We start from the raw sequence: 72,089 nt of genomic DNA, 5'->3' as shown, positions 1-72,089 counted from the left end.
AAATATATAAGGAACTCATACAGCTCAATAGCAAAAATAAGAACAGACACAAAACAAAAAAACAACAAAATAACCTGATTAAAAATTGGACAAATGGCTTGAATTGACATTTTTTCAAAAAAGACATACAAACGACCAACAGTTATATGAGAAGATGCTCAATATCACTAATATTAGAGAAATGCAAATTAAAACTACAATGAGGTATCATCTCACCTGTTGTTCACTCACTCACTCGTGTTTGACTGTTTGAGACCCCATGGACTGCAGCACGCCAGGCTTCCCTGTCCATCACCAATTCCCGGAGCTTTCTCAAACTCATGTCCACTGAGTTGGTGATGCCATCCAACCATCTCATCCTCTGTCACCCCTTCTCCTCCTGCCTTCAAACTTTCCCAGCATCAGGGTCTTTCTAATGAGTTTGCTTTTTGTATCAGGTGGCCAAAGTATTGGAGCTCTAGCTTTAGCATCAGTCCTTGCAATGAATCTCACTATTTAGGATTTCTATTATCGAAGAGAGAGAGAGAATATATTGGTGAGCATGTGGAGAAAAGGGAGCCCTCACTTATTGTTGATGGGAGTATAAATTGGTATTGCCCTTGTGGCAAATAGGATAAAGTTTTCTCAAATTAAAAGAAAAAATAGAATGTAACTATCATATTATTCAACAATTCCTCTTCTGGGAATATACCTAAAGGAAGTTAAATCATACCTCAAAAAGATGTCTGTGCTCCCATATTCATTGCAGCATTATTCACAACAACCAAGATATGGAAACAAATTAAGTGTCCATTGATGGATGAATTAATAAAGAAATTATGGTGTAAGTATACAGAATGGAAAAGCCTTAAAAAAGGAGATCCTGGCATTTGCAACAACATGGATAAACCTGGAAGACATTATGCTAAGCCAAATAGGCCATACACAGAAAGAAAAAAATGACGTGATCTCATTTATATGTAGACTCTCAAAAAGTTAAATACACAGAAACGAAGAGAAGAGTAGTGATTACCATGTGTGGAGAGGTGGGAGAAATAGGGACATGCCGGTTAAAGATACCAGGTTAGAGTTATGTGAGATGAATAAGCTTGGAGGTCTCATACACAGCATAATGACTATTGCTAAGAATACTGTATTGAATACTGGAAATTTGCCAAGAGTAGATTTAAGATCACACACACACAGGTAACTATGTGAGAAGACACATAAAGTAGCCCAACTGTAGCAATCATTTCACTGTGTGTGTGTATCAAGTCACTATGTTGTACACCTTAAAATATACAACTTTATTTTAAAATACGGAAATGATGCATTTGTGATAAGCAAAGACCATTTGGCATGTTGGAAAACTGAAGACCTGACGTTAGTTTGGATGGCAGAAAAGGATGGCAAGACTGAGCTCTCACGTGGCACACAATGGTGCAGGCTTGCCAAACTCTAAAGAGCTCCATGCAGCTCACCACAGTCACATTTTGTTCAGAAAATTCATTTCAACAGTTTAAAACAGCACTGTCCGCCACAGTAAATTAATACTGTTAGTTAAGATTTTCTAGTGCTGTTTGTACTTCATTTATAACCATTTATTGGAGAAGGCAGTGGCACCCCACTCCAGTAATCTTGCCTGGAATATCCCATGGACAGAGGAGTCTGGTGGGCTTCCATCTATGGGGTCACACAGAGTCAGACATGACTGATGTGACTTAGCAGCAGCAGCAGCATAACCACTTATAAGGTTGTTTTGTTCTTATATATTATATGGAAGTTATAAGCTTTAGGATTTTTTAAACCCATTTTTATATTTGCACATGTCCAGGCAATATAAAAGAAAAATAATTTAAGACAATTTTAGCAGAGTTGTGGTGGTGGGAAAGCCATAAGAATTTTTTCTTCTGATAAAATGAAGAGTACATTTAAGTTTAAGAAAGACTAGTCTACCACTGGGAGTAGAAAAATTAGGATTGAATTCAGGCAGGGAAAACTTGAGGAATAGCTTCAGCCAGCACCCTTCTAGAATACCCAGAGATGTCCCTACCAACAGAAGATGACAAATCTAGGTGGAAAAGGATGTGGTCCAAGTAGGAGGACAGCACAGAAACAGACCAACAAGGAGACTTTGCCTCCAGTCACTCATAGTGAGAAGATGCAACCTCTCCCTCAGGACAGGCAGCAGTCACATAACGCCCATGTTTCATCTATTGACGCTAGATATGTGGGGCCTAACTTATCAGTTCAAAAATGTGGAAGCGTTGATTTACTTTGCTTCTTTTAAACCTGTAGATTTGCTTTGATTCTTTCAAAATAATTCTTCTGCTTCCACTGCAAAATAAAAAAAATTCACACGATGCCCACGTAGAAACACTCCATATCAGTCAGATCATCTTGGGGCCAGGTAGAGTCAGCTGTGAGTGAAAGGGTAGGTTGCCACCACACAGATGCTGGTTTCCCATCAACACCTCTTGGCAACTCTAATGATGTGATTATTTCTAGGTAACCCAGTCTTACAATGCCATCAGCATATCTCTAATAGTTGGCAGGACACTTGAGTTCTTAAAACCCAACCTGTTGGTTTCTCTGAAGAGAAAAATTCAATCCCAAAGGACAAGTTAGTTAGTTGAGGTCACCACATTCATGATGGAGCAACTAGAACCAAGGACTCTTGGCTCCCAGCTCAGATCTCTTTGCACTTACCTTTATTCCCATTTTGCGTGCATGCATGATGTCCCTTCAGTCCTGTCCGACTCTTTGCAACCCTATGGACTGCAGCACGCCAGGTTTCCCTGTCCTTCACTATCTCCCGGAGCTTGCTCAGTGGTGTCCATCTCATTCTCTTTCACACCCTTCTCCTCCTGCCCTCAATCTTTCCCAGCATCAGGGTCTTTTCCAGTGAGTCAACTCTTCCCATCAGGTGGCCAAAGTAGTGGAGCTTCAGCTTCAGCATCAGTCCTTCCAATGAATATTCAGGGTTGATTTCCTTTAGGATGGACTATTTTGATCATTATTTGTATTTGGACACAAATATTCTTAGGTCCTTTTGAAATAACTCATGACAGGGTAAACTTGGAAGGAAGATACTTATCTGAGGTCCTAAAACAGTCACTCGTTGGTTATTCACTCACTTAATTTTCTCTGAGCTTCCATTTCTTCATCTGAAAAATGCGATGACTTCCTCATTGGACTAATATGAAGATGAATTGAGACATGTACATGAAAGAATTTTGTGTGAATAAATCATAGAGCATTTTCAGACATCACTCCATAAAGTGAAAAGTGAAAATGAAAGTTGCTCAGTCATATCTGACTGCGATTCTCCAAGCCAGAATTCTGGAGTGGGTAGCCTAACCCTTCTCCAAGGGATTTTCCCAACCCAGGAATTGAACTCCGGTCTCCAGAATTGCAGGTAGATTTTTTACCAGCTGAGCCACCAGGGATGCCTGTAAGATGGCAGCTAAGTCAGCAGAACACTGGCTAATAGAATGATTGAGATGGAAGGTATGCTCACACTCGTTGTGTCCAGCTCTTTGTGACCCCATGGACTGTGGTCCACCAGGCTTCTCTGTCCATGGGCTTTTCCAGGGAAGAATACTGATGTGGGTTGCCAAAATTCAATTACAAGATGTGTACTTTCAGGCAGAGCTACTTAACCTCTTCTGTGCCTCTATTTCTTCATGATAAATAGGAACAATAATAGCATATAGGGCTTCCCTTGTAGCTCAGTTGGTAAAGGATCCGCCTGCAATGTGGGAGACCTAGGTTCAGTCCCTGGGTTGGGAAGATACCCTGGAGAAGGGAAAGGCTACCCACTCCAGTATTCTGGCCTGGAGAATTCCATGGACTGTAAAGTCTATGGAATTGTAGAGTCGGACACGACTGAGCAACTTTCACTAGAGGGTTTTTATGGGGGCAGTATGGATTCATTTCTATAAACTATTCCAATATATGTTAGCTATTATTATTTTCTTGCAAACTTGCTGATGGTGATATCTTTTTCATTGTTGTAAGTGTCTTCTTCATTGTTGTACTTATGTGGTGCTTTAGAAGTCAGCAAGCTTTAGTGCTTCTGGAAGCCGTAGATGGTGCCTTCACACCTCTCCTGGGAGTCCTGCCATTCTCAGCGCTGGAGCAGGAGCAGCAGAGCTGCCCTCCAGAGGCAAACTGGCCACTAAACCCACCTGTTGCCACCCTTCCCAAGGCCCAGCTGCCATCAGTGGGAGCCTAGCCATATGAGGACAGAGCAGTATTTGCACTGACCTGGCTCCTGCTCTTGTCTGAAGGGCAGCAGTGGCCCCAGGCCATGCCACCTCTTGCAGGGATCCTGGCAGAGCACACAAGCCAAACAGATCAGGGTGGGGCATGCCTTGGCCCAGGAATCCACTGGCACCAGCTCACGAAAGGTGGAAGCAGGGAGTGCCCCAGATGATTCAGTGAGTGGTATGTTTCCCTTTAAGCAGCTGCCAAAAATGCCTCCTAGGCACCTGGTTAAGAGGCAGTAAGTACAGGGATGACTGAAAGGCAACCCCTTTAGGGCCACTCAGATTTCTCTCACACCTCTGTGTACATATGATTCTCTCTGCTTAGAATGTCTTCCTCTACCTACCCAAGATTCTGCCGGGCAAAACCCTGCTTCTTGCTCATCCTTCAAGTCCTAATTCAACTGTGAGGAATGTTTCTGGGCTCTACTAGGAGACCTAGGTGTTTAAGCAGCAAACAACCGGTACTTATATGTATCTTCCATCCACTAGATACTTAAATACTCCATCTTATATACTTACATGCTCCATCCACTATAGTGCATTAAAATGGTCTGCTGGAATGTGGTCATCTCACTGGGATGCCCAACAACAGGCTTTCCTCCAGCCCTGCCCACAGACCCTTTCAAAGGGGTGAGTCTACAAGGATATGTTTCTACCTATGATCCTGCTTCCAACTATAACAAAGTGGACAAGGGGAGCCCATCTCCAGGTGGTTAGTGACCTGTTCACTTCAGTGCAGTGCAGTCGCTCAGTCACGTCTGACTCTTCGCATCCCCAAGGACTGCAGTACACCAGGCTACCCTGTCTATCACCAACTCCAGGAGTTTGCTCAAACTCATGTCCACTGAGTCGGTGATGCCATCCAACCATCTCGTCCTCTGTTGTTCCCTTCTCCTCCTGCCTTCAAACTTTCCCAGTATCAGGGTCTTTTCTAATGAGTCAGTTCTTTGCATCAGGTGGCCATAGTACTGGAGCTTCAGCATGAGTCCTTCCAACAAATATTCAGGACTGATTTCCTTTAGGATTGACTGGTTTGATCTCCTTGCAGGGGAGACCCTCAAGAGTCTCCTCCTAAGACCCTCAAGAGTCTCCTCCTAAGACCCTCAAGAGTCTCCTCCTAAGACCCTCAAGAGTCTCCTCCTAAGACCCTCAAGAGTCTTTTCCAACACCACAGTTCAAAAGCATCAATTTTCAGTGCTCAGCTTTCTTTATGGCCCAACTCTCACATCCATATATAGATCCATAGTGACCTGTGATGTGGACCGTTTCAGATCAGATTCTGCCAGGGGTTTGAGGGTGAGACTCTAGCAATGAGCAGTAGGAACTCAAGCTGAAAGATCATGACACACAGAGAACCTGATGGAGTGGATGCTGTTATGTGCTGCTCAGATCACATTGGAAATGAAGGATTTTTCCCTTTGCTGCTGGGAGTGCTGCCAGCAGACAGTCCTTAATTCTTAGCTCTCTTTGGGAATTGTCTCTATTGAAGGGTTCTCTCCCTCACCCTCCAGCTCTTAACCCAAGGTCATACATCCTTCCTGAGGAAGTCAATATCTGATGACTGGTTGACACAGAAGCAGGGTCAACCTCACGGGAAAATTTTGAAGTACAATCTCAGCTTCAGAGTGACCTGTATAGTTGGCTGAGGGCTTCATCAATACTAGGGTGACCAAACGTGCTGTTTTGCCTGAGATGGAGAGAGTTCCAGGGACATGGACCTTTCAGGGCTAGAACTTGGAAAGTTCCCAGCAAATTAGGACAAGCTGGTCACGTAGGTCAAGACTGCACTGCAATTTGACTTCTCTCCTCACCCTTTCCATCCTCTTATTCTCCCTCCCACAGGTGGGCATCCCAGAAACATTCCGTAATAAACTTCTGGTCTGCTAATCTCCATGCCTTTCCTGGTGGCTCTGTGGTAAAGAACCTACCTGCCAGTACAGCAGATGCTGGTTCGACCCCTTGGATAGGAAGATGCCCTGGAGAAGGAAATGGCAACCCACTCCAGGATTCGTGCCTGGGAAATCTTATGGACAGTGGAGCCTAGTAGACTACAGTCCATAGGGTCACAAAGAGTTGGAGACGACTTAGTGACTAAACAACCACAACTGCTAATCTCCATCTAGGGTGGTTTGTTTGTACGTTTTTTTCCCACAGGAAATTCAATCTGTGACCCTGGAGAAGCTATGATATAAAAGCTTAAATTATGAGGCGTTGGGAACTCTGAAGAAGCAAAGTCTATAAGGCAGAGAGAAGTTGTGTTAGAGGGACTCCAGAATCCCTCGGTGGTGGGACTGAAAGATGTTAACATTCTGGGGCTAGTAGTCATGTCAATAGCAGCTCTTGGGCCAAGAGTCCTAGAATCATCTTGGGTCCCTGGTAAATATACTTTCTTCATTCTTTCATGAACTACAATATTTTGCTCATCAGTTTACAATCATATATTTCCTTCATTGGACTGTAAGTTTCTTAAGAGCATGTACCAGGGTGATTAATTAAACCCAGAAGTATCCTTTAAGGTTAGGATAGTCATGAAGACTCTCCCTTAGGGGTGTCTGGACTTACATTTCAGCGCCTCCATTTCCCATATTGTTTGCTGTGTTCCTACAATAAACTCCACTTTTTCTGAGATGGTTTGAATAGATTTCTCATCTTTGTATTCAAAAGATCAGCATTTCTGCATTAGCAAGGGATTTGGTTTTTAGCCACAAGACCAACTCTGGAAATGTTAAGGGGAAGAAATAAACTTATTGGAATGGTATTGGGGTTGGGAAATGGGCAGGAATCAGAGGATCTGCCACCAACATCATGTCGATTATAACCTCCAACCATACCCAAGGTTCTTACAACACTATTGACAGTCCATGTCCCAGAAGAGTATCTGATTGGCTGGGCCTATTCATGTGCCCACCCTGTGGCTATGCCAGGACTGAAAAGGGGAGAAGAGTGTCTAGCAACTTTGGCTTTCTGGTGTGAGAGAGTACTGCCCATCCCAAAAACAGCATCAGGGATTTCCCAAAAGAGGGAGGGATCTGCTCAGAGGAAGTTGGGGTCGAGGGCTGGAAGCCAGAAAACAACAGATGTCCCCTTCAGCGTCCATCTGCTTCCTAGGCTAAAAGTGTTTATAACAGGGACTGTGGATTTCCATCTTCGTATCTCAGATACTAGTGTCTGGCTCTCCATAGGTGCTTAATAGGTTTTTTGTTTTTTGTTTTTTTTTAAAGAAATTGCACATTAGATGACCTTTGTCATTCAAAGAACCAACACATATGGAAAAGCTGGTGCTTGCTTCTTCAGGAATGCAAAGATGGATACACAAAGCACTAATTCTTTGTGGGTTTTAAAGCCTGGAAGTGGGATTGGAGCATACAGGCAATGATCTATTTGTATACACACGTACTATGTGAGACATTCCATACAAAACAGGCATGCCACTGTCCTTGCCCTGGGGGAAGGGCACGCGGAGTTCTGTCATTTTGCCCCTCCAGTTGTTTTGCAATCATGAATGGAATCCTCAGTCGCCCTTTAATCCTCATAGAGGGTGCTTGCTGGTAACAAGGGAGAAGGGATTATTTTTTTCTCTCTTTCAGATAGCACTTTGGCTTCCTTTTTCACACATGAAAGCCTGTCTCACAGGGGAAAGTTTTAGCAAACTTTTATTCAGACATTGTGAAGATACATTAAAACTTTCCTGAGCTGTGGATGTGGAAAAATCAACCACTTGACCAGGCTGGTTCCATTGCCATCTCTGCAAATCAGGTGAGGGGTATTCACTGAGCAGACCTCAGGATGCCTCACGTGGGGGCTCCTGATCGTGCCACCTTACAGATGCTCTGTCTTGTTCTAATGCTCCTGTTTCTTTTCTTCATTTTCTCTCTCTTTAACTCTTCCCTCTCAAACTCAGTCCTGGTTTGCTTACCCAATCCCATTTTCCGGGATGTTCTGTGCTTCTTTCAGTATTATTCACCAAGTTCCATATCCTCTTTTGTGTCTTGCAGTTGCTCAGCTTTCGAAATCTGCTTGTAAGCCAAAGGCATAGTCTAGACTATTATTTCTGGCGCTGGTGGAGAGACTGGAGCTGAGAGTCCCAAGGTAAAAGGGGTGGGGGTGTTTCCTAATCCTCCCAACACTCGACTTTGTTCTAGGTATATATATATATATATAATATAATAATATATATATATATTCTTCATTGCTAAGACTAGTCTCTTGTTGAAAAATATTAAGTTTAGACAAGACGGTCATGTCACTCCTGATAATATAGCTTTAATTTACTATCCTTAAAGGGCATTCATCTACCTTCTGACTCTGAATTATATCACAAAACCTATTTTATAATTTCACAATTTGTATGGAAATACAAAAAACCTCAAATAGCCAAAGCAATCTTGAGAAGGAAGAATGGAACTGAAGGAATCAATCTGCCTGACTTCAGACTATACTACAAAGCCACAGTCATCAAGACAGTATGGTACTGGCACAAAGAGAAATATAGATCAATGAAACAAAATAGAAAGCCCAGGGATAAATCCAGGCACCTATGGACACCTTATCTTTGACAAAGGAGGCAAGAATATACAATGGGACAAAGACAATCTCTTTAACAAGTGGTGCTGGGAAAACTGGTCAACCACTTGTAAAAGAATGAAACTAGAATACTTTCTAACACCATACACAAAAATAAACTCAAAATGGATTAAAGATCTAAATGTAAGACCACAAACTATAAAGCTCCTAGAGGAAAACATAGGCAAAACACTCTCTGACATTAATCACAGCAGGATCCTCTATTACCTACCTCCCAGAGTAATGGAAATAAAATAAAAAATAAACAAATGGGACCTAATTAAACTTAAAAGCTTTTGCACAATGAAGGAAACTAAGCAAGGTGAAAAGACAGCCCTCAGAAGGGGAGAAAATAATAGCAAACAAAGCACTGACAAAGAATTAATCTCAAAATATACAAGCAGCTCCTGCAGCTCAATTCCAGAAAAATAAACGACCCAATCAAAAAATGGGCCAAAGAACTAAACTGACATTTCTCTGAAGAAGACATACAGATAGCTAACACATGAAAAGTTGCTCAACATCACTCATTATCAGAGAAATGCAAATCAAAATCACAATGAGGTACCATCTCATGCTGGTCAGAATGGCTGCTATCAAAAAATGCTGGAGAGGGTGTGGAGAAAAGGGAAGCCTCTTACACTGTTGGTGGGAATGCAAACTAGTATAGCCACTATGGAGAACAGTGTGGAGATTCCTTAAAAAACTGGAAATAGAACTGCCACACAACCCAGCAACCCCATTGCTGGGCATACACACCGAGGAAACCAGAATTGAAAGAGACACATGTACCCCAATATTCATCGCAGCACTGTTTATAATAGTCAGGACATGGAAGCAACCTAGATGTCCATTGGCAGATGAATGGATAAGAAAACTGTGATACATATACACAATGGAATATTACTCAGTTATTACAAAGAATGCATTTGAATCAGTTCTAATGAAGTGGATGAAACTGCAGCCTATTATACAGAGTGAAGTAAGCCAGAAAGAAAAACACCAATACAGTGTATTAAGGCATATATATATATATATATATAATTTAGAAAGATGGTAACAATGACCCTATATTTGAGATAGCAAAAGCTACACAGAGATAAAGAACAGACTTTTGGACTCTGTGGGAGAAAGTGAGGGTGGGATGATTTGAGAGAATAGCATTGAAACATGTATATTACCATATATGACATAGATCGCCAGTCCAGGTTCCATGCATGAGACAGGGCACTCAGGGCTGGTGCACTGGGAGGACCCTGAGGAAAGGGATGGGGAGGGAGGTGGGAGGAGGTTCAGGATGGGGGACACATGTACACCAGTGGCTGATTTGTGTCTCTGTATGGCAAAAGGCACTACAATATTGTAAAGTAATTATCTTCCAATTAAAATAAATAAATAAAATTTTAAAACCCTATTTTCCTAATTTGACAATGAAGCCGCCTGTCCCAGTCACTCCTTGTTTTCCTGAGTTTCTTCCCAAGCTGTGAGATGGAGCAGAGGGATGAGAAGGCTGCCCTAACATGCATGTATGCATTAAAGAGAAAGGAAGAAAACTGTGGCAGAGGCAGCTATTTGTCCTCTAATATCTATTCTCTTTTTCTATAAAAACAAACAAACAAACCCTAATGCTTAACTACCCACTTGCTGCCCAGAATATAGCCTACATTTCCCAGCCTGCATTGCAGTTTGATGTGGTCACGTGACCAAGTTCTGGCCAGTGGGGTATAAGTGGGAGTTATGGGTGCAGTTTCACCCTGGCACCCTTAAAGGGAAGAAACGCACTTTTCCTTTCCCTCCGTCTCCCTTCCTGCTCAGTGGGGCATGGACCTGGTAGTAAGCTATCTCAGACAGTATATATGAGGGCCACATCCTAAGGGTGGCAGAGCAACAAGATAGACAGAGTCTGGTTCTCTGAACCTTGCAGTTGTCCTGAACGGTTTATGCCCTGAACAGTTTATGCCCAAACTCTTCCTGAGAAAAGAATGCTTTGCTAGTTTATTTTTGTCAGCATACTTGTTAGAGCACTTGAGCCTGTATTCCAGGGGTCAGGAAGCTATGGCTTGCATGTCAAAGCTGGCCCACCACCTGTTTTTATTAATTATTGGAACACAGTCATCCCCATTCATTTTTGTGTTGTCTTTGGCTGTACTGGCACGGTGCAACAGAGGCCATATGGCTCACAAAGCTTAAAATATTTGCAAACTGGACCTTTATAGCAAAAACTTTACAACACCTGATATATCCTGCTAATTCATATGTATACTAAAATATTAATGATGGCTATCTCTGCATATTTTACTATCTTCTTACATTTCTCTTGTTTGGTTACTAAATTCTTCTCCCCACGCCCCCCCCCAAAAAACCTGAACATGAAATTAATGAGTTTACTCTAGATGCTACCCTACTTGGAGAGGGCAATGGCAACCCACTCCAGTACTCTTGCCTGGAAAATCCCATGGACAGAGGAGCCTGCTAGGCTGCAGTCCATGGGGTCGTGAAGAATCGGACACGACTGAGTGACTTCAATTTCACTTTTCACTTTTTACTTTCATGCATTGGAGAAGGACATGGCAGCCCACTCCAGTGTTCTTGCCTGGAGAATCCCAGGGACAGAGGAGCCCAGTGGGCTGCCATCTATGGGGTCGCATAGAGTTGGATACGACTGAAGTGACTTAGCAGTAGCAGCAGCAGCCACCCTACATGAACCTGCAATACCCACATTTTTATTGTCACTCTCTTCCCTTTCAGAAACATTTGAGCCAGTGACCAATTCTTACAAAAATGCTGGATCCTGTATTGTATCTGGTAGGATCATTTTGATTGCTTGTAGCCAAAATTTGACTTAATGGGGATAATTTATTGGCTGTCTATTTCTCTCCATCTCTTGGCTCTGCTTATCTACAATAATCTGTTTAAACGGGCCTTTGGTGCTCTGAAATTATGGATACTGAAAGGTTGGAGCTGCATCCTTCTAATAATCCATAAACATATTCACATAACAAATTTCAGGAACAGTTCCAATTGGCCTTGCTCAAGTCAAAGTTTATGCCTGAACCAGTCATTGTGTCTAGAGGAAGGGAGTGACTTGATTAGCCACATGAGGAGGCTTAAGGTAACAATAGAATGGATTTCTGTCAGGAAAGAGTGGTTTTATTACCTAGGAAAGAAAAAAGGGAGACCAGGAGATAATAAAAGGCAATTTTATTAAGTTCCAGGCAACTTAGGGATCTCTTATGTAGTCTTACTTGTATCTGGGGTGTGTGATGTTACATTTATTTGAAGGGTACTGTGCAGCTCTATTGTCTGATTTGAATGCTAATTGATTATTCAAAAGATTACTGAGCTCAGCACATTAGAATGTCTATGTGAACTCTGAATAATTGTTTTATTTTATTTTTTTTTAAATTTTAGCCAAGACTAAAGTTTTCAGAATTTAAATGTCTGGCTGAAAACTGAGATGAAGGCAACATCCAACTTTCTCCCAAAAGCAGGATGTACAAGGAAGAATTTTGCAGTGGTAGACAAGGGTGGTATAAGAAGTTAAATAACATGGGTTTGAAGCTCTGATCTTCTGCTTCCTGGGTGGTCATGACAGCTTACTTAGTGCCTTTGAGACTCAGTTTACTCTTCTCTAGAATCAAGATGATGGATGGATTGACCTCTTATGTTCATCTTGAGCATGAATTCTCTTTCTTGCCAGTTTGCTCCATTCTGGGCTTTCAGTTATTTGGGCACAAACCTGTCTCTGCCAACTTGGCTCTTAAGTTATTGACAGTGCACAGAGAAGCATTTGGCAAGAGAAAATTCGTTGATGAAGTGAAATTCAGAGGTGAAGAAGCAGGGCAGCCAGCTGGCTTCAGATCCACGCATTATCAGATTAAATCTTTGCTTATGCCCGTGGAGCCTGATGCTTCAGGTAAGTGTTGAAATCTATCATTTTCTGGAGGTGTTGAGAGGGATCCCAGAAGGAAGTCAATCATTTTGTTAAATTGCTGCTTCGGTTACTAGCCACTTTTGAAGATGGTAGATTTTTTTTTTCCCTTCATTTCATGTTCATTCATCTCAGTCTAATCACATAGGGGCTGCAGAGAATAATAGCTAAGACACTCAGGAATTCTAAATTATATTCTTGCTTCTAAAGCACAGTACCCTTGCCAGACTTCAATCATCCATGCCCTAGCTACCTCATCTATAAACTTAAGATAATGGTCTTGAGTTACCTATTGAGTTAAGGCCATTAGGAGAGAAAGGGCTGAGCCAGAATATAAGAATTTTACTATCTTGTTTCTTGATATAAGATAGTATCAGGCAATAAGATGCCAAGGTCAGGATGGAAGAAATCAGGTCTCAAAAACAAGGCATTTACTGTCCGGACAGTGTAAAAAGCCAGAACATTCATGCATTTCACTGACGTGCTGCGTGGCAAGATGGAGACAACCAAACCTGTCTCCACAGAGAAAGCAGAGGCACCGAGAACTATTTCACGTTTCGTGTACAATGGGAGGTGCTTCTGGACTGTTAAGGACAAATATTTACTCATTTGCTCGAGGCGATGGGGGTTTGCTGTACGGGTGTCGAGCTTGCGAGAAAGCACAGAGATAGCCCACCCAGTGGAGATCTGGAAGGCTGTTCAGGACGTCTCAGCGTCTTAGGTCCCAGCAGTAACCTGGCGGCTCCTCTCTCGTGACTCGGCTCTTCGCTTGTCTCTTCTACTGGGCTTCGACCGCATCTACAACTCCTTCTGACTTCTAGCCTCCTTTACTCTCCACTGAACTTCACACTTCTTATTTCTTCACGACTTCTGCTCCAAGATAGCTGCTTATTGGCATCTCTTGGTTCTCTCAAACCCTGTTTCTTCCAACTATTCTCTTTCTATGTGGCTCACATTCAAACATTCCTAGAAGGAGATCCTGCCTAGAAAATAGATTTTTATTTTTTATTTTTTTGGCTCAAGCACAGAGCCCTATTTAATCGTTTGTAGCCAGAGTGTTTGGGTGTTAGTACCCAAAACATTGGTATTTTATATGTAAGTTATGAAGAGAGGAGTCTATGTAACTCTCAGTTATTTTAAGGGTTCATACCAAAGCCAGTACTTGAATGTATTTAATTTCTGCTTTGTATTGAAAGGGTTGAGGCTGTTATACTAAGAGTACTACTATAAAATACAAGGTGACCTATATTATGTGAGATGCTTAAATATCCTGTGGAAATTCAGACAGAAAGTTAATTTAAAATAGGTGATTCAGAAAGCCTTCATGAGTGAGGTGAAAGTGAAATGGAGCTCTGAAGGATGGACAGAATTTTGACAGAAAGGAATAAAGAGGACAGTGCATTCAGGGCAGGGAGAACAGTGTAACGAAAGGACAGGTATGAAAAGTTAGGGGGCAATTAGTGACCCATCCAGTTTAAGTAAGACAGAGGCTTTCTTGGGAGGGAGCAAGAGGAGCTAAATCTGAAAAAATTTAAGAGCCAAGCTGGAGAGTCTAAACTTTATTTATTGGGTTGACACTGGAAGAGTCATGAAAGATTTCCAATCTGGGCAGTGAAGGGGTTGGAGCTGTTTTTAGGAAGAGTCTTCTGACAGCTGGGTGTATAATGGGTTGGGGAGGGAGATGATGGAAAACAGCAAGGTTATTATTGTCACTCCAGGACACGACTGAACTGACTTAGCAGCAGCAGCAGCAGCAGCAGCAGGGTGTGTCAGAGAAAACAAGATGAGACAATGGATGTGAAATACCTGTCATAGGTAACAAATAAGAGCTTCCGGTTTCTGAGAGGTCACTGTTTGCAACCCATGTAAGGGGTTTTCCTTCTGTTATTTAATCTAACAATGATAATTGGTGGGTGTTATTAGTCTGATTTTACAGAAAATGCAGCTGAGACTCAGATCAATGCGGTAACTCATTAAAGATCTCACATTCGTGCATGATAGAGCTAGGATCTGTAATCAAGCTTGGTTTAGTTCAGTTCAGTCGCTCAGTCACGTCCAACTCTGCAACCCCATGGACCGCAGCGTGCCAGGCTTCCCTGTCCATCACCAACTCCGGGAGCTTGCTCAAACTTTCCTGTCCATCGAGTCAGTGATACCATCCAACCATCTCATCTTCTGTCGTCTCCTTCTCCATCAAGCCTGGAGGACTCCAAAAATCATGCTGCTTTGGACTACTCTGGACTGCCTTCCAAAGTCACTGGCAATTGACTTAATGAAGGAAACAAGAAGAAGAGTGGTGTCAAAGAGAATGCTGAGTTTTCAAGGGTGGGTGATGGGGAGAGCTGTGGACAGAAGTCAGATAAAAGAGTTCCTTTTACTTGGGATTTGGGAGTTCAAAAGGAAATTTTGGAGGATAAGTACGATTATGAGCTTATTTTGACTCTTCCTTAAGAATAAAATATATGAATGAACCTAAGCAGTAGTGGAAATTAGAAGACATAAAGAAGTCGGAGACTCACTATTGCAAAAGTAGACCAAGGGAGCAGAAGGGCTCCGTCTCTTCCTGTATTTGGACCGGCACGAATGGCCCCTCTGTTCCTTGCGCCTTGGCCACATTGCCCTACAGCCCTGAACAGTCTTCCACATCTGCCTGTCATGTTAAGCAATGTACCCATGGGCCCACTCCATCCACTCTTCTCGAGGAGAGCCCTGTCTGCCTCCCTAGAGAGGAGGTGGCAGCCTCGCTTTGCACCACATGATTATTCTGCTCACTTGATCACAGCTGCCTGGGGAGTAACCAAATCGCTGATTGACTGTGTCCCAGCTGGTGGATGATTAATGTTGAAGGGTAAACCTTTTTCCAACAGCAATCCCTCGGTTCTTCACACAAACATCTGTTACATATGTGTCTCTAATTCTCCAGACCTGTCTCACCACAGATTAGGCTGTGTTTTAAGGCCCGAGTCCTTATGAGCCCTGCTTGTCACTCTGTCTTCCAGGTCCAGCACAGTGTCTGTCATATTGTAAGATATCAGAAAATATATATGGATGAATATATATTTCAATCCTAGCTGTGGACACAGCTTTGCTTAAATAAGAATATAGAATTGTGTACTCTTGTTGTTTGTACTTTTACTACACTACTAAATAATTTCATTATATCCTTGGCAGTTATGACAATGCCTATCTTTCTTAACAATTATTTTAAATGCTAACAATGCTGGGTGCTTTTCTGGATGTTAAATGTATATTGACTTGTTACCTCTTCAGAGGAAAATTAAGCATTAGATAACTCTTTTTATCTCCATTTTTAAGGATGAGTAAGTGAAGACAGGAAAGTTAATTCTTTTGTCTAAGGGTTACAATATTAATTAAGTAGAGGAGCCCAGGTTTTTTCCCAGAATCTGTGCCTATAACATGTTATGTCCCTTGGGAATAGATGGTAAACTCTGAAGTCAGTTTGATTCATCTCCATTATTTAATACTTGTCATCTTGTGGGTGCCCAAAGTTATCTTTTTCCAACTTGGCCAAGGGTTCTAATGTTTCATATTTTGTGTATGTATTTATACAGTATAGAATGCAGTGAGGCTTGGTTTTGTTAGATATAGTGAGAGGTCAGATCACATTTAGGGAAGATGGTCAGAATTTTGGGCTTCCCAGGTGACGCTAGTGGCAATAAGCTGCCTGTCAACGCAGGAGACATAAGAGATGTGGGTTCGATCCCTGGGTCAGGAAGATTTCCTGGAGGAGGGCATGCCCAGTATTCTTGCCTGGAGAATTCCATGGACAGAGAGCCTGATGTGCTACAGTCCATGGAGTTGCAAAGAGGTGGACATGACTGAGTGATTTTCACCCTATTTGGGACGTCCCTGGTAGTCCAGTGGTTAAGTTGCTATACTTCCAAGGCAAGGGGTGTGGTTTTGATCCCTGATCTGGAAACTAAGATCCCACATGCGCCTCAGCATGGCCAAAAGTTAAAAAAAAAAAGTATTTCCCTGCTGGTCCAGCGGCTAAGACTCTGCACTCCCAATGCATGGGGCCGGGACTTGATCCCTGATCTGAACTAGATCCCACATGCCACAGCTAAGACTGATTGCAGCCAAATAAATAAATATTGGACTTCCCTGGTGACTCAGATGATAAAGAATCTGCCTACAGTTCGGGAGACCCGGGTTCAGTCCTTGGATTGGGAAGGTCTCCTGGAGAAGGAAATGGTAACCCACTCCAGTATTCTTGCCTGGAGTATCCCATGGACATCAAGGACTGGCGGGCTACAGTCCAAGGGGTCGCGAAGAGTCAGACATGACTTAGTGACTAACACTTTGAGCCACAGGACATTGCAAATTTATTCAAGTTTCTCTGAACCTGTGTGAGACTTGGATGCCCAAGGCACATCAGTACTGGGACCTACATTGCAGAGTGCCAGCCTAGGAGGGACAGATCAGTCTCCCTAGGGACAGAGAAGGTGATGGGCTTCGGTGCACTTTTAGGTTGTTTTGGGCAGGTTTAGCAGCACGTGACCTCAGTAGCAGGGCCCACACGGAAAGGGTGGCACTGGCAACAGTGAGAGGTCAGGCTTTATGGGGCCCTATGTCCCATGATCATATCTTTGCAGTTTGTTTGATGCACCTTCATGACATGAAAAGTTTCCGCTGTAGTTTTTTCTAGAAATTAAAAGTTATCGAGGGAAAAAATATTGATATATGCCCACAGTAGCTGAGAGGACAGTCTTGTGAGTCCACAATGAATGCCTCCAAGGGAGCCCGGAAACTGTTGGTTGGAATTTAAAGATGGAGAAGGCTAAGGGTCCTGCCATAGTAGGCTGAAAAAGTGGCAGAAATAGTGTGCAAACCTAGTTCCAAGAGGCCAGCGCTCCCTGAGAGACTCGACTTACACACAGATTAAGAACAGGTAGTTTTCTTTTTCCAGCCTTCGACAGCATACCTGACATTCCATATAATGAGCAGCAGCCGCAGGCAGCGTTGATGGAACAGTTTCCCGACATCATCCTCGTCTATTTATCAGCTTGACAACCTGTCAGATCGGTGCAGTCTGTTGGTGCCTACGCATGAGTCAGTCTGTTAGAGGCTGTCAACATGAATGGATGTGTGTTTTCAGTGCTGATAGCACAAACGGGAAATGTTGGATTGGTTAATATTATTGAATGAGAACCTGATGAAAATTTGGAATCTTGGAACTAAAGGCAAATTTGGGGATGGTTTTATTTTGAAAAAGTCAATTCATGGTGCCTGCTTATTTTTAACAGGATGTTCTAAAGGGACTCTCTTTATCCTAGGGTTTAGTTTTTTTTCCAGATGCCTCAAAAACTGAGAAAAGTATAATAGTTGCACAATATAGCTTTATCTGTAGTAAGCAGCTAGATCCCTGTGTACCACATGGTAAAAAATGACAAAATTTGTTCTGCCAGCTTTAGCCCAAAAGCTGGGCTGTAGAAGGAGAGAAGAAAGAGGTAAGGAGGCCACTGGAGAAAAAGAACCCCATAGGGTGCAACATGGGTTCTGGGCATTTCTATGCCCAGCTCCATATGAGGAAATGAGTGCCTTCCCTCCACCTTAAGGCATGTACAGAGATTTGGAAAACTGCTTGCAGAGATGGGTGAGAATCTCCTGGAGCCAAGGGGTACAGGGACTGGTATCTTCTTCTCACAAGAAGAGTCTGAAGGCCAGAGGCTGGGCCTGCTATCTGGCAGCAGAGTGGAGTCAGGCAGTGGTCTGTGAGCAAGCTGCCCTGTCAGCAATCCTGAACCACCTCTTTGTGGCCCCTGGAAGGAAGCTGGTATGGAGTCATCTCCAAGGAGAGCTGGACCAACAGTTCTAGGTCTTTCCTGAGGTTCTGCTATACCCCTGACCATGGACTTCAGAGGACACCTTGAAATTCACCTTCTGACTCCTAATATTTTTTGCTGAAGCTCACTTTAATTGGTCTTTGCTTTTTGGTAATCCAGAGGGTCCTGATGGATGAACTGCTTTCTGTTCCCTGGAAGGAAACTGGCCTGAGGTCATCTTGAAAGAGAACTGGACCAGTGACTTTTAGAGAGTCTTATATTGTGCAAGTCCTTAGTTACAGATGACAGAACCCTTTCTGGTCAGTGTAAGCAGGGAGGGATTTGGGAGGGAACATCAGCAGCTGGCAGGGTGTTTAGGACAGGCTTTAAGTCTGGGAACTAGTCTGGCTCCAAGACTGAGCTGCACCTGCCATCACCCCCATCAGGGCCAGGGAAGACATGGCTAGCTGCCTGTTCTCTCCCATGGCTAACCCCAGCCTGAAAGCCTCACGGTGCCTCTGGTCCGCAGAGTGTTTGTCGTGTGTCCATGCCCTAGCACCAAGGGAACTGGAAATTGTTGTATTGTGGATTCTTCCCTTGAGAGCTGGGATTCATACTGTTGGAAAGTGTAAAAATAAAAATGTGAGCAGGTGTGTAAATGACAGTTGTCTGCTTACCTTTATGGAAGGGTTGGCTCTTGGAAATCAGTGCTATGGGGAGAGTTTTAAGCAGCCAACTTGTAGACAGGCATTGCCTATAAAGAAGACCTGGGTTTGAAGGTGCCTAGAAGGAAGTTTTCCAAGGAGACAGTCACAGCTCCAGGAGATCAGGAGTTAGCTGTGGACATCTGCCAGGCCACAGGGCACCAGTGTCCTTTGTCAACTGTTCTACTCAAGTAAGTCTTCTCCTCTGCCTCCTCCTGTCCCCTTGTGCTGGACCCCAAAAGTTCATAATCAGCAACTAGTGAGTTGGGGAGTAGATGAAGTAAGAAATATAAAGAAAGTGACCACTATCTCTCACCAGCTGCAAGCCTGTGTAGGGGATGGGCAAAGGTTTAATCAAGTGAGAACTTGTAGTTTTGCCCCATGCCCACGTTTATTAAGATATAATTGATAGCCTCTTGAGAAACCTATATGCAGGTCAGGAAGCAACAGTTAGAACTGGACATGGAACAACAGACTGGTTCCAAATAGGAAAAGGAGTACGTCAAGGCTATATATTGTCACCCTGCTTATTTAACTTATATGCAGAGTACATCATGAGAAACGCTGGGCTGGAGGAAGCACAAGCTGGAATCAAGATTGCCGGGAGAAATATCAACAACCTCAGATATGCAGATGACACCACCCTTATGGAAGAAAGTGAAGAGGATCTAAAAAGCCTCTTGATGAAAGTGAAAGAGGAGAGTGAAAAGGTTGGCTTAAAGCTCAACATTCAGAAAACAAAGATCATGGCATCTGGTCCCATCACTTCATGGGAAATAGATGGGGAAACAGTGGAAACAGTGTCAGACTTTATTTTCTTGGGCTCCAAAATCACTGCAGATGGTGATTGCAGCCATGAAATTAAAAGATGCTTACCCCTTGGAAGGAAAGTTATGACCAACCTAGATAGCATATTGAAAAACAGAGACATTACTTTGCCAACAAAGGTCTGTCTAGTCAAGGCTATGATTTTTCCAGTGGTCATGCATGGATGTGAAAGTTGGACTGTGAAGAAAGCTGAGTGCCGAAGAATTGATGCTTTTGAACTGCAGTGTTGGAGAAGACTCTTGAGAGTCACTTGGACTGCAAGGAGATCCAACCAGGCCATTCTAAAGGAGATCAGTCCTGGGTATTGTTTGGAAGGACTGATGCTAAAGCTGAAACTCCAATACTTTGGCTACCTCATGTGAAGAGTTGACTCATTGGAAAAGACTCTGATGCTGGGAGGGATTGGGGGGCAGGGGGAGAAGGGGATGACAGAGGATGAGATGGCTGGATGGTATCACCGACTCGATGAATGTGAGTTTGAGTGAACTCCCAGAGTTGGTGATGGACAGGGAGGCCTGGCGTGCTGCAATTCACGGGGTGGCAAAGAGTCAGACGGATGGGACTGAGGGACTGAACTGAGCTGATAGGTAGTATTGTATACATTTCAGGCATGCAAGTGTTGATTTGTTACAAGTATAAATTGCAAGGCAGTTATCACCATAGTATTAGCTACCAATTTCATTCTATCACATAGTTACCAGTTTCTTTTTTGTGGTGAGAACATTTAAGACTCATTGCTTCCCTCATAGCTCAGTTGGTGAAGAATCCACCTGCAATGCAGGAGACCCTGGTTTGATTACTGGGTTGGGAAGATATGCTGGAGAAGGGATAGGCTACCTACTACAGTATTCTTGAGTTTCCCTTGTGACTTAGCTGATAAGAAACCTGCCCGTGATGTGGGAGACCTGGGTTCGATCCCTGGGTTTGGAAGATCCCCTGGAGGAGGGCATGACAACCCGCTCCAGTATTCTGGCCTAGAGAATTCCATGGGGTCTCAAAAGAGCTGGACACTACTGAGCAACTTTCACTTTCATTTTCTTTTAGCAACTGCTGCTGCTGCTAAGTTGCATCAGTCGTGTCCAACTCTGTGCGACCCCATAGACGGCAACCCACTAAGCTCCCCTGTCCCTGGGATTCTCCAGGCAAGAACACTGGAGTGGGTTGCCATTTCCTTCTCCAAAGCATGAAAGTGAAAAGTGAAAGTGAAGTCGCTCAGTCATGTCTGCAGCCACCCAGGCTCCTCCATCCATGGGATTTTCCAGGCAAGAGTACTGGAGTGGAGTGCCATTGCCTTCTCCATACACGATACAGTGTTGTTACCTATAGTCCATGCAGAACATTAGATCCTCAAACTTGGTAACCTTATAACTGAAAGTTTGTACCCTTTGATGGTGTCTCCCCATGTCTTCTACCTCTCCAACCCCTGGTAACCAGCACTCTACTCTGTATCTCTAAGTTTAGCTTTTTTAAGCTTAGTATAGGGGAAATTGGAGAAGGCAATGGCAACTCACTCCAGTACTCTTGCCTAGAGAATCCCGTGGAGAGAGGAGCCTGGTGGGCTGTTGTCTATGGGGTCGCACAGATTCGGACCTGACTGAAGCGACTTAGCAGCAGTAGCAGCAGCACAGGGGAAATCATGCAGTATGTGTCTTTTTCTGTCTGACTTATTTCACTTGGCACGATGCCCTCAAGGGCCATTCAAGTTGTGAAAGCATATAGTTTTGATTATTCGATTATTACATTGGATTGGTCTCTTTAATGGTTGGAAAAAACCTAAGGACTTTTTAGTGTCTAAGAATAATGGGGAAAGCTATTCATGGGGTCGCAAAGAGTCGGACACGACTGAGCGACTGAACTGAACTGATGGAACCAAATCAGAAATTTCACCCCAGGGTAGGCAAGAAGAGGGCCAAAGAGCTTGTTGAATGGGCAATGAGAGAAAGAATAAAATGGATCCTGTCTGCCCTCTGGCAAGTCTGATTTATGCTGGTGATATTATTATGAAGGTATATTTAGTATTGCTTCCATTTTACTCTATTCCATTTCCTTTTGTTTATAAAATCTACTGAGAACACAGGAGGAAATATCAAGAAAAAGAGGAAGTGAAGAGAGACATTTATGGTTTATTGTTGCTGGTGTTTTTAATCTTCAAGGACTGATTGTGCAAGATCAAGAATGAGAGATCAGTTTGGAAGTGGAGACAACTTCCTGGACAAGAAGGAACTTAATGGTGAAATTGTGCGACCCTCTTTATAAACAGCATTATCCTTTGCCCTTAGAAAGCTCCATGAGGTACGTAGAGTCACCCCTACCTTATGGATGAGAAAATAGCCTTTGACAGGTTAAGCAGTTTGTGCAGAGTCATCAGCTTTAAACAGTCAGATGGGAGCTTTGTTCCTTAATCTCTCTCTATACTGCCCAGCTGAATGTTCTGGGTCTTAGATGTGTCCACACGACTCTGGTTCCTTTAAGAGGGCACTTCTGTTAGCATAATTATAACAGACTTTTATTGAGCACTGAAGATACTTTTTGTCACTGTTCTATGCACTTCATAAATTTTCTCATTTAATATTCTCTTACTTTTACAAGATAGGTGTTATTGTTATCCTCATTTCTCAAATGCAGACTGTCAGACAAACTTGCCTGAAAGTCGCATAGCTGGTGAGTAGTGGGGAGAATATTTATATTCAGGCAGCCTAGAGCTTCAGGGCTGGCTCTTAACTACTATGTTCTACTACCATGGATGTGCCAAAGCTGAGTCAAAGGGAAAGTGGACCTGCGCACTGGCTCCCAGCCTTACAGGAATAATAGCAGAAATTATCTTCCTTCTACCCGCTTTGCTGCTTCTGTTTCCCTCCATCTCAGAGGGAGGAGTCCAAGGTGAATCACCCCTTCCACCTGAGCCTGGATGCTATCTCTCATCTCTCCTTTTGGACTTTAGTTCAGTTTAGTCGCTCAGTCGTGTCCGACCCTTTGTGACCCCATGAATCGCAGCACGCCAGGCCTCCCTGTCCATCACTAACTCCCAGAGTCCACCCAAACCTACGTCCATAGAGTCGGTGATGCCATCCAACCATCCCATCCTGTCGTCCCCTTCTCCTCCCGCCTTCAATCTTTCCCAGCATCAGGGTCTTTTCCAATGAGTCAGCTCCTCGCATGAGGTGGCCAAAGTATTGGAGTTTCAGCTTCAGCATCAATCCTTCCAATGAACACTCAGGACTGATCTCCTTTAGGATGGACTGGTAGGATCTCCTTGCACTCCAAGGGACTCTCAAGAGTCTTCTCCAACACTGCAGTTCAAAAGCATCAATTCTTCAGTGCTCAGCTTTCTTCACAGTCCAACTCTCACATCCATACATAACCACTGGAAAAACCATAGCCTTGACTAGATGGGCCTTTGTTGACAAAGTAATGTCTCTGCTTTTTAATATGCTGTCTAGGTTGGTCATAACTTTCCTTCCAAGGAGTAAGCGTCTAATTTCATGGCTTCAATCACCATCTGCAGTGATTTTGGAGCCCAAGAAAATAAAGTCAGCTACTGTTTCCACTGTTTCCCCATCTATCTGCCCTGAAGTGATGAGACCAGATGCCATGATCTTTGTTTTCTGAATGTTGAGCTTTAAGCCAACTTTTTCGCTCTCCTCTTTCACTTTCATCAAGAGGCTTTTTAGATCCTCTTCACTTTCTTCCATAAGGGTGGTGTCATCTGCATATCTGAGGTTGTTGATATTTCTCCCGGCAATCTTGATTCCAGCTTGTGCTTCCTCCAGCCCAGCGTTTCTCATGATGTACCCTGTATAGAAGTTAAATAAGCAGGGTGACAATATACAGCCTTGACGTACTCCTTTTCCTATTTGGAACCAGTCTGTTGTTCCGTGTCCAGTTCTAACTGCTGCTTCCTGACCTCCATACAGGTTTCTCAAGAGGCAGGTCAGGTGGTCTGGTATTCCCATCTCTTTCAGTTTTCCACAGTTTGGACTTAGCTTCATATAAACCCTCTCTACCATGTCTTCAAATCCCTTCTTTACCCTAATTTAAGAGTTAGTGCTGGAGGACCTCTTAGGAGACACATATGTCTCAGTGGGTCATTTTGCCTGGAAAAAGGACCATCTGGGAAGACCAGACTGGATGAGACAGGGGAAAAAAACTTACACTGCTCAGCAGATGAAATAAATAGGAATTTGCTGCAGGAAAGAGGAGAGTCTTGACCACAAGACTGGATGAGATGAGACAAGAACTCAAGAAAGAACCAAAGAGAGTTTTTTAAGCCCAAGTTGGCCAAAGGAGTTTTAAGAAAGGGACTCTCATTCAACATCGTGGTTTTCTCTTACGCGCTGCGGTGTGAAGATCTGCTACACACTGTCTTGACCTGATAACACTTTGAGAAGTGAAGGCTTTGAAGTGGTGACCTTGGGGAATGGAGCGGCTCTTCTGGAGAGTGGAACGCAGTGCAGAGATGGACAAAACAGTAGAAATGGGGACCTGAGAGGATTAGAAGAAACAGGGGTCACTGCTCCTTTCCTAGGCACTTTGGTATGCTGGAGGAATACCAGTTTTATAGGATGTGTAGAATTGGTGTTTGAGCCCATTTCTACCTAATTCTTAAGAATTAATTGATTACAATAACCTGAAGAACTTAGGATCACCCAGAGTTGCATCCCTGCCCTTGTTCCATGCTTTCAACTTTGCTACAGACCTTTCAACTCATCCCTGGTCTCTCTCTTCATCTCAGCCACTCCCATTTAACACAGAATTTAATTTATCTTCTGTTCTGACCTTGGCTCCATTTCCTGGCATCTGGTTTTCTCTCTCCCTCACAACTCATCAATTCAGAAATGGCTTCCCAGCTCAGTCAGATCCTGGAAATATGTTTTCTCTTTTCTACTCCACCTTCACTTCTCATTCAGTTTATCCCAGATCCACGTGTAAAACTGGAAAAAAATTGGGGATTCTTCTTGAGTTGCATTGGTTAGGGTTCAATGGTTTTAAACACACTTTAGTCCATTTAAAATCCAAATGAAAGTCATTCAGTTGTGTCAGACTCTTTGCCACTCCATGGAGTATACAGTCCATGGAATTCTCCAGACCAGAATACTGGAGTAGGTAGCCTTTCCCTTCTCCAGGGATCTTTCCAACCCAGGGATCGAACCCAAGTCTCCGGCACTGCAGGCAGATTCGTTACCAGCTAAGCCACAAGGGAAGCCCTAGTCCATTTAAAAGAGAAAGGGGTTTATTAGGGAATATTTGGTGGCATATAGAATTATTGGGAAGGTTTCGTTTATAGGAATGACTTTCAATGCCATACTGCAGAAAAGGGACACCAAATTAGCCACTAAACCTTCCATAATTGGGAACCTACTCACTGAATGTGGAAACTGTTGCTGTAGCTGCTGGTTCTAGAACTGCCTACTGCGGCCACCATCAGGGATTCAGTACCATTAGGGCACACAGTTAGGACCCCAGCATCATCAAGGATATGCCATTGAAGGAATCCTTGGGCCTAGAAAAGAAAACAAGGGTCTCAAAGGCCCTTGTTGAATCATCTAACTTCTGGGAAAACAAAACCAAACTTTAAGTTCTGCCCTGATGCTCCGGGCTGGTTGCATCTACCTGGACTTATGCCCCCAGCCCCAAACCTCCCACCCCCTGTTCAACTGCAAATGCCATCTCAACTAAAGATTACCCAAAATGTCCCGCCTGACTAACATTTCCCTTATTGCTTCCACAAATATTCCCTTTAAATATGAAGCCTCCCTGATCCCCCTCAGGCTCGGCCTGGTCATTAGGCCGACTGTTGCCCCTCCTTGCCTGAATAAAGGTAACCTACCTCTGTTGAGGTAGTCTCTCCTTCTTTTCTGCCTTGGCTTGAACTATACCTTACAGCCACAATCAATGAGCTTTTGATATCCGTCAGCTCTAGAATCCATAATTGAAAAATGAACAGCCTGCACCTTGCCACTAGACTCACACAAAGCAAATAAGAGTTTACTGGGACCTCACTAATTCAGCTACGGTGGTGGTGTTTGCCTGCAGAAGTAGCAGAATTGTAGCCTCTGCCCTACAATTCAACCTCAGATCTTACACTAGTGGTTCCAAAGAGTGGAATCCAAATGACATCCAGAACTGCAGCTGCAAAGAAGCCTGGGAAACACCGTTCAGTTTTACAATGTCTTCTGCACCAGCAGGCACACCAGAAGGAAGCTGGAAGGGATGCTATGCTTTGATCAGTTGTGTTTACCACAGAGGGTTAACCTTTGTGAGGACAGTCCTATTTGGCTCAGGGAAAGATGACTCATTATCAGACTATTATTTATCATGGATCGCATTGTAGCCTCTTCCAACTTGTTGGCGCACAGGGATTTCGGCATGTCCAAGAGTAGATAAATAGCCCCTTTCCCTCCATGGCTCTAGGTCACCACATACATTTGTTTGCAGTCCACATTACAGATGGTGTGAGGTCTACTAGGTAGATCTTTTTTTCTGAAACAGTACCAAATTCAGATTTTTTTTTCTGAGGGAAATAAAAGAAGCAACAAGTCAACTAGTTGATACTTATTTTCAGCGCCATGTTTTAAGTATTTCCACCTCCCCTGCAGCTTGAAGCAGCAGACACTATCTTTTCTCTTGCTTTCCAGTCTTTACGTGTTCTCCAGTTATGTCCAGCTGGTTCCAGTCATTAGTAGACTCTTCCCACGATAGTCCATCCTACTGGAAACAGGAAATACTAGAAACCTCACTAGAAAATCAGGTCCATTTCTGGCCTAGTTTTGCCACAGTTTTGATAAGCATCCAAACTTTTGCTTGTTTATTCAAATTAAGCTTCTGAATCTCTTGAGATTCACCACTTGCAATGGGTAAGCCAACAGCCTACAGGGGGGAAAAAAAATCACACATTTTCTGGCCAATCCTTGGAAAAATGTCTTTTCTCTCTGCCAGGTTTACTAATTTACACGTGTCCCAAAGCTGAGGCCAACTGGTTGAAACTGAAAAGAAGATTTTTTAACAATGAACAGTCCAACGGTGTGAATTATTTAGATTATTCCAATACCAAACTAAATCTTATTTATTCTTATTTAAAATTATGAAGGAATATGTACATTATTAAAAGATACATAGACTGAGTTTCAAAATTACAGTTTAACATTTATAGTGATTGGGTCAGAGAATCAGAGGACTTAGAAGGGAAATTTTAAGTATGAACATTCCTGATAGGTTATCTTCAGTTTTCTTGGGTCAGGGAGTGTTACTGTCAATATGGTATAGTTGTTAATCCAATGTTAGAAAATCCTTGGCACACATCAAGGATGCATGTGTTTAGAGAAAAGTAATAACTAATATTATAAGAAAAAAATGATATGAAAATATTCCTTTGTAAGAATTTGGTGTTGATTCAAATTGTGAGGCTAGTTACTTGAACTTTGGCAAGATATTTAACTTTTCTGAGCTTATTTTCCCATCTGTGTGGAGTTCAATTTTTTCTGTTCTCCCCAACCTGTTGGTTAAAAAAGGCTCAGTTTAAGGCTCAATTTAAGGCTCAATTTAAGGCTCAATTTAGGCTCAACTAATTCTTATTGTATCTAGTTGATGGCATAGTCAAATATTTCTGAGTCTTGGAGTGTCTTGCATTAACTCCCAGGCATACTCACTTAGTTGCCATGTTGACTGCCATGTGGAGTACATGTTTCTCTTTAGTTTTCCCCTTTAGATGGGCAATGTCATATCTCTGGCTCCTCTTGAGGAGTAAGTTCTGCTGATGGGCACCACCTCTCTGATGCCAGATTTATCCTGGAGTTAGCCAACAACACACTGCATGCTTTGAGGTGCCAAAGCTATAAGGTGGTGTATAGCCAAGTGAGGATAAGGCTGCCTTAGTCTATGTATTACTTAGAATGCTTTTGGAGAAGGCAATGGCAACCCACTCCAATACTCTTGCCTGGAAAATCCCATGGATGAAGGAGCCTGGTAGGCTGCTGTCCATGGGGTCGCTAAGAGTCCAGCACGACTGAGTGACTTCACTTTCACTTTTCACTTTAATGCATTGGAGAAGGAAATGGCAACCCACTCCAGTGTTCTTGCCTGGAGAATCCCAGGGACGGCGGAGCCTGGTGGGTTGCCATCTATGGGGTCGAACAGAATCGGACACGACTGAACCGACTTAGCAGCAGGATGCTTTTGATTGCGGGTTATTAGAAAACTCAACCTAATCTGCATCAAGCAAGTGGAATTCAGTAAAAGCCCAGGGGTTACAAAGCATATGTACCAGTGAAGATTAGTTTAGGCTGTGAGAAACAGGAAATCAAACTAACAGTGACTTAAACGAACTTTGTTTCTCCTACATACAAAATCAGAGATGGGAAGACCATGGCTTCTAACATAACTGTGCTCAACAAAATTTGGAGAAACTTTCATCTTCTTTCAGGCTCCTTCTAGTTCATTTCCAAAAAGGGTCCGCTCTGTTGTCATAGTCCAAGATGATGTTTAGAGCTCCACTCATTGTATTCGTGTTCCCGACAGCAGGGAGGAGAAAAGGATGAAGATGTCCATGAACCAGCTGTCTCGTAAGCAGGGTTCCTAGAACATGACATTTCTGCTTGTATTCCACCAGCCAGATCTTAGGCACAAGGAGACACCAACCTGCAGGGAGAGGATATCTTTTTTCTGGACAGCCAAGTGTTTAGCTATAACAGGGGCTTTAATACACTGGAGAAGGGAATGGCAAACCACTTCAGTATTCTTGCCTTGAGAACCCCAACAACAGTATGAAAAGGCAAAATGATAGGATACTGAAAGAGGAACTCCCCAGGTCAGTAGGTGCCCAACACGCTACTAGAGATCAGTGGAAAAATAACTCCAGAAAGAATGAAGGGATGGAGCCAAAGCAAAAATAATACCCAGCTGTGGATGTGACTGGTGATAGAAGCAAGGTCTGATGCTGTAAAGAGCAATATTGCATAGGAACCTGGAATGTCAGGTCCATGAATCAAGGCAAATTGGAAGTGGTCAAATAGGAGATGGCAAGAGTGAACGTCGGCATTCTAGGAATCAGTGAACTAAAATGGACTGAAATGGGTGAATTTAACTCAGATGATCATTATATCTACTAATGCGGGCAGGAATCCCTCAGAAGAAATGGAGTAGCCATCATGGTCCACAAAAGAGTCCGAAATGCAGTACTTCGATGCAATCTCAAAAATGACAAAATGATCTCTGTTCGTTTCCAAGGCAAACCATTCACTATCACAGTAATCCAAGTTTATGCCCCAACCAGTAACGCTGAAGAACTGAGTTGAATGGGTCTATGAAGACCTCCAAGACCTTTTAGAACTAACACCCAGAAAAGATGTCCTTTTCATTATAGGGGACTGGAATGCAAAAGTAGAAAGTCAAGAAACACCTGGAGTAACAGGCAAATTTGGCCTTGGAATGTGGAATGAGGCAGGGCAAAGACTAATAGAGTTTTGCCAAGAAAATGCACTGGTCATAGTAAACACCCTCTTCCAACAACACAAGAGAAGACTCTACATGTGGACATCACCAGATGGTCAACACCGAAATCAGAGTGATTATATTCTTTGCAGCCAAAGATGGAGAAGCTCTATATGGTCAACAAAAACAAGACCAGAAGCTGACTGTGGCTCAGATCATGAACTCCTTATTACCAAATTCAGACTTAAATTGAAGAAAGTAGGGAAAACCACTAGACCATTCAGGTATGACCTAAATCAAATCCCTTATGATTATACAGTGGAAGTGAGAAATATAGTTAAGGGCCTAGATCTGATAGACAGAGTGCCTGATGAACTATGGAATGAGGTTTGTGACGTTGTACAGGAGACAGGGATCAAGACCATCCCCATGGAAAAGAAATGCAAAAAAGCAAAATGGCTGTCTGGGGAGGCCTTACAAATAGCTGTGAAAAAAAAAGGCAAAAAACAAAGGAGAAAAGGAAAGATATAAGCAGCTGAACGCAGAGTTCCAAAGAATAGCAAGAAGAGATAAGAAAGCCTTCTTCAGCAATCAATGCAAAGAAATAGAGGAAAAGAACAGAATGGGAAAGACTAGAGATCTCATCAAGAAAATTAGAGATACCAAGGGAACATTTCATGCAAAGATGGGCTCGATAAAGGACAGAAATGGTCTGGACCTAACAGAAGCAGAAGATATTAAGAAGAGGTGGCAAGAATACACAGAAGAACTTCATGACCCAGATAAAAAGATCTTCATGACCCAGATAATCACGATGGTGTGATCACTCATCTAGAGCTAGACATCCTGGCATGTAAAGTCAAGTGGGCCTTAGAAAGCATCACTATGAACAAAGCTAGTGGAGGTGATGGAATTCCAGTTGAGCTATTTCAAATCCTGAAAGATGATGCTGTGAAAGTGCTGCACTCAATATGCTAGCAAATTTGGAAAACTCAGCAGTGGTCACAGGACTGGAAAAGGTCAGTTTTCATTCCAATCCCAAAGAAAGGCAATGCCAAAGAATGCTCAAACTACCACACAATTGCACTCATCTCACACGCTAGTAAAGTAATGCTCAAAATTCTCCAAGCCAGGATTCAGCAATACACGAACTGTGATCTTCCAGATATTCAAGCTGGTTTTAGAAAAGGCAGAGGAACCAGAGATCAAATTGCCAACATCCACTGGATCATCAAAAAAGCAAGAGAGTTCCAGAAAAACATCTATTTCTGCTTTATTGACTATGCCAAAGCCTTTGACTGTGTGGATCACAATAAACTGTGGAAAATTCTTCAAGAGCTGGGAATACCAGACCACCTGACCTGCCTCTTGAGAAATCTGTATGCAGGTCAGGAAGCAACAGTTAGAACTGGACATGGAACAGACTGGTTCCAAATAGGAAAAGGAGTACGTCAACGCTGTATATTGTCACCCTGCTTATTTAACTTCTATGTAGAGTACATCATGAGAAACGCTGGACTGGAAGAAACACAAGCTGGAATCAAGATTGCCGGGAGAAATATCGATAACCTCAGATATGCAGATGACACCACCCTTATGGCAGAAAGGGAAGAGGAACTAAAGCCTCTTGATGAAAGTGAAAGAGGAGAGTGAAAAGGTTGGCTTAAAGCTCAACATTCAGAAAACAAAGATCATGGCATCCGGTCCCATCGCTTCATGGGAAATAGATGGGGAGATAGTGGAAACAGTGTCAGACTTTTTTTGGGCTCCAAAATCCTGCAGATGGTGACTGCAGCCATGAAATTAAAAGACTCTTACTCCTTGGAAGAAAAGTTATGATCAACCTGGATAGCATATTCACAAGCAGAAACATTACTTTTCCGACTAAGGTCCGTCTAGTCAAGGCTATGGTTTTTCCTGTGGTCATGTATGGATGTGAGAGTTGGACTGTGAAGAAGGCTGAGCACCGAAGAAGTGATGCTTTTGAACTGTGGTGTTGGAGAAGACTCTTGAGAGTCCCTTGGACTGCAAGGAGATCCAACCAGTCCATTCTGAAGGAGATCAGCCCTGGGATTCCTTTGGAAGGAATGATGCTAAAGCTGAAACTCCAGTACTTTGGCCACCTCATGCAAAGAGTTGACTCATTGGAAACGACTTTCATGCTGGGAGGGATTGGGGGCAGGAGGAGAAGGGGACGACAGAGGATGAGATGGCTGGATGGCATCACTGACTCGATGGACAAGAGTCTGAGTGAACTCTGGGAGTTGGTGATGGACGGGGAGGCCTGGCCTGCTGAGATTCATGGGGTTGCAAAGGGTCGGACACGACTGAGCGCCTGAACTGAACTGAACTGGGGAGAGTAAATATGAGAGGAATAGTCTCTGCCAAAACACCTTCAGGTTGATGAGCTCCAGAGGCATAAACTCTGGCTTCTTATGATTCTGTTGGCTTTGTTTTGTTTTACTCAGTGTTTTGGCTTCATTTGAATTTGGTAACAAAACAATGAGAACAGTTCCAGAATATGCCCACCGTGACAATGTCCAGAGAGAGGAGATTGCTTCTGGACGTTCTCCTAAAGGAATGTGAGAGAATTTTCCCACAATGCCCTAGCAAACCTGGACTGCAGAGGACCCTCTAGTTTGGCGAGAGGGAGGTGGCATTAAAGCTTATGGCTTATGGGCATACACAGTTTCTAGAGAAGTGACTCTGTGTTTTTCTTGTCTTGTTTTGTCTTTATATCCTTTTATCTTCTTAGGACCCAGACATGAATCCTTCTGAGTGGCCTCAAGAATGTCAGTGACAAATACCACATTCTACAGTTGTCCTTTAGTCGCTAAGTCGTGTCTGACTCCACATTCTACTGGCCCTTTCAACAGGATATTTGTAACGAGGTTAAGATTGATGCGTTCACCTTCCGTTAGTGCAAGTCCTCATTCAGAATTTTTCACTCCTTCATGCACATAGACCACTGATGGCTATTGTGTTGCACACAGGAAAATGGATGTAGCTTAAGTCCAAGGTGGAAACTACACTGTATATACAATGGGAATAGAAGCGTCCCATCCCGAAAGGTTGTTATGAATATTGAATGGTGACCTTGAAGTATGTGTTCTCACTTCTTCAGTCTCCCAAAGTGAAACAGTCTAAGACACAGGGTGGTAAATAATACACAGTTATAGATGTTTTCAGCGCATACTCTGCAGTGTATGTAGAGTATTTAGCATAGAGCAGGAATTTTATAAATCTGAATTCTCTCTCTGGAGAGGTTCTTAATGTCATCACTCACCTCTACTCCAGAGGAACTTCAACAACCAAGGGCTATTAATTGAGCCCCTGGTTTGCGTCAAACATCAAAAGCAAATTTATTTTTAGACTCCCCTCAAATCATGTCACATGCTGAAACACAAAGGATGGCAATTTCTGTATTTCCCCTGCTCTGGGAGAAGACTGAAAGGAAGAGCACCCTTTCATTGTCATTCAGGGGAAAAAATTCCCATTGAGATTGCAAATGTGCATAGCTGTATGTGGTGTGCGCAGAGCATTAGCAACCTGGAAATCAAGGAGCTCTGGGTAAATTGACTTGACACTTGCAGTAGTTATTGAATGAAACATTATTTTAATGAAGACGGAAGCAATTGTTAGCAAATGTGGCTTAACTATAATGAGGTTGTAAAAGCTCGCATATTACTATTGATCTTACAAGGACCGTAAGTATGAAAAGAAATGGTGACAATTATAGGTCATTTTCCTTTTATTAGACATTTAATTATAGTCTTTTCAGACAAATCATGGGTTGTTTAAATTTCATCTAATCATATTAAAAAATTACCTTAGAGCATTTTCAGGATTTTTTTTTCCTATTTTGAATGGTAGTTATCTTATTGGTACTTAATATACTGACTTCAAAGTATATTCTAAAGGCTAAAGGCTCTCTGGTACAAGTTCATGTTTGTTCACATGGGGTGTTGATGTGTACGAAATCTAATTGTGTTAAATAACCCACCAGGAGCAGTGTGAAAGGGCTGCTTCATCTGCCAGAATTGGATTTTCTTTCTTTGGAAAGGAAGATGCCATGGGTCAGTTTCATACATAGGGAGAGATTGATACCTCTGGGGGCTGGTTGGAAGATAGACTTCTCTCTCTCCTTCATACTCATTCAGTGAGGCTCCTCACCAAGCTCAGTCTCCAGGCTCAGTCCTTGAAGACAATATCCTCTTGAGACATAATGTTCACAGATTAGAATGTTCCTATTGAGAAAACTGTTAGTGTTTTTCCAAGTAATTTTACACACAGAAGCACTGTCTCACTCCCGCCTTCTTTGAGCTTTACTTTTGAACCTCTTGTCTGTTCATCCACAGATATTTATGAAGCATTGTTTTACAATGATGAATAGGACAGAGCAAGCCTCTGTTTTCATGGTGCTCTCAAGATGAAGGAAGAAACTGACTAAAATCTGGTAAATAAAAAGTAATAACCATGGCAATGTCAGATAATGAAAGTGCTGTAAGAAGCTAAATCTAGGTGCAGGGGAGAAGAGGAAACGAGGGCCACAATAAATGGAGAGTGCTCGGGAGGGCCTCTCGGAGGAGTTGCTCTGGGACCTGGTTGAAGTTGTTTCCATCTTGAATTATAGTTATTGATATTCATCTAAATCCTAAGCTTCTTCAGGGCGTTATCTTTCTCTAACTCAGCTTTGTATCCTGCAGAGCTTATGGCCTCGTGCCTTCTACTTGGAAAGCGTTCAATCAACAGTTATTAAATGAGTGATGATTGTTTCATACAGACCTACAAAGTTTTCAGAGCTCAGAATTTTCAACCACGTTATACAGGGAGGCCAAGTCCCTTGACTAAGGTAGTAAGTGGGGTGTGTGTGTACTCAGTCATGTCCGACTCTTTTTCGACCCCATGGACTGTAGCCCACCACGCTTCTCTGTCCATGGGATTTCCCAGGCAAGAGTACTCTAGTGGGTTGCCATTTCCTCCTCCAGGGGATCTTCCCCACCCAGGAATTGAACCCATCTTTGACATCTCTTGCATTGCAGGTGGATTCTTTATCATTGAGCTACCCTAGCAAGTGGGGTATTGAGATTCAAATCCTCTGTATAATGCTGATCTTTCGGGAAGCCAATAGGTATTTTTTGTTTGTTTGTTTGCTTGTTTTAGAATGGAAATGCAATTTTTGGTAGGGGACTTCAAACTTCTGAAATCGTGGAAATACCAGTTTAAAACACCAGTTTTTTAAAAAAATGAAACACCAGAGTCAAGAGGTTAACAATTCTGCAGTATGTTGGGAAATGATGGTTCAGGTAGGGTACAGAGCAATGGAATTTTATCTGTTGCAGGTATTCATTTTTAGCATCTCTGAGTAGAGAGCTGCTTTAGATCACAGATAAAAAAATGTTTAGCAGTTAACAATTTAATTCCAATTATTTAGAATCTACAAAACCCAACATTTTCAGTGAAGTAGGTGAGTGATATTGTGGGAATTCAGGACATAAATGAAAAAAATTATCTGGCTATCATCTAGTTTAACCTGAAATTACTTCATGGCTCTTTTATGACTTTAAATGGACTTTGTGATATTTACCTTTTAACCTAAGTTGCAAATTTATGTTTCTATAAGGTGCCCATTCCAGGGAAGATAACAACAGGCAGAGTTTGGGAAACTATTCCTCAGAAGAGAAATGTTTTATTACAGAAGGAAAGTGCATAAAGTTTAGATTACAGATGCAGACTGTGTTAGTTTCATGAATTCAGAAGAACTTGCCCCAAACAGCAAGACATTGTGGGAGAGCAGACAAGAGGAGGAGGCGGCTGTGGAATGTTTACATTCTTATTTGTCCAAGAGGGTGATGAGCCAAGAACACAGTTGGAGTTCGGTTAGATGGAGCATTCCTGGTACTGCCTCCTCATGGGATTAATTTTGTCATGAGAAAAGTCACATGCAAATAAAAGGGACTGTAATTAGGGGTGGGCAAGTAATGCCATTTTGGGAAAAGTTTGCTGAGGAATTTAGGAAGATTTGTGCCCTGAACAAAGGGTGAGATTATAAAGATCTTATTGTGCAATTAATTGTACTTGAGATGGTGAGCTTGGAAACTTCTTGAGTAATGAAGACGTGATACATTTGTTGTTGATGTGGTCACAGGCAGTATAAATTTGACAGATGTGGATTAATTCCTGCTGCCTTACTTTTCCCAGCGGTGGTCTTCCTATATGGAAGACTGTAAGAACTCTTCTCCTTGTGACTTTATTAAGTTGTGCAGCATTTGCGATGACTTGCTGCTTGTTATTTTCCTGCTTCTCTTTGCTACCAAGAGGAGGACAGTCTACGTTCTCCATGTAGAAAGTATCAATAATAAGTGCTCCACAAACTTTGAATGAATCAAAGAATAATGATTACTTGAATGAAGGAATAATGAGTGGCTATACATGAAAATATGATAAGCAAAATATGTGTACATAAATTCATGTTAAGAGGGAGATCCAAAATAATGATACTAACAATAATAATAACCATTATGAAAATATCCGATGTGACGGGTCCTTTGGAGCAGTCCTTGTTCTCATCATACTTCTGGGAAAGAGGAATTAGCTCTCTGTCACATCCTCCCAAAACCAAAACAAAGTTTCAGAAAGTTCTAGCCTGGTATGTGCCAGGCCAGTTACAAGCCCCTTTGCATGTATTAATATATTTAATTCTCACAAAAACTTTATGAGGTAGGTCATCTTATTATCATTGTTTTACAAATTAAGGAAACCAAAACTTGAAGTGCTGAGTGCTAAGTCGTTTCAGTCACGTTCGACCCTTTGAGACCCTATGGAGGGTAGTCCACCGGGCTCCTCTGTCCTTGGGTTTCTCCAGGCAAGAATACTGGAGTGGGCTGCCGTGCCCTCCTCCAGGGGATCTTCCCGACCCAGGGATCGAACCTGTGTCTCTTACATCTGCAGCATTGGTAGGCAGGTTCTTCACCATTAGCACCACCTGGGAAGTCCACGAAGCTTGAAGATGTCACATTAAATCACCCAAAGTCACACAGTCAGGTGTGTGTGTGGGCCCAAGAGTTGAAATGCAGTGTCTGGCTTCAGGGTCTGTGTTCTTAACCACCACACCAAGAGAAAAGCTGCTGAAGGCACTGGAGAGAAATAGACGGTGAAGAATGTTATATCACACAGCATAAGATGCACATAAAATTCCCACTTAAGTATCTCAGTTCTTCTTGCAATATTTCTTTTTAGCCAATAGCTGCTCTGTGGTTCTCCCTTCTCCCTCAAACAGACCCTGCAGCTTTATGGATTATTCTCTCTGGAATTCTCTTTCTCTCCTTCCTTCTTCCTTTGTATTTTTCCTTCTTCCTCTTCCTTAAATAAAGCAAGCTAGCCCTCGAAAGCCTTCTCCCAACTTGCACACTCACACTCACCATCCCCCTTAGCATGGATGTTTGGAGGGTCTTCCTCATTAGAATCCAATGGAAAACAAGAATTACCTTTCTTATCACACATATAGTTTTCTTCCTGTCACACTAATAACATTGATATTAAAGTATTAGGATTTCAGGTGGCAGTTGTGAGAGATGTAAAAAGATTTCTCTTTCTAGTTATTTTCTTCTTCTACAGGAAGAAAGCATGGTTGCTGTTGTTACTTAATTGCTTAAGTCATGTCCAACTTTTGCAACCCCATGGACTGTAGTCTGCCAGGCTCCTCTGTCCATGGGATTTCCCAGGCAAGAATACTGGAGCGAGTTGCTATTTCCTCCTCCAGGAGATCTTCCTGAACCAGGGATTGAACTTGTGTCCCCTGCATTGGCAGGTGGGTTCTTTACCACTGAGCCATCAGGGAAGCCCCAAGAAAACATGGTGTGTGCACATGTGCTAAGTTGCTTCAGTCATGTCCAACTTTTTGCAACCTTTGGATGTGTAGCCCGCCAGGCTCCTCTGTCCACGAGATTCTCCAGGCAAGAATGCTGAAGTGGGTTGCCATGCCCTTCTCAAGAAAGCACAGTGATATCAATTAAATACATTTCCTGACTATACAAAAACTGCGCACCCTCTGGCCTCTTTTTTTTTTTTTTAAGAAAATTGAAATAGATTTACATATAACTTGTAAATTTAAGGTGTCAACATGTTAATTTGATACTTTTATATATTGTAATATGATTGCCATAATGGCTATTATGCAATATTACATAATAGCTGGCTATATATTTAACTGCATCTGGAAACAAAGGCACCCCATAAAGTACAGATTCAAAATAGAAAAGAAAGAAGCTGAATGCAGAAATAATATACGCCAATGGACATTAACTGTGAAAAAGGATGCTTGAGTGTGCTGATCTCAGGAGGGAGGGATGTTGAAGGGTTAGCGTGTGTCCCTCATCTCTGCATTACCTTGAGTGACAGAGTTCTGTTTCTGCAGCCCTTGTAAACTGAGGAGTGCCTACCCTTTCAGGAAGTCAGCTGTATGTGGTAACTTACTGCCGCCCCTCCCTTTTTGCTTGGTTTACCCCTGGGCATGGCTATAAACCTCTCAGCCCTAGGGGCGATCACGGCCTCGCTGCTCTGGATGACTGGCTTTGGGGCACTCGGGAGGAATCAAACCCTTTACTGAGGCCCTTATATCCAAACTTCAACTCATAGGATATGGGCTAGAAATGAGAGTATTGTATGCATGGAGCTACAATATTGGCTAAGTTGGATGATTTAACCCATGTAAGCTTGCTGGATTTCCAGGAAATGACAAGAACAAGCATAAAATAAGTAATTGTTGAGCATAAAATCATTTCTATAGAATATTAAGACTGGAGGGTTCTTCAAGGTCCTCTAGTCTAATTCACTTGTTGAATGCAGGAGGACCTGAAGTCTGGGGGGCTGACTTTACGCACCAATCTAGTGCAGACTGTCAGAACTCCCCACACTGAGCTCCTCACACCACATGATGCTGCCGTTGTTAAAGCTTGCTTCAGCCCAGCTCTCAAACAGAACCATGGGGCAAATATAATAGCACGAGCTGCACGTCAGTCTGAAGATGGCCATTTGCAAAAAGCCCAGGCAACCTAGAGCTAGGTTGGAAAGCATAAATGTGTTAAGAAAACACTTCTCCTGACCTTATGACCCCATTTGCCAAATGCCCTGTTACTCTTACTTCCTTTCCAGACACTTGGTTACAAGAGATATTTGTACCTGTTGTTTGCTTTCATTTTTACTGCCTATGACAACGTAAAGTTTCCTAGCTAGGAATCTCTTTAAGTCCCTCTCATTCAGCTTCTGTTTCCACCACTTTGCTGAAGCTGCTTTGACAAAGGTCACTAATGACTTCACATCACCAAAGCTGATGGCAGATTTCCGCATCTTTTCTTGCTAAAACTCTCTGTGACATTGGCCTTCATCTTGAAGTTCTGCCTTGTTTTCCGTGATGTCACTTCTTCTTTCTCTCCTCCAATCTCTTTGAACATTTCCTCTTAGTCTCCTGTTGGGGCCACCTAAACTTCTTGTTCTCCCCTGAGTTGTTCTTGTTTTATTATTGCACACCCTGTCTTGGGGATAGTTCCTCCAGTCTCAATGTCTTCATCTTTATCTGTTTTGGTTACATGTTGCCACAACTAACTACCTGAAACTTGGTGGTTTGAAACAACAACAGATTATTATTTCCATGATTCTATGGGTTACTGAAGTGATTGCTCTGCTTTTGTAGTATCGGCTAGGGTGGTGAGGGGGCCAGTAGTCTTCAAATGGCTTCACTCACATAGCTGAGAGTGGGTGTTGACCACTAACAAGGGCTGACCACTGAGGGTCTTCTGTAGAGTCTTTGCCTTGTGGATGTTGAGCTTCCTCGCAGATAGTGGCTGTGTTTCAAAAGGAAGAAGCTGGAAGCTGTCAGCTCTCTTCAAACTGAGGTTCTAGAGCCCCAGATGTCTCTTCTGCAGCATCGTTTTTTGTCAATGGCAGCCACAGACCAGCCCAGGGGAAATAACCGCCACCTCTTAATGGGAGCAAATGACGGATATTCTCTCACTGGCCAGACTCTACTCAGGCTTCCCTGGACTCTTCTTCAACTAGATCTCACTTGTGGACTTCTACACACATTGTTTGTTTTGTTGTGGCTGTTTAGTCACTAAGCTGTGTCTTTTGCAAGTCCATGGACGGTAGCCCACCAGATTCCTCTGTTCACGGGACTGTCCAGACAGTAGTAGTGGAGTGCGTTGCCTTTTCCTCCTCGACATGGTCCAAATTTATAAATAATCTTGCTAAGTTGGTTTAGCCAGGATTCTCCATCCTCTGTATCCAATCACCTTCAATGTCTAATCGGGTTCCTCATCTTCCACTGTCGCCAGCTGATGTCTGGTCATCCTGGCTATCTTCAGCAAGAATCCTGCCAGGTCACCTTAGCTGGAATCCTCTCTTACTCCTGATGTTTCCTTTTTATAATTTTCTACCCACCAACCCCCACCCTGCTCCTTGGCTATGAATTCCCCTTTGCCCATGCCATATTCAAAATTAAGCTTAATTCTATACTGAGGCCCCTTACCCCCTAAAGCAGTAGTCCTGAACAAAATGTTTTCACTGCACTAACTACTGCCCCGTTTTGTTTTTTCTTTGACAAGTGCCATATACATTCAAGGGAGAAAGGGGTTGATGATGGACTTATTTAGAGATTATTTACCACGGTTAACTCTCTGGCCACAACAGTTAACAATACCCCTGTGTGTAAAATACACTCACCTCTTCTTCAAAATTCTCATCTTATTATGGCATTTGTTGAAAGTCAAGGATATCATGTGGTCTACTTCCTGAATCTTGCTTTTCAGCTATGGTTTCTTGGGTGTGGAGGTTTATGAGACATAAAAGCAAGCCATCCTTCCAGCTAACACACAACTATGAAAAAGAAACAGAATAGAGCAGTCAATGTTCCCACTCACAAAAAAAGGGGAGAAAACAGAAGGCACCTAGTCATCCCTATCCTTAGTAACTCTGAAATCCAACAAGACACATGTAGACATTTTCGCTGACTCCAGGGGGAGAGGATATTCCCTGATTAAGAGTTCATTTCTCCCCTTTGTGAGTAGTTTTTCCAAGGCTCTTCGTTCCTCCCTCTGAAATCATAGCTTCATCTTCAGAATTACCTGCATTTCCTACAAGAATACCCTGTGCTTACTTCTAGGTATCTTTCTGGTCTAGTCATGGGAAGTTTAGGGTCTGGGAACCTCCTTTCATTTTCCACTATCTGTCTCTTGATATGTATTCTCCATCTGTTATCTAAACTTTGCACATGTCCCTTCTCCAAAGAAACATTTTTCCTGATTAATACCTCCTTGCTTGTTGAGTTTAAGCTAATACAAATCCTTTTTTAAAAGCTGTGGGCTCCCTGTGTATCAAATTATAAATTTGTGTCAAGGACAAAAACAATATCCACACTTTCTTTGAGATAGAACCCTCAAAGTTAGTGTGCTGTGTGGCAAAACCTTTAAGGTTCTCAGATGTTGTATTGTCTGACTGAGAGGCTCTAGGAAGCTCCCCATTAGGAAGTCCATTTATCTAGTTGAGACCTTTATGAGGCATAACTGTAAATCTTTTTGACGTGTCAACAAAGGGTCCTATAATAATACCCTTGATTTGATCTGTGCTGTGCTGAGCCGCTCAGTTGAGTCTGACACTTTGCTACCCCGTGGAGTGTAGCCCACCAGACTCCTCTGTCCATGGGGATTCTCCAGGTGAGACTATTGGAGTGGGTTGCTGTGCCCTCCTGTGGGGGATCTTCCCTCTCTGAGGATAGAACCCAGGTCTCCTGCATTGCAGGCAGGTTCTTTACCATCTGAACCACCAGGGAAGCCCAAGAATACTAGAATGGGTGCCTATCCCTTCTCCAGTGGATCTCCCTGACCCAGGAATTGAACTGGGGTCTCCTGCATTGCAGGCAAATTCTTTACCAGCTGAACTACCAGGGAAGCCTGATCTGATCCGTACCTAGAGGCTATGTTTTATAGAAGCCACTGGATTTGATTTTTCCCTTGTGGCCATTTCTTAATTTGAGAATCTCTTGTTTCCAGAGAAATTACAAATATGGGATCGTTTTTAAATTTCCCATCAAGTAGAGCTTGCATTGGATATACTGTCTCTGTATTCTGCTTGAAAACTGGATAGTTCCTTTTTAGGTTCATCTTGCCTTTATCATTGGCAGCAAAAATAAGTACCACTCTACCTGGAGACCTTCTTAGCAAGATCCATGCATTTATTAGGTACTCTTTCTATTTTTCATGTTACAGTAGGCTGCATTGCTCTAATTAAGCTACCAATCTATAACTTATGTCCATTATTGTCAAAGCTTTACTAGATATTTCCTCATTTCCCTTTTAGCCTCTGCTGCTGCTGCTGCTGCTAAGTCGCTTCAGTCGTGTCCGACTCTGTGCGACCCCATAGACGGCAGCCCACCAGGCTCTGCCGTCCCTGGGATTCTCCAGGCAAGAACACTGGAGTGGGTTGCCATTTCCTTCTCCAAAGCATGAAAGTGAAAAGTGAAAGTGAAGTCACTCAGTCATGTCTGACTCTTTGTGACCCCATGGACTGCAGCCTACCAGGCTCCTCTGTCCATAAGATTTTCCAGGCAAGAGTACTGGAGTTGGGTGCCATCGCCTTCTCCATTTTAGCCTCTATGTCTTTTCAAAGCCCTCTCAGTTTCTGCCTCCTGCCAGATTCAAAGCCATGTCTTATGTATTAGGTTTTTGTTACAGCAACACTTCATTCAGCAGTACTCAGGTACAAATTTCTGTTTCTATTGCTATATATTCAGTTCAGTTCAGTTCAGTTAAGTCACTCAATTGTGTCTGACTCTTTGCGACCCCATGAATCGCAACACGCCAGGCTTCCCTGTCCATCACCAACTCCCGGAGTTCACTCAGACTCGCGTCCATCGAGTCAGTGATGCCATCCAGCCATCTCATCCTCGGTCGTCCCCTTCTTCTCCTGCCCCTAATCCCTCCCAGCATCAGGGTCTTTTCCAATGAGTCAACTGTTCGCATGAGGTGGCCAAAGTACTGGAGTTTCAGCTTTAGCATCATTCCTTCCAAAGAAATCCCAGGGCTGATCTCCTTCAGAATGGACTGGTTGGATCTCCTTGCAGTCCAAGGGACTCTCAAGAGTCTTCTCCAACACTGCAGTTCAAAAGCATCAGTTCTTCGGCGCTCAGCCTTCTTCACAGTCCAACCCTCACATCCATACATGACTACTGGAAAAACCATAGCCTTGACTAAACAGACCTTAGTCAGCAAAGTAATGTCTCTGCTTTTGAATATGTTATCTAGGTTGGTCATAACTTTTCTTCCAAGGAGTAAGCGTCTTTTAATTTCGTGGCTGCAGTCACCATCTGCAGTGACTTTGGAGCCCAAAAAAATAAAGTCTGACACTGTTTCCCCATCTATTTCCCATGAAGTGATGGGACCAGATGCCATGATCTTCGTTTTCTGAATGGTGAGCTTTAAGCCAACTTTTTTACTCTCCTCTTTTACTTTCATCAAGAGGCTCTTTAGTTCCTCTTCAGTTTCTGCCATAAGGGTGGTGTCATCTGCGTATCTGAGGTTACTGATATTTCTCCCAGCAATCTTGATTCCTGCTTGTGCTTCTTCCAGTCCAGCATTTCTCATGATGTACTCTGCATAGAAGTTAAATAAGCAGGGTGACAATATAGAGCCTTGATGCACTCCTTTTCCTCTTTGGAACCAGTCTCTTGTTCCATGTCCAGTTCTAACTGTTGCTTCCTGGCCTGCTATATATTAAGTTATTTAAAACTAGTGGCTTGAAAAATAATAGCCAACTATTTATTACCATTATTCTGTGGGTTTATAGCTTGGGCTTCCACATAGCATGGCAGCTATATCCCTTCCTATGGTCCAAGAAGAATATTCCAAGAGGGAGTTACTAAAAGTTGCCTATTTTGTTGAAGCTTGAGTTCAGAAATTCCAGAATTCCTCTTATAGAACAGTCTACTGGTCAAATCATTTACAAATCTAGATGAGATTCAAGGTGAGGGAAAACAAATTTGTCCTGTGGGTGAGAGGGGACATAGAGGAAGAGAAGAAATTGATGTGATCATCTTAGGATCTAGCTGTCACAGCCTCTAGTCAAATAAGTGCTAAATTTCTATTTCTAATTTAGCACTTATTTCCAATTTCTATCATCAGTCCCTTGGTTTCAGACCCATCTAATTTCTGTTGGATGTTTCCATGTATACTTCAAACCCATATGCTTTAAACTAAAGTCATCACCTTCTTTCTAGATGTATTTCTCATTTTATTCTCCATATTTCAGTAAATGACAGCCATCCAGGCCAGAAACCAAAACTCATCCTGGTTCTTCTAATTCTGTTACCACCCCAGCTCCCCATGCACACATAACTGACTGATCTTAATCCTTACCTCTTTTTCAAATATGCTCTTCCCTTCTCCATTTCTAATATCATTCCAGTGCAGGTCTTTATCAGGCAAAACCTCTTGCCTGACTCATTTCACTATCTTCCTACATGATCTTCATGTTATCGTTTTAACTTCTGTGGTAAAATCCAAGTACGGTTTGGGGACAGTTTAGCCACTTGATGAAATAAGTGAGAGAAGAGAAGGAAGAGGAAGAAAGGAATTAAGGCAGGAAGAAAAAGAAATAAAAGAGGCAATAAAAGAAACCTAGTCATGTGAATGGATAAGAAAGCTGTGGTACATACACATGATGGAATATTACTCAGCCATTAAAAAGAATGCGTTTGAACCAGTTCTAATGAGGTGAATGAAACTGGAGCCTATTATACAGAGTGAAGTAAGTCAGAAAGAAAAACACCAATACAGTATACTAACGCATATATATGGAATTTAGAAAGATGGTAACGATGACCCTATATGTGAGACAGCAAAAGAGACACAGATGTAAAGAACAGTCTTTTGGATTTTGTGGGAGAAGATGAGGGTGGGATGATTTGAGAGGGTAGCATTGAAATGTGTATATTATCATATGTGAAGTAGATCGCCGGTCCAGATTTGATGCATGCATAGACAGGGTGCTCAGGGCTGGTGCACTGGGATGACCCTGGGGATGGGATGGGGAGGGAGGTGGGAGGAGGGTCTGGATGGGGAACACATGTGTGCCCATGGCTGATTCATGTCGATGTTTGGCAAAAGTCACTACAATATTAAAATAAATAAACTAATTTAATAAAAAAATTTGTTTAATTAAAAAAAGAAACCTAGTCACATATATATTAAAACTTAAGTTGATGATGTTATGGTATAATTTGTGGAAGGAAAAAAACTGAAAATACTATGTCTGAACTAATACTCTGACTTTAGTAAAAAGACAATTGTAACATCAAGACAAACCTTGTGGTCCACTTTCCAACCAGTTTCTGACGTGAGGCCTCCCTATAAACAATAGAAAAGACAGATAAACTTACATCCTCCCAAAGTTAAAAAAAAAAACAAACTTCAACAGTATTGCTAAAGTGGTCTTACTAATATTATAATACTACAAACCCGTAGAGTTTACAAACCTTTACTTAACTGCCCTCTACCCCAGTGGCCAGCAAAGTCCTTAAATTGACTCACAAAGCCATGTTTGCCTGGACCCTCGTGTGTCCTTCATTCAACAGATGTATGACATGGTAGGTTTCCATCTCTGTCTCTTCTCTCTCTGCTCCACATGCTTTATGCCATCCCTACTGCCAAACTGCTACTGCTCACTTTTAATTCCTGCTGTCTTGGTTGGTTTCCCTCAGCTTCTTCACCTACCTAACTTTTTCCTATCCACTCCTTAAGATTCTGGTCAGAAGCCACCTCCTCCAGGCAGTCCTTGACCCCGGAACTGGATGAAGGGCTTCCCAAACACCCTGCACGTATCTATGATCTTCTGTGTAAACAATATTGATATTATCTGTTTGTGAGTCCATCTCCCTGTAACCTTGAGAAAAAAGAATTTGTGTCTTAAGAGACTATAACACAGTGATTTAAAGCCTAAACTCTGAAGGTGTATTGTCTGAGTTAACATCCCAGCTCCACCCTTGACTACCTGGATAATTCTGGGGAGGCATTTATGCTTTTGCTCCTTTAATTCTGCATCCTGAATGTGGCAATGGTACAAGCAGGTATAAACACTACAGGTTTGTTATGAAGGTTAAGTGAGTTAATAGATATTAACATGAACTATTCTTATTGTTTTTATGATGGTGAGTCATCTATTAATAGTACAGCATCTAATGCTTAGTAAATATTTGTTGATATAAATTCCTTGTTCTTTTTTTTTACTTCGTGTTACAACCTTCCATTCTTCTACCAGTTTCCACAGTTCTCTAAGCCATAGTTTGTCTTCAACCTCTGAAAAGTGGGATTTCCCCTCTGCACTCTGTTTGACCTGGGGCCAGTCAAAGACCCATGGATACACTTCTATTTGCTGGATCAGTACTGGTGAACATTTCCTTGGCTGATTGCAGTGGTTCTTTCCTAACTCCAGCCAAATAGAGGCAATATCTGTCTGTTGTCACTTATTCTGCCCACATCTTGAGCAAAACAGATGAGGGAATTCTTCACATACCCAGAGAAGTCCCAGAAGTAAATAGTCAAATCTGAATGCCTAATTGCCAACCATGATTCAAGGAAAATGTAGCTATGAGAAAGCATGTGAGTCCTTTGTCATAAAAACAGCTCTCTGACTGAGGAAGGGAGTGTCCCCTAAGAGCCAGAACCAGCCAAGAATCAGAAATAATGAGCTTGTTTCTTAGCTATCCCTCTGGTTTCCTGTATAGAAATAAAATGAGGTTACTTGCGTTCGCACCTTAATCCCCCTTAACATAGCTGCTCCGGGTGTCAGTGTACAATTTCCAACAGCCTTTTTCTGAATTCTCCTCCTCTTCCTTCCTCTTCTTTTCCTTTTTTAATTCCTTGCATTTCCCTGGAGTTTCCTGCACTGGCAGTCTTGACTTCCATTCAAGACTGGAAGGATTACATGATCCCCTTGATACAAAGGGTTACAAGATTCCTTTCCTGCTTCTCTCCAGTGATAGGGAGGAAAAAGCTCTGCCTTGGTCTTTCATCCTAAATTCCTCCTTATGATCTATGTGCTTGAGGTACCGATGTGCTGTAGCATTTAGACTTGGCTGGTGTCTGAGAATCTCCATATAATATCTTGTGTAGGATTCCAAATAGAAGTGAAGTGAAGTGAAGTGAAGTTGCTCAGTCGTGTCCGACTCTTTGCCATCCCCTGGACTGTAGTCTACCAGGCTTAAATAGAAAAGACCTCCTATTTTCTTGGAGTTCCTGCTGTGAGTATGGCATCTAAAAGGCTGGTTTTACTCTGAAAAATGTCGCCCACTCCTTTCTTGGCACTTTAGAAAACATGTCTGCTTATACAATGACAACAAAATGATTTGGTTATGCAGGGGTGGGAGAGAAAACCAACAAAATAAAAGCATTCCCAAACAACAACAACCCATGTCAAACCGGAAGCAAATGCAAACAGGAACATCCCTTCTCCTTATTGTATAGAAGGAGCGAGATTCAGCAAGGAACAGCCCAGGATTACTTTAATTCGGCACTTCTCAGTGAGGGTATTGCAAGAAGTTGAGCTACCTGGGTCCCTGCCTTCTAAGGGCCACTAGTGCTCTCTTCTCTTTCTCTCCTTTTTCCAGATATTGAGAGAGCCCAGTAGAATTCCCCAAATTTCCAAATATCATCCTCCATTCCAGGGACAGTACCACAGTCCCCCCCCAAACACTCGGCCAATGTTTTGCACTAAAGAATGCAAGCAAGCAAAAACTTTATATTCAGTTCCCATATGCTTTAAAACTTTTTCACCGTGTTTTTACACATTCATAGTAAGACACTAATTTATGGTAAGGCATTTATGGTAGACACCAATTCTACTGGGCATTGGCTTGCAGAGATCACCCTGCCAGAGCATTACTTCCCCTGCACTTGGTTGGGTAACTTATCCCAGTCCAATCCAAACTTGACCAATCAGCTACTCTCCTCCCAGAACTGACCACTCAGAACTTGACGCTGTCCATGAATGACAGCTCCTACTGCTGAGGACGCTGAATTATCACAGTCCATGCCTTTCCCAAAGTCTTTGACTCCTCATTTCATTGAGCTAATAATCTCTTCAACATCACCCCCATGCAATGATCCTTTTTCTTATGCTAATCACAACTGGCTCTTGCTAGCAGCCAAAAATTATTGGTTAATTCATCGCTTTGATCCCCATTATCCCCACCACCACTTTGCTGTTGTGGTCAAGTGGTAGTTGATGAGGAAACCACCAGTGGGATGAGACATTCCCAAGTGAGATGACCAAGCAATGACCTCTCCGTCAGTAGCATTCATGGCTGCCTTGCTTAGCAGGGATGAGAGCAGCCAGATCATGGTCCTTCTTCATCTCTGGAAAAGTCCACCCTGACTGTGAGCCAGGAAAAAAAAAAAAAGCCTATGCTCATAAATTGGCAAAATATACCTCTTGCTACAAGGGACAAGATTGATTCTCGGGATGGGGTGGGGGGGCAGCCTTTTGGATAACTTCCCCTAAAGCTCTCTGCATCTCTTTGTCTCTCTGTCATCTTTACAGCCTACACCAACATTGTCCAGGCCTCAAAGATACGCTGATGAGCTGGTTCTTTTTTAGTTCATTAGCTCTTCTGCTGTATTAGTAGATTATCAAAAGCAGTTTCAGTATGTCATAAAATCTGTTTGGTATTAACTTGATACATGATGCGTTTTTCTCCATCCAGCTAAATAGTTTCCTTCAAATCTGGACCAGATGAGCATCCTGGGACTTGCATGAGCTCATTATGTGTGTCTGCGTGGAATGTAGCCCTGGGTCCCCTTGGACGTGTGCAGCATGTTTTTGGCCCAAATGGAAACATCCTTAGGCACTGATGCCTCAATTAGGAGAAAGATAAAGACACAGGATCAGATATGGCATCTGTAAAATGTTAATATCCTGGGTGATGCACCCTAGTCAAGTTTATTTTTCAGTTTCGTTTGATGGCTAGTTTAGGCAAAATCGTGATGTGCGTGAAATTGCCTTTGTTTAGCTCCCTTTGGGGGTAGCCTCTCAACCCTGCCCCTGCTGACTGTGCCTTGTTGCTGCCTTAAGCTCACCCCAGCCCCACGGAGCACTCCTGCTCTTCCACGCTGTGCATCTCTTTGGAGCACCTATTATGTTCTGGGTGTAGGGGAAGGGGAAGAATAAGAGCAACTTCACTTGCAAGGTGTAGAGGAAGGCACAGAAATGGGAACAGATGCTTGTCCTACTGCAGGATAAACGTGTGATCAGGTGCTGCTGGAGCAGGTGAAGGCTCCAGGCTGCTCTGAGGGAGGGCCTGCCTGGAGAAAGCACAGAACACCCAGGAGTTAGGGCTGCTGCTGGCCCCGCAGGCACCTTCGGGTGAATAAGAGAAAGGCACTCCTTCTGACAAGAGGCCTCTCTTGCTGGGCACACAGTTGCGTAGGCCAAGTGTGTGCATTTAGTCCCCACTCAGGCTCTCACCTAGGTACCCTAGTGACATCAGCAAACTGCACAGTCCCCAGAACCCCCCGAGGGGACCCTGTGTGTTTCAGTTTCCTAAGGGCTGCTGTAATAAATGATCACAAACCAGGTGGCTCAAAAGTAGAAATTTATTCTCTCTCAGTTCTGCAGGCCAGATGTCCAAAATTAAGGTGTCGGCAGGCCTCGCTCCCTCTGGAGGCCCTAGGAGAATCTTTGCCAGGCTCTTCCAGCTCCTGGTGGCTCCACACGATCCTTGGCTGTGGCTGCATCATTCCAGTCTCTGCCTCTGTCTTCCAATGGCCTTATCCTCTGTGTCTCTGTGTCAAATCTTCCTCTGCCTTTCTCTTCTAAGGACACACATCATCGAATTCAGGACCACCCTGTGGATGGTGACTGCAGTCATGAAATTAAGAGACTCTGGCTCCTTGAAAGAAAAGCTATGACAAACCTAGACAGCATATTAAAAAGCAGACACATCACTTGCCAACAAATGTCCATCTAGTCAAAGCCATGGTTTTTCCAGTGGTCATGTATGGATGTGAGAATTGGACCACAAAGAAGGCTGAGCATTGAAGAATTGATGCTTTTGAACTATGATGCTGGAGAAGACTCTTGAGAGTCCCTTGGACAGCAAGGAGGTAAAACCAGTCGATCTTAAAAGAAATCAACCCTGAATATTCATTGGAAGGACTGATGCTGAAGCTGAAGCTCCAATACTTTGGCCACCTGATGCAAAGAGCTGACTCACTGGAAAAGACCCTGATGCTGGGAAAGACTGAAGTCAGGAGGAGAAGAGGGTGACAGAGGATGGGATGATTGGATGGCATCACTGACTTCAATGGTTATGAGTTTGAGCAAACTCCAGGAGACGGTGGAGGTCTGGCCATTCATGGGGTCACAACGAGTCGGACATGACTGAGCAACTGAACAATAACAACAAGGTAATCCAGGATGATGCTATCTTGAGATCCTAAGGTTAATTATAGCTGCAAAGACTTTATTTCCCAATAAGCTCACATTCTTAGGGCCTAGAAGTTAGAACATGAACTTATCTTTCTAATGTTCACTATTCAACTCACTTCACCATGTGAAGAAGGGAAGGAATGAGTTTTCAGACAGTAGGAGCAGAGTCTGTAAGGCAAGGAGGTGTTGGGGGGCATGCTGGGTTCTGAGAATGGCTGGGATGACAGGGTGGGGGTTGCTGAGAGCAGAGGCCAGTCACAGAGGACTTGTGTGCCATCAGCAGCCCTGGACTGTGCCCTGGTGGAGACGAGCAGGCTTCACATGGATTTCATTTTACCTGAGAAAGATCACTTGGGCTGAAGCTTAGGGAACAGATTGCAGGAGGGCAGGATGGGCAGTAAAGAATTTCCTCTCAGAGGATGTTACTCCTGTTTCGGTGAGCCATTCAGTGGCATGATTCAGAGAAGAGGAAGTGATCTGGGGATGCTGAGGAGAGGGGATACAACACAAGGATTGGTGACTAATGTGAGCTGAGTGGGGAGAGAGTGAGGATCTGGACATTCCTGAGATTTCGGTCAATATCCAGCCCCAGCACGGTGCTCCCCTCTCTCCCACGTTCGCATGGCTCCAGACCTCACAGCAGGGCTCCATATACACAGCCATTTGCACTTTGGAACTTGAACACGTGTTTTTAAGAAACTGACCTTTGAAAAGGGACCAAAAAGCAAAAGACCATACCGCTGTACTGGGTTGAATAGTAGCCTCCTAATTTATGTCTGAATGTTGAGCTTTAAGCCAACTTTTTCAGTCTCCACTTTCATCAAGAGGCTTTTTAGCTCCTCTTCACTTTCTGCCATAAGGGTGGTGTCATCTGCATATCTGAGGTTATTGATATTTCTCCCGGCAATCTTGATTCCACCTTGTGCTTCCTCCAGCCCAGCGTTTCTCATGATGTAGTCTGTATATTCGTTAAATAAGCAGGGTGACAATATACAGCCTTGACATACTCCTTTTCCTATTTGGAACCAGTCTGTTGTTCCATGTCCAGTTCGAACTGTTGCTTCCTGACCTGCATATAGGTTTCTCAAGAGGCAGATCAGGTGGTCTGGTATTCCCATCTCTCTCAGAATTTTCCACAGTTTATTGTGATCCACACAGTCAAAGGCTTTGGCATAGTCAATAAAGCAGAAATAGATGTTTTTCTGGAACTTTCTTGCTTTTTCCATGATCTAGTGGATGTTGGCAATTTGATCTCTGGTTCCTCTGCCTTTTCTAAAACCAGCTTGAACATCTGGAAGATCATGGTTCATGTATTGCTGAAGCCTGGCTTGGAGAATTTTGAGCATTACTTTACTAGCCTGTGAGATGAGTGCAACTGTGCGGTAGTTTGAGCATTCTTTGGCATTTCCTTTCTTTGGGATTGGAATGAAAACTGACCTTTTCCAGTCCTGTGACCACTACTGAGTTTTCCAAATTTGCTGGCATATTGAGTGCAGCACTTTGACAGCATCACCTTTCAGGATTTGAAATAGCTCAACTGGAATTCCATCACCTCCACTAGCTTTGTTCGTAGTGATGCTTTCTAAGGCCCCCTCGACTTCACTTTCCAAGATGTCTGGCTCTAGATTAGTGATCACATCATCATAATTATCTGGGTCGTGAAGATCTTTTTTGTATAGTTCTTCTGTGTATTCTTGCCACCTCTTCTTAATATCTCCTACTTTTGTTAGGTCCATACAATTTCTGTCCTTTATCGAGCCCATCTTTGCATGAAATATTCCCTTGGTATTTCCAATTTTCTTGAAGAGATCTCTAGTCTTTCCCATTCTGTTGTTTTCCTGTATTTCTTTGCACTGATAGCTGAGGAAGCCTTTCTTATCTCTTCTTGCTATTCTTTGGAACTCTGCATTCCAATGCTTATATCTTTCCTTTTCCCCTTTGCTTTTCACTTCTCTTCTTTTCACAGCTATTTGTAGGGCCTCCCCAGACAGCCATTTTGCTTTTTTGCATTTCTTTTCCATGGGGATGGTCTTGATCCCTGTCTCCTGTACAATGTCACAAACCTCATTCCATAGCTCATCAGGCACTCTATCTAGCAGATCTAGTCCCATATATCTATTTCTCACTTCCACTGTATAATCATAAGGGATTTGATTTAGGTCATACCTGAATGGCCTAGTGGTTTTCCCTACTTTCTTCAATTTAAGTCTGAATTTGGCAATAAGGAGTTCATGATCTGAGCCACAGTCAGCTTCTGGTCTTGTTTTTGTTGACTGTATAGAGCTTCCCCATCTTTGGCTGCAAAGAACATAATCAATCTGATTTCGGTGTTGACCATCTGGTGATGTCCATGTGTAGAGACTTCTCTTGTGTTGTTGGAAGAGGGTGTTTGCTATGACCAGTGCATTTTCTTGGCAAAACTCTGTTAGTCTTTGCCCTGCTTCATTCTGTATTCCAAGGCCAAATTTGCCTGTTACTCCAGGTGTTTCTTGAGTTCCTACTTTTGCATTCCAGTCCCCTATAATGAAAAGGACATCGTTTTGGGGTGTTAGTTCTAAAAGGTCTTGGAGGTCTTCATAGAACTGTTCAACTTCAGCTTCTTCAGTGTTACTGGTTGGGGCATAGACTTGGATTACTGTGATATTGAATGGTTAGCCTTGGAAACGAACAGAGATCATTCTGTTGTTTTTGAGATTGCATCCAAGTACTGGAAATAGATGGGGAAACAGTGGAAACAGTGTCAGAGTTTATTTTGGGGGCTCCAAAATCACTGCAGACGGTGACTACAGCCATGAAATTAGAAGATGCTTATTCCTTGGAAGAAAAATTATGAACAACCTAGATAGCATATTCAAAAGCTGAGACATTACTTTGCCAACAAAGGTCCATCTAGTCAAGGCTATAGCTTTTCCAGTGGTCAGGTATGGATGTGAGAGTTGGACTGTGAAGAAAGCTGAGTGCCGAAGAATTGATGCTTTGGAACTGGGGTGTTGGAGAAGACTCTTGAGAGTCCCATGGACTGCAAGGAGATCCAACCAGTCCATTCTGAAGGAGATCAGCCCTGGAATTTCTTTGGAAGGAATGATGCTGAAGCTGAAGCTCCAGTACTTTGGCCACCTCATGCGAACAGTTGACTCATTGGAAAAGACTCTGATGCTGGGAGGGATTGGGGGCAGGAGGAGAAGGGGACGACAGAGGATGAGATGGCTGGATGGCATCACGGACTCGATGGACAAGAGTCTGAGTGAACTCCAGGAGTTGGTGATGGACAGGGAAGCCTGGCGTGCTGTGATTCATGGGGTCGCAAGGAGTCGGACACAACTGAGTGACTGAACTGAACTGAACTGAATTTATGTCTAGGGCTTCCCTGGTGGCTCAGTGGTAAACAATCCGCCTGCCAATGCAGAAGACACAGGTTCGCTCCCTGAATCAGGAAGATCCCCTGGAGGAGGGCATGGCAACCCACTCCAGTACTCTTGCCTGGAGAATCCCATGGACAGAGGAGCCTGGCAGGCTATAGTCCATGGGGTTGCAAAGGGTTGGACATGACTTAGTGACTAAATGACAGCGACAATTTGTGTCTGCTCAGAACTAGCTTATGTGACTTTATTTGGGGTAAAGTCACAGGGTAGGGCATCCTGGATTAGCGTGGGCCCTAATCCCATGTCTGGTGTGTGTCTAAGTAGAGGAACATTCAAGCACAGTTACACTCAGGGAGAAGCCATGTGATGACAGAGGCAGAGACTGGAGAGATGAGTCTAGAAGCCACAGAAGGCCGAGAACTGCTGCCAGCCAACAGAGGCTGGGGAAGGCAGGGTTCTCCCCTGGGGCCTTCGGAGGGTATGGAGTCCTGCTGACACCCCCCTGAACTGTGAGAGAATGAATTTTGCTGTCTGAAGTGACCCAGTTTGTGGCGGTTTGTTATGGGAGCCCTAGGAAACTATTCCACCTGAGACGGTGGGATTTCCAGACACTGTGGGCAGTCATGAGGAAAGATGTTTCTGTGAGCTTGATGTGATGCAGAGAAAGGCGCATGGACCTTGGCATCAGGACATAACCAGGCCTGTCACTGTGCCGTGAGTATCAGAGAGACTTTCATCTCACAGGAATCTTACGAGGATTAGATGAAACAGTGAGTGTAGATGTCTATTGAAACACTGTTTAGGATGGTCAAAAAATGGGCTGGGTAGTGGTGGTGGTGAGAAACAGTAAATTGTGGCTGTGATTTGTGGATATTGAGTACTATAGATTGGAATTAAAGGAGGCTGTGTGTATGTGTGTGTGTGCATGTGTGTTTATGTGCACAGATACTGACACACTCCTTATAAGGTACCATCTATGATGTAATCCAGAGAAGACAATGGCTCCCCACTCCAGCACTCTTGCCTGGAAAATCCCAGGGACGGGGGACCCTGGTGGGCTGCAGTCCATGGGGTTGCTAAGAGTTAACTGAGCGACTTCACTTTCACTTTTCACTTTCATGCATTGGAGAAGGAAATGGCAACCCACTCCAGTATTCTTGCCTCGAGAATCCCAGGGACGGGGAAGCTACCGCCCGAGTGCCCTAGAGACACTGCTGTGCAGTAAGAGAAACCACCACAGTGAGAAGCCCATGCACCACAAATAGAGAGTAGCCACCTGCTTGCTGCAACTAGAGGAAAGCCTAGACAGCAACAAAGACCCAGCAGAGCCAGCAAATAAGTGGAATTATGAAAAAAAGAGGGAGGGGATATATAAGAATAAATACATAATGTTAGTGAATTGAATGGTGGTCCCTGGGAAAGATATGTCTGTATCTTAATCCCTTTGAATGTGCCTTTGAATGTGACCTTATTTGGAAAAGGTTAAATGTAGTTGTAACTTAGTAAAAGATGTCAAAATGTGATCATCCTGGGTTGTCTGCTAAGTCGCTTCAGTCGTGTCCGACTCTGCATGACCCCAGAGATGGCAGCCCACCAGGCTCCCCTGTCCCTGGGATTCTCCAGGCAAGAACACTGGAGGGGGTTGCCATTTCCTTCGCCAATGTATGAAAGTGAAAAGTGAAAGTGAAGTCGCTCAGTCGTTCCCGACTCTTAGCGACCCTGTGGACTGCAGAGAGGTGGGCTCTAAACCCAGTGACAAATGTCCCCATATGAGACACACACAGAGAGAAGAGCAGAAGGCCATGTGAAGATGGAGCCAATGACTTGATGATGCAGTGACAAGCTAAGGGACACGAGGAATTTCCTTGGAGTCACCAGGAGCTGGAAGACGTAAGGAAGAATTCTCCCCTAGAATCTCCAGAGGGACCACAACCCTACTGATACCCTGATTTTGACAGTCTGACCTCCAGAACAGTGAGGGAATAATATTCTGCTGTTCTAAGCCACCCAGTGTGGAATAATTTGTAAGGCAACTCTAGGAAACTAATACAGATGGATAATGAGCATGAAATACTTTTGACATTAATATAATAACAAGAAAGCAAAGCACAGCGCCTGTAGAGGACTTGGTGTGTGGGAACTCTATTCTAGTAACTATTTTTGTTTTAATGGGAGCCGACAGCCTTTTCCTGTGCCTCTGGGGACCAAGCTGTCTTGACCTTCTTAGCAAGTTTGAAAATCCCTCCACCTGTTCTCTTTGCTAATATAGCTATTCTTTCTGTCACGCCTGCGTACACTCGGGACACTGACAGAGTTCAGAATCGCTGTCTCTAGATACTGATCGTGCAATAAAAATGGCAAGCTGATTAGTCAGCCGGGGAGGAGAAGCCTTTTTTCCCATTATAAGCATGATCTAATGCTGTAATCACCTAGTCTGCAGCCAGCAGCCAAGTGCTTGTGGTCAGGCCGAGGCCCCACAACAGGTGAACCCTGTGAAAAGGCATCTTGCTACATGGTTTCAGCTGTCCTGTAGACCCGCCTGTCTCATTCCCTGAAATGTAATAACTACATAGAACTCATATGTCCCGGAGTTTATTACAATCTCCAGGGTCATCTTTTAAAAAAAAAAGTGAAAAAAATAACTCCAACTTCCAACACATAAGACTCCAGGAAACCCAGGAATCTGCTATGGACTGTGGACATAGTCTTGGTGGCTACTTACTTTCCATCAGAATGGTGTCGCTGACCTCAAAATAGACCCAGTGTCTTCCTTCATCCCCAAGGCATTGTTTTCTGGCTCGACTTAAAATGTGAAGGAATTTCAGTGCACAGAAGGGAAACTTAAGCTCAGAGCTGGCCATGACGACACCCAAGACCCTGGGCTATATATCCCATGCCACGCGGCCCCTACTGCTGCTCTTCCTTGACACAGAATCCCAACATGTTGCTGAGGACAGCTCTCTTCCCTCCTCACCTCCACAGAGGAGCTCGTTATGACGTGTCTTTCATCCCCACTGGCTAGCCCCAGGGTCCTCTTTCCTCCACTCCACAAGGGGAAGGAAGCTCCATGTCCATTCATATTAGAACAACCCCCCACTCTTCTCCTTCGGTATACACAGAACTTAAGAGTCTCCTTGTCTAGGCTTTTCCAGTTCAGAAGGGAATCTCCTTTTACACAGATAAAAGCCCAATTAAGTGTTTTTTCCCTTCGAGAAAGCCTTGGCCCCCACAGACCAATTCGGGTTTCTATTTTTAGCAGCACAAAGAATTGGCAGAAGCTTCGAAATTACAGTCTCTCCTTAAAGGCTCTGAAGAGCCTAGATCCAATTCTGAGATAGAATCAAAGCCTGCATATGTACTGAATTCCCCTTCCTTTTCCTCCAGCCCATAGGGAACTTGGTCTTTATACAGTATTTGAGGCATTTCTTGTTCCATGTACCAGCGCTGCGTGACTTGGAAGAAGATTAACTTGTCTGAACCTCAGACGCTCTATCTGTAAAATAGGATTAATAGTACCTTTTGAACAAGGTTATTGAAAGATGATTTAAAGAAAGAGCTTAAGAAAATTATTTAGCATGGTGCCTGGCACTAAAAAATATTCAAGAAGCCCTCGACTCCACTTCTTCCTCTCTTCATGTGATTAAGCAGTGGTTGGCTTTGTTGTCTTACACACGTATTGTAATGTAGTGCTAAGGATGATATAAAGTTTCAGAAACTAGTTAACAAAGATGCATTAAGCCTCCAGAAAAGCAAAAATGCCCTGCTTTATTGAACATCCTTTTAGCTCTGTCTTTGTACGGTAATTACTCAAGATTAATTTTTAGGTGCGGAATTGGTGGGCAAAGCGTACAGACGTTTGTAGGACTTCTGCCACATGCTCCTGAATTGCCCTCCAGAAAGTCTGTTCCAGTTTACATTCTCCGCAGCACTTGTGTCCAAGTGCCTTTTTCTTGAAATCTTGAGTTTTACCTAAAATTTATTAATTTGACAAGTGAAAAAAAACTATCTCACTTAAACTGGTCCTTAAACTGATTTTCAGACCTGGAAAACAAGGATTAACTCAAGTCCAACTCTTGTATTTTAAAGATAAAGATCTTAAGGTTTAGAAAGATTAAGTGACTTGGCTGATTAAGGGGCAGCCAAAATTCATATCCCATGTTTCCTGACTCTGGAATTCTTTCCATTATAGTACTCTGGAGAGGAAGAGTTAGCCTGGGGTGAAACCACTCAGGGCCTACTTACAAACACGGTTCAGTTAGACCAGAATGAATGTGTGGTAGAGTGAAGAGTCAATGAAGGAAATGCTAATTAGTGTCTGGCTAATTTATCATTCAATAAGGAGGACCAGCACTCTCCGTGTTAGCGCCACCTACTGTGAAAATTTCAGCTTGCACAGGAGTTCTCTCTAAAATTGAAGGTAGAATGAGGGAAACCACTGGGGGAACTGTACCGATTTAAATTGTCTTCATTGCTTTACCAACAAAGGTCCATATAGTCAAGACTATGGTCTTTCCAGAAGTCATGTATGGATGTGAGAGCTGGACCAGAAGGAAGGCAGAGTGCTGAAGAATTTATGCTTCTGAACTATGGTGCTGGAGAAGACTATTGAGAGATCAAACCAGCCAATCCTTTAGGAAATCGACCCTGAATAGTCACTGGAAGGTGACTATTGTTGAAGCTGAAGCTCCAATACTTTGGCCGCTCAATGCAAAGAGCCAACTCATTGAAAAAGACCTTGACTCCGAGAAAGATTGAAGGCAGGAGAAGAGAGCAACAGAGAATGAGATGGTTGGATGGCATCACTGATTCATGGCATGAACTTGGGCAAACCCTGGGAGATGGTGAGGGACAGGGAAGCCTGACATGCTGCAGTCCATGGGGTCTTAAAGAGTCAGACATAACTTGGCAATTGAACAACAAATTCTAGGAAGAAGTAGGGACTTCCCAGGTGGCACTAGTGGTAAAGAAGTGAAGTGAAGTTGTTCAGTCATGTCCGACTCTTTGTGACCCCATGGGCCATAGCCTACCAGGCTCCTTGGTCCATGGGATTTTTCCAGGCAAGAGTACTGGAGTGGGTTGCCATTTCCTTCTCCAGGGGATCTTCCTGAGCCAGGGATCGAACCTGGGTCTCCCGCATTGTAGGCAGATGCCTTACCATCTGAGCTACCAGGGAAGCCCTTGGTAAAGAAGAACCTGCCTGCCAATGCAGGAGACCTAAAGGACGTGGGTTCAAGTTGGGAAGATCCCCTGGAGGAGGCCATGGCAACCCTCTCCGGTATTCTTACCTGGAGAATTCCAAGGACAGAGGAGCCTGGCAGGCTATGGTCCATGGGGTCTCAAAGAGTCAGACCAGTTAGCATGGATGCATAGCAAGAAGATGATGCAAAGAGTCAGACACTACTGAGCAACTAAGCACACACAGGAAGAAGTAGAAAGAAAAAGATTTCAGTATGGAATCACTGAGTCATGAGCCACTGGGACCTGAACTTCTGTGGGCTTCTGAATTGCTATGAATGAAGTTCCAGTTTCCTACAGGGGCAAGATCGGTATCCTGTTCTTCCTATTCTGTATACAGAGTGTGACTTTCTTCATTTTTCTGTAACCTAATTTCTGATTTAAGCCAACATTCTACTAAGCAGCAGAAACTTCCTATCTAGGGACTTCCAGCGTAAACTCTCTCACTTTGGTGTTTACTCAGTTACTTTGGATTTCAGTGACTTATTTCAACATTTCATTACTGTTCCTTCTTCTTGGGGTTGCAGGTAAGAGCCTGGAAGCTTATGATTGTTCAGGTATAGAAACTGTGAGCTGGGTGGTGAGGAAGGCTGGGTGGGGGTCGTCAGTCCATAGGCATCTTTAGTCCGATGCAGGTCTGGTCTTTGGCAGTGGGCATCTATTCATTCTGGCACCCAACAGCCCCACTTGGCTTCCTAGATATGGTCGTTAAAAAACATTCCATCTCAAATATATCCTCTGCACCCCAAATCCAAGCCCTGCTCAGTCTGCTGATCCTCTGTTAGTCATTTTGTGTCCATCAAAGGGAGAGGGGAGGGCAAGGGAAATTTTATCAGTAGATGCTCCTACAAATTTCTGGTTGGGGGACGATCAGAGAGCTTTCTCAGAGCCCCTCTGTCTGTGTTGCCCTGTTGTTCTCTCTTCTGTAGTATTCTGTAGCACATGTGTGGGCAAATTATGTCCTGAAAAGGGACAGATGGTAAACATTTTAGGCAAGTCCTCAACTCTGCCATGGTCACACAAAAGCAGCCATAGACACTTTGTGTGCAAGTGAGCATGACTCCTTCAATAAAACTTTATTGATGTTACCCCCTGCCCCCAACTCCCGGCATTTCCCAGACAGCAAGGCACAAATCTCAGTCTTGGTGCTGCCTAGATCTGTTTGGGGGATAAGGTCAGGGAGGAGGCAAGGGACAGGGCCCCCAAGGTAAGTCTCAAGACTGTCTTGTCTCTTCTGCTCTCTCTCTAGCCAGAGCAGCCTTCCCCTCCTCTCTTTCCATTCTCTTGTGTACAGTATAAACTTTATGTCATACTTTCTAGGGGGTTAGTCTTTAGATTCCATCACACTTAGCCCTACACATTACAGACCTTTGCACTTGAAGCTCTAAATTCTGTAATAAGAGTCACGAGACTGTGACATCAAGAACTTGATGTTCTCTTCCCCATGCTGTTCATAATCCTTTCTTTTGCTGGGAGCAGTTGATACCCCCAGTGACTGAGCACAATGGTAAATGTCCTCTCTGCTTGCCCTATGTCTGATCCTTGACCAAGTTCAACCCAATACTCCAAGGGCAGCCAAAAAGAAATTCCCTGGCCAGAGTCTCTTCATCTGGCTTTATCTTGTGAGGAATTGAGAAGAATAAGGTTGACCTGAGAGTCATACTTATGGATAGAAATGAGCATGAATAGAATGAATAGTTTTGCACTCAAGGCAAAGCTGTTTAGAGCAGAGTATTTTAAACTACAGGTTGCAAACCATTAGGACATTAGCATAGGAGTATTGCCACACTTTTTAGTAAAAGGGCAAATAATAAGTATTTTAGGCTTTGAGGATCATACTTAACAGGCAGCTCTCTAATTTGCTGTAATTGTGTGAAAGTGATCATAGATAATGCATAAATGAATGGGTGTGGTTGAATTCCAGTAAAACTTTATTTATGGAGAGGGAAATTTTAATTCACCTAATTTTCAAATATCATAAAATATTAATATCATTCTTCTTTGGATCCTTCCCAACCATTTACTAATAAAAAATGTAAAAACCAGCCTTTGCTCACTGGACATACACAGAAGAGGTGACTGGGTGGAACTGGCCCTTGGGCTGTAGCTTGCTGAAATTTGTATTGCATATGACTGTGTGTGTGTGCGTGTGTTCAGTTGTGTTCAACTCTTTGCAACCCCATGGACTATAGCCCACCAGGCTCCCCTGTCCATGGAGTTTCCCAGGCAGGAGTACTGGAGTAGGTTGCCATTTCCTTCTCCGGGGGATCTTCCTGACCCAGGGATTGAACGCAGGTCTCCTGTGTCTCCTTGCAGTGCATGCAGATTCTTTACCACTGAACCACCGGGGAAGCCATTGTATCAGGGGGTCAAGAAATCAGTTAAGTGAAGTTGGGTCAGGATTTTCTTTAAAAAAAAGAAGTAGAATCTGGTAGAATGAAGAAGACAGAAAATGCCAGCCTGTACTATATACATAAAAGGTTTCATGGAATGTTTATTTCAGCTAATTAACATATGTATATGTGCATTGAATTATGATGCAAAACGTATTTCCTACTGTGGAATATAGCGGAAGAAGGTTTGAAAATCATCCATTTTGAGAAACATTCCTTGCAGTATGACGTTTTTATCTCGGAAGAGTTATTTCTCTACTCATCCCACACCTCCAGATTTGATGTTAGTATTGCCAGATAAAATGTAGGACAAGTTAGATTTGAATTTCAGATTTTAAAGGAATAATCTTTTCGTGTTAGTATGTCCTATGTAATATTGGGGAAATACTTATACTGAAAATGTTCATTTTTATCTGAAATTCAAATTTAGCTGGACATCCTGTATTTTTATAAATCTGAAAGCTTTATTTGATATATGATGAATTGTTTTAATTATTGCTATAATGACCCAAAATGCAGGTGAGGGCAGTAACTTCAAGGGAAAAAACCTGATAATTAAAAATTCCTCCTAAATGCCAAGCTCTGAGTTCTTTCACAAGCACATAAGAACTAACTCTCATTACAGTGCTCTCAGAAAGGGAGAGCTTTGTTGTTTGCACTTTACACATGAGGAAGCTGAAGAGCACTTTCCCCACAACTGCATGTGAGGCAGGGACGGAGGGATGCTCCTCTGACTCCAGTGCCTTGCTGCTTCACCAGGTTGTTCTCAGAGGGGAGCTCTGTGTCAAGGCCACTAACAGTTCTTGGCCTCATTGGTGCATGAGGAGGGCAAGGGGAGCAGGTGGGAGCATTGGGGTGCAGGCAATAAGGAGTGCACTGTCTGTGGAGAACTTAAGCACAATAGAGAGCTGATGAAAGTCTGATTTTTGTGATCACTGTACAGTACCAGCGATAAAACACCCCTCTCCTCAGGCAGACATCCTCACCCTCCAATGTGCCACTATTTGGTACAAAGTTGGTGCTTAGGACATGTTACTTTTCTTTTTCTTCCTTCTCTCTTTTTCTCTTTCTTTCTCTTTACCCTGGGACTGGCAAATAAATTTCAAACCACTTGCCAGCTCTGATTGGTGATGACAGCCCGGACTGTTGGGTCAAGAAGGATTCTAGAGTTGAGTCTTTGCTGGAAACAAAAGGGAGCTCTGCTTGATCAGTGGTGTCTGCCTTGGGAAGGTGAGTAAGGGGCAGTAGCATTGATGCCATATGTTTGCCCTCCTGTGGCTAAACTCTGCAATCTTCAGATGCTGAATGGCTATTAACTATGAACCCAAAGCTTCTTCCTACTTTAGATGAAGAAGGAAAGAGGGAGAGAATTTCTGTCCATCGTATATATCACAAACCCTGTCCAAACACTGAACTCCTGAGTCACCTGGAGCCATACGCTGTGTGTACCTTGGAGGCATAAGCAGGCAGGCAGGAAGGGCACATGTTTGCTAGAGGCCAGCAGCCAGGGGCAAGTTAATACCTCTCCTCCCACAAACTCTCACTGCTGGAAGCTGTTGCATGAGCTCATGCATAGTGTGACCAGAGGCCTCTGCTGGCGTGTGCCTTGTTGGAAGCAGTGGAGAGGAATGCCTTCTCTAATTCAGATGTGTGTATGGCTGAAGACAGGGCTACAAAAATAGGCTGAAGGCAGGAATTTCCATTCCTCTATGTCCCCAGAGCAGTTTCCTCTTGGACACAAACCTCCACCTTCCTTAAATTCCCAAATTGAGTAACCGCTTGGAAGGCTTTCTTGGATTTTTTTTTTTTTAATTATTTTTCCAGCTGTAATTTTTCTTCAGTCTGGAATTTTGCTCTTTTCTGTTTCAAATTTCATTGTAAATCCAACTTGAAAATCAGACGTTATTAAATAGCTTTTGTGTACAGCAGGCATTGGGTGTGCCATCTTTTAAATAGTCTTCTAATTAGACGACTCCATGATTACCCTGCACCTCAGTTTACCTCCCCACCCCAGAAATTGGAGGTAAAAATAGAAAGACCACAGGCAAGCCTTCAGATGGAGGAGTTGATAAGTCTAATAAAGTCTTTAAGGTCAAGTGGAAGGAATGTTCAAAGACATACAAAGGCATTTGGATAGCTTCTTGGATATTTAATAGCATTGGCAAAACCTTGCCTTGTTGAGTCAGTAACTTGTGGGTCTAGAAATGGCTTCTAAAACTATCTGGTCTATTTCCTCTTGGGGAGTGGTGGCGTAAAAGAGACTGATCCCTCATATGGCTCACAGCAACTTTGTATCTGCACAGAGGTCAAGATATTAATCATAATATGAATAATATCACCCTTTGATGATTCTGGCATATGTATGTCTAAAAACTGGGAATTTGATTTTCTTAACACACCAGTGAGACAAGTGTCTCCAAGGAAATGGGTCTAGACGCTGGTGCGTTGTTTCGTGTTTCTTCAGTTGAACAGTTTGTTGAGTCGTTCATCATGCTTTCCCTCTGGAATCTTATTTTCCATTGTGTCCTTAAACCCAACTTCTAGGCCACTTAGTTGGGTCTCTTTACCAGACTTTCTGGAGCCACTTTAATTCCTACTTCAGAAAATGTATTCCCACATAGATACTCCCAACTTGTCTTTCCCCCTCCCCTCCCTAACCCAGCCTTCAAGATATCATGGAAGTCAGGTCAAACAAGCCATCCTTGACTATTTGTCCAAAATCCTATGATCTCTCCCATGTCTGAATGCCTGTTGGGAGTTATTGTCAATATTCAGTCTTTGCACTTGGTCTCTGATGATTGGCTACAGTTGTTTAAATTTTTCTTGAGGGAAAAGACCATTACTGTATGATTTTTCTCCCTCTATTTTACAGAATGCATAGCCCATATTGGGCATGCTTCAAGTCATACTGGATTGCTAAATGTTTGGGTCTCTTGTTTATGCACCTAAGAACATGGAGCTTCTCTTTTATCTTTGTGGTGTTTGACCAAAGTTTGCCACCAGCCTTACCCAATTACAGGAAAAATAGTGTTCAAAGTAGGAAGCAAGTTCTGCGAATCCACATTTCCTTTGTTGGGCAATGACCTAGCTGCATGTGGCATAACTTTTGCTGACACATAGGGTACTCACTCTTTTCTTTCTTTCTTTTTTTTTCTTTTCATGTCAGAAAAAAAGACTATTTCCACTCAAGTCACAAGTGGTAAGGGGTGGCGGTGGTTTCTCTGTGACCTTGAGCGAGTCATTTCAACACCATCAGTTGCAGTTTCCTCTTCTACTTTTCCAGCTCCAATGCTCAGAGACTCTATGGCTTGGTGGCCACTCAATCTTATCACGTCTCATTCAAAAGATTTGTTTATATGACAAAGGGAAGGCCTCCCTAAGTTCCCTCTTTTCTCTCTGCTCTGGATCTCATGACGAAGGAAGGAGCTGGTGAAGTTAATAATCAGAGGTCTGGCTGGGCCTCCCCTCCACAGTAACAGTGGTTGCTTTTATCTCACTAGCCAGAACTCAGAGCCCACCTTGAGGATAGTGGCTTAACTTGTCCACAGGGACACCTAGACGTTTTGGTTTGGGGAAAATCATTCTGCTAAGTCTCTCTTCCTACCACTGTGTTTATCCTCCAGGGTACAGAATTGTCTGCCTGTGGTTTTACAGCACGGACCACATCAAGTCTTCTGTAAGAGCCTTTAGAAAATTCAAGACAAATTCTCGTGACTGTTAAAGGCTTTATTAGATGCCTTTTCTCTTTCTTTTGTGGTTGATGGCAACAAGACTGTTTACCACTGTTAGCCATAATTTTATGAGTTGCTATTTGGTGACTTATGTTTCTGCCATATCATTTGAGGTGTTGCATCTTGAGGACAGATGTTTTGGGTAAAACATGAGTTGATTTTCACTCATCAATAGTTGGCCCTTGTGTGAAGGGAGAGTAGAAGAAACTATACTGTTATTAGGTTTTCAAATGCGTGCTTACCTCCCTAGAAAGCTAGTCTGATTTCTGCCATGATTGGAGCGAGATCCAAAGCTAGTTAATTAAGAAATCTCTATTATCTAATTGCTGTTATGTTTAATGAGCTTTTTAAGCTTATTATTTCAGACAGAGAAATCATTTTGTGGAATTTTAAAAAGTCATTTGATTGGATGGATCTTGGTCTTCTAAAGGATGTGCAGCATTTTTTCCTAACAAGGCACTGTTCAGTGGGAAGTGACAGTGGGATTAGTCCTCCTTGTTAAGTAAATTCAGTGTGTGATTTATGTGCTTGTATTTCCACACAGACTCAGGGAAGCAATTCCCCTTTGAAACATACAAAATAACTTTGCCAAAAAGGAGGAAAATCAGAGTTTCAGAAGAAAGTAAGTTGTTTGGATTAGAACTGAAAACATGTGGGGCCCAGAAATCTTATAATATTCTACCCATTAATAAGTAGATGTGCATGTACAGTAGGAGTAGGGGAGTCCATCTATTTAGATTCAAAAGCACATCAGCCTAATTATATTAGACAGCGGTGAGCTCAATAATTCCACTTTCGATCCATTGCTGTGTGAAGTTCATCATTATCTGCTTCAAATTATTGTTCATTTCAAGAGCCACACAGTGAAAAAGCTTGTAAGGACTTTGAAAGAGGACTTGTGCCTTCCCCGAAAGCTGGGTGAAGCATTTCTTTGGAAACATTTCTGCTGAGGCTGTGCACTGGTTGTGAGTGGGCGTAAGGGGTGAGCGTCTGTGCTTCCCCTTTTCAAATTTGTTTAGCTTTCATACATCTCCATGGAAACAAGACCCATTTTTGAACTGTCTTTAGAGTTGTCCATAAGAGGAATGAATAGAAACATAGAGATCGCTAAAATTCTCATATGATCCAAAAATATCAGTCAAGGAGTGGGAAACTGAGGTTCATTGAGCCCCTCTTTGGGACTGATAATTTAAAATAAGGTTTTTCCTTTAACCCTAAGAGTTACATGGCATTATCTCTGTTTTACATATAAGGGCCTTGAACTGCTGAACATTTACTCAAACAGTAAGTAACAAACTCAGATTTGAATTCAGGTCCGTCTAATTCTTAGACCCACGCTTTTTCTATAAAACCACATTACCGGTAGTGTTGACCTTCCCTTACACCTCCCTCAAGCATTTTCCAGAACTATATAAAAATGGGCCATGCTTGATGTTACCTTTTTTTGGGTAAATAAAATGTCTGTGAGGAAAGAGATACTAGGAAGAAAAAAAAAATTAACTGGCCTGGATAAGCCAAGCCTGGACTCATCAGTAGCACCAGCTGCATGATGAACAGTTGCCCCCCAAATTTTTGGATCTGATCCAGTAAAGCTACATTTAGCTAACAACCCCTCTAGTAGAGGACCTCCATTTACAAAACTGTTAGCTGCGTTCCACTTTGCAGAGAAGATAAGGTGATGGACAGGAAAGAGTCCTGCAGATCTAGGTTCAAATCTCAACACCTACTTGTGGGAGCCCGTACTAGGTCTTGAATAACTTCTCTGAGCCACAGACATCAACAGGGTTTCTTCATGGCACAGGACCTGGCCCCCAGGTGTTTCAACCAGTGGCAATAGGCAACACCCTTCACATATCCGTTTCCATCCACAATCTATCTCATATATTTACAAAATTTCAGTTTATAGGAAGAGTCCACAAGGGCTAAGAAAGAACTGACCCTAAGGGACGTGATCTCATATGGTGAGATGGGGCCAGAAACCAGCCTGGGAATTGGAAAACAGATGTAGACTCACTGCTGTCTTGTGGGCATCATTAGAATTCAGCCCCACCAGAGATTAAAATGCTTTGACAAGTACACCACAGCACTGGAGCTTGACCAGTTGATTGTGGGACCCCTTGACTCCCACTGCAATGGAACGTATTACAAAAGGAGCATTCCCCTGTTTATTTTAGGATTGCAAGGTCTCTGGCATTGAGGTACACATGTTTTCTGCTCTGATGGTACCCTGGCCGTGGAGACAGAGATGGGACTGCCAGCTTGGAGTGACACCTTCATGGGACAGTGAGGACCTGAGGCCAAAGATTCTAGCTCTATAATCCACAGAGGGGAGTAGACAACCAAATGGGATCTATGGGACATCTAAGTGATCCTGAGTCTTCCCAGAATTATATAGGTAGGGGGACTCTTTAAATATTGCACTTCCTATGGTCAAAAAGGCTTTGAGCTTTAGAGCCATTGGAATTTAGATGGAAATGATTTGTTGGAAAAGTTACCCTCTAGGTCATTGGGAGGATGAAGCGCAGTGCCAGGCCCATAGTAGGTCTTCAAGAAAAGTTAATTGTCTTGATCTCTCTGGGGCATGAGCAGGGTTTGGCTCAGTGAGCAAGTACTGGACACGGGCAGGATTTTGCTGTGCTGCCCTGGATCTCAAGGGGCATTCAACCAAAGAGATCAGCTCTCAGGGTGTAGTCTGAAAGAAACATTAGACAGGAAAAGGCGAGAAGGCATAAATCCAGAAATTAGCTAGGAAGGTCTGGAACCAGCAAGGCCAAGCCATGCAGCCTCCAACTGGAAGGGCTGGAGGAGGCGGGAAGAGATCCAGAGGTGTGGGGAGACTTAACTCCGTTAGTACTAAGTGAGGGCTAAAGCCTAGGTGCTCTTCTCTTCTTTTAACCTTTTAAAAATATAGTTTCCGGCTCATAGATAAGTTATAAAGATAGTATAAAGAATGTCCATGTATGTTTTCCACCAGTATGTCCCAGTGTTAACATTTTACCCCTGTGCTTTATCCTCTGTCTCTATCTATCTCTGTATCTTCATACCTTGTTGTTGTTGTTTAGTCACTAAGTTGTGTCTGACTCTTATGACCTCATGGACTGTAGCCTACCAGGCTCCTCTGTCCATGAAATTTCCCAGGCAAGAATGCTGAAGCGGGTTGCCATTTCCTTCTCCAGGGGAAATTCCTGATCCAGGGGTGGAACCTGTATCTCCTGCATTGGCAGGCAGATTCTTCACTGCTGAGCCACCAGGGAAGCCCTATCTTCATACCTGCTATATATTTTTTAGAACTGTTGGAAACGCAATGCCCCTTTACATGCATCAGTGGGTGTTTCCTAAAAATAAGAACTTTTTCTTTATTAACCATAGTAGGATCATCAAGGGCTTCCCTGGTGACTCAGATGGTGAAGAATCCACCTGCACTGTTGGAGACCTGGGTTCAGTTCCTGGGTTGGGAAGATGCCCTGGAGGAGGGCATGGCAACTCACTCTAGTATTTTTGCCTGGAGAATCCCCATGGACAGAGAAGCCCGGTGGGTTACATTCCATGGGGTCTCAAAGAGTTGGACACAACTGAACAACTAAGAGTGGCACAGCATAACCATCAAATTCAGGAAATTAATTTTCTTACAATATCATTAACTAATGTACAGACCTTATCCAGATTTTACTGGTTGTCCCAATAACATCCTTTAGAGCAAAGAAAACTCCAGATCACACACTGCGTTCAGTTGGCACACCTCTTCAGCCTCTTTGACTTGCAACAGTTCCTTAGTTGACTTTCCTGATATTGGCGCTTTGAAGAATACAGTTCAGCGATTTTATAGAATATTTTCAGTTGGGATTTGTCTGCTGTTTCCTCCTGAGTGGTTTCAGTGATAGATGCATTTTTAGTGGGAATAGCATAAACATCATATTGTGTTCTTCCCGGTGCATCATATCAGGAGGTACATGATGTCCATTTTTCTCATAACCTGCTGCTGCTGCTAAGTCACTTCAGTCGTGTCCGACTCTGTGCGACCCCATAGATGGCAGCCTACCAGGCTTCCCCGTCCCTGGGATTCCCCAGGCAAGAACACTGGAGTGGGTTGCCATTTCCTTCTCCAATGCATGAAAGTGAAAAGTGAAAGTGAAGTCACTCAGTCATGTCTGACTCTTCACGACCCCATGGACTGCAGCCCACCAGGCTCCTCTGCCCATGGGATTTTCCAGGCAAGAGTACTGCAGTGGGGTGCCATTGTCTTCTCATAACCTACCTAACTTATTTAACTTTGATCATTTAGTTGAGGTGGTGCCTGCTAGGTTTTTCCACTGCTGTGTTTGCTTTGTCATTGATAAGAATCTGGAGGGCAGCCACTTTGAGACTGTATAGATATTCTCTGTTATTTCTCAGACTTGCTCACTGTTCTTACCATTGTCATATTTTCACAGAAATCAGTGATCATTGTGATGACTTAACTATTCCAGCTGGGTGTGTGAGGACATGTCTCACACAGCCTCCATGCCTTAGCCTGTGTGCTTCTTTCCTGAAATGCCCTCTGACCCCTTGTCCCTCAATATTTGACTATAATTTCTTTCAAGACCCAATTCAAGATTCATCTCCAAAGACTCTTCGCCTGACTCACTACAATCTACAGTGACCATTCTCTTGCTTTCCTTTCCACTCCTGCCTTTAGATGTTTCTTAGTTTTTAGGTATTTCTTGAAGCCTTGACTTTCACTTATGACGTGACTAGGACTACATCTTTTATGTTTTTCAAACTGTCTGTGGTGAAGGGCCAGTGTTTGAGAATTTCCAAAAAAATGAGGAAGAATCTGTTGCTGTATGTGTGTGACCCACCATCCAAGTTCAACAGCATGGAAGTGGTTGCTATTGCCCTGCTCACCGAGACAGCCCCACTGGTCATGTTCTTGAATGTCATGGCGACATTAAATTGCCCTAAAAGTTTCTAGGCTCAATATAAGCTGGTAATATCTTGTAGTTAATATTTCTGTACTTGACATGGACCAGTAATATTTTGAACAGCACGTTTTAGAGCATTTCCTCCTCTTCCCCAAATCCACACTTACTCCCACACCCAAGAGAGATATACAATGGTAATTAGGTGAGAGAGAAAATTCTTTCCCTTGATTGCCTCCATTCCATTTAATTTCAGTGAAGATTCCCCTTTGTGACATAATTACCACCAAAAAGATCTGAGATTTCATAGGTGAGGAAGCAATGAACAGCTGCTCCTAAGAAAAAGTGAGTTTGAGGGACATGAAAGGAACATAGGGATTAAGAGAAGTAACCCCTGACAGCATAATATTTTAAAAGAATAAGGAAAGCTGCATTTACCATTGGAATAATTCAGTCTACAGCCATCACATCAATGACAGAACTAATTCTTCTACTCTATTTCTCCTGGTAAAAATGGAGCTCTTCATCTGAGACCCTCAATATTAATATAATAATGGTCACTTGGGCACGGTGGTCAACAGGTGCTGGGAAAATGAGGGAAGCAAAACACAGCCCTCATGAAGCTGATATTCCACAGGGGAGACAGTGATGGGGCCAATGAAGGTTAAATCTCCCTGAGATTATGGGAGCTATTTGGGGGTCAAAGATGACCTCCTGGAGGATGTAATGTTGGCAGTGAGAGCAGAAGGTGAGTAGAGGTGGGATGTGGGGATGGAAAGACCCCAAGAGCATGTGCAAAGGTGGGTGGGGGAGCCATGCATTGGAAGAACCGCCCGCAGTCTGGTGTGACTGGGCCCAGAGGGTGGAAAGAGCCCCAGGCAGAGGCGCAACCACAGGAAGCAGCCAGACCCATTGACTTGTGGACTAGCGAGGGTTCTGGTCTTTGAGGCATGGGTGGCTCAGACGGTAAAGTGTCTGCCTGCAATGCGGGAGACCCGGGTTCGTTTCCTGGGTCGGGAAGATCCCCTGGAGAAGGAAATGGCAATCCACTCCAGTACTCTTGCCTGGAAAATCCCACGGATGGAGGAGCCTGATAGGCTACAGTTCATGGGGTCGCAAAGAGTCAGACACGACTGAGCGACTTTAAGTACTCAGTATTGAGAGTTCTTGACCTAGGGAGTGATGGAACAGCTTGTGCTGTCAGGGTGATCTCTGCTGTAGAGAGGACGGTCCGGTAGATCAGAATGGGCTCAGCGGGTTGAGTCTGAAGCCTATTTCCTCAGTCCTGTCTGGAGGTGACGCTGGCTCAGATCAGAAAGTGGAATCTCTTTGTCTTTTCATCTTTGGGGGACCTGCCAACAACCTTTGAGGGATGGGTGGGCAGTGTTCCCATTTCTCAGATGGGGAGCCCTTTAGAAGAGGTCCTGATCAGGGTATTTCTACCCCCCATCCGTAGTAGAAAGAAACAAGTTCTTTGAAAGGCAGAGACGACAGGCCACATGGAGCCCAGGTGTGTGGGCTGCTGAGAGATTGTTTGGGGGCCAAATGCTCCCCTTGGCAGGGCTCAAAAAGCCATTTCTACCTCCTTCTGTCTCACCACTGAGGTGGTTTTCACCCAGCAGATCTTGAGAATGATAGGTCTATAACAGGAAATTAAAACTGAGTTTTTGGGTAGAACCTGTGAACAGTTGTTAAAAGTCTTGCTGATGGGGAGTAGAGGGGCAGGGTAGCGAATTAGTTCAAAGTTTGAATTACAGCATGTTTTGAAAGAAATAGTGTGATGACATTCAAGGGTAAAGATAAATCAATTAGAAGTCATATATACAAAATGATTTTCCTTTCTCTAATACATTAATTTGCAACACAGTGTCATTACTCAGGGGTGTATTCCAGTCAGGCGTATTGCTTTTATTTTTGAATATTTATTTATTTTTTGGCATATGAACTCTTTAGTTGCAGCATGTGGGGTTAGTCCCCTGATCAAGGATTGAACCTAGACCCCCTTAGTTGGGAGCTTGGAGTCTTAGCCACTGGACCATCAGGGAAGTCCCAGGCACGTTGTTAGAAGAATAAGACAACTTTAGTAGTAAGGGAGTTATCATCTATGGAGTATTCACCAAGTTACCATCTGTTGGGTATTCACCACGTATCAGGCACATACCCAAGCACTTAGATTGTATAAGCGGATCCAGTGCTGAGGACAAACCCTCCATGGTAGGATTTTATTATCATAACCATTTTGCAGATGAGCAAGCTAAGGCTCAAAGGGTTTAAGCACCTTACCCAAGGCCACATAGACGTAAGTGAGAGAGTCCAAATAAGAACCCGAGTTTGTCTGGTGTCCGAGCTTATAATCTATTCCCAGCCATGGAGAAGGCATCAAGGGTTCTGTGAGGTTTATCTGCTTCATGAATTAGAGTGAGCTCATTCTTCTCCCTCCATGAATGTCACTCCCAATCACAGGTACTGTGGCTCTAGGAAAAGAGTAGAACTCTCGATATATCAAAGGC

The sequence above is a fragment of the Budorcas taxicolor genome, chromosome 6 (genome assembly GCF_023091745.1).
Source record: "Budorcas taxicolor isolate Tak-1 chromosome 6, Takin1.1, whole genome shotgun sequence".
Classification (NCBI taxonomy): domain Eukaryota; kingdom Metazoa; phylum Chordata; class Mammalia; order Artiodactyla; family Bovidae; genus Budorcas; species Budorcas taxicolor.
This window is presented reverse-complemented; position numbering follows the sequence as displayed.